This window comes from Zea mays, chromosome 5 (assembly GCF_902167145.1).
Source record: "Zea mays cultivar B73 chromosome 5, Zm-B73-REFERENCE-NAM-5.0, whole genome shotgun sequence".
In the NCBI taxonomy this organism is placed as follows: domain Eukaryota; kingdom Viridiplantae; phylum Streptophyta; class Magnoliopsida; order Poales; family Poaceae; genus Zea; species Zea mays.
The window spans coordinates 139864047-139936135 of NC_050100.1; the positions used below are offsets into that span (position 1 = coordinate 139864047).

The 72089-nt window shown below is 44.7% G+C and overlaps 2 protein-coding genes across 5 annotated transcripts; both read left to right on the forward strand.

Annotated features, from left to right (window-relative positions):
• The first annotated feature begins 14393 nt into the window (after window positions 1-14393).
• Window positions 14394-17453, forward strand: LOC100273681 (alpha-L-fucosidase 2). The gene is made up of 5 exons (NM_001148093.1): window positions 14394-14926; window positions 15024-15233; window positions 15341-15489; window positions 15611-15887; window positions 16971-17453. The coding sequence occupies exons 1-5, from the start codon at window positions 14644-14646 to the stop codon at window positions 17186-17188; spliced, it is 1137 nt and encodes a 378-aa protein (NP_001141565.1). The 5' UTR covers window positions 14394-14643; the 3' UTR covers window positions 17189-17453.
• Window positions 17454-17713: 260 nt separating this feature from the next.
• LOC103626951 (uncharacterized) lies at window positions 17714-24481 on the forward strand. 4 transcript variants are annotated; one of them, XR_004849559.1, is made up of 9 exons: window positions 17756-18153; window positions 18262-18444; window positions 18538-18629; window positions 19155-19211; window positions 21576-21646; window positions 21768-21870; window positions 23098-23219; window positions 23768-23933; window positions 24121-24481. XR_004849559.1 is itself a non-coding variant. In XM_020538472.1 (3 exons), the coding sequence occupies exons 1-3, from the start codon at window positions 18132-18134 to the stop codon at window positions 18642-18644; spliced, it is 315 nt and encodes a 104-aa protein (XP_020394061.1). In that variant the 5' UTR covers window positions 17714-18131; the 3' UTR covers window positions 18645-19125. The 4 variants fall into 4 exon arrangements, 1 of the variants encoding a protein (XP_020394061.1); XR_002262353.1 differs by lacking the exon at window positions 23098-23219 and having other exon boundaries at window positions 17714-18153; window positions 18535-18629; window positions 19155-21646; XR_002262352.1 differs by lacking the exons at window positions 23768-23933; window positions 24121-24481 and having other exon boundaries at window positions 17714-18153; window positions 18535-18629; window positions 19155-21646; window positions 23098-23761.
• The last annotated feature ends 47608 nt before the right edge of the window (window positions 24482-72089 follow it).

Sequence of the window (72089 nt, forward strand, 5' to 3'; positions counted from 1 at the left end):
ATGTTTCTTCATTGGTTTTTTAACCTTGAAGTGTCATCTGATAGACTCTAGATCATTATCGGGAACTTTAATACGATTAGAACTCCAGAAAATTGTAACAAACAAGGGGTCAATGTCAAAAGAATGCTGGACTTCAATATGGCATTAAACCAGTTAGGAGTGCAAGAAATCCCGCTTAAAGGACAAGCTTATACTTGGTCAAATATGCAGCACCACCCTTTGCTTGAAAAGTTAGATTGGTGCTTTGTCTCCCAGGCTTGGTCGACGCACTTCCCTGCCACGACTACTCATACACTAGCCAGATACACTTCAGATTATGTCCCATGGGTAATCTTAATCAGAACAAATGTCCCACGACCCCTAGTCATTCGTTTCGAAAATTACTGGCTCCAACATGAAGATTTCTAGTTGATCTTTTAGAATGCCTGGCACAGCCAGTCTACCAGCCAGACCCAACCAAGAGGCTAACTGTCAAGCTCAAAAAACAAGGAAAGCTATCAAGGACTGGCATATAAGGCTACCAAATCTGGCAAGTTGGATTGACAATGTAAAGTTAATTGTCTAGTTCCTAGATTTCATAGAGGATCATCGGGATTTAACAATCCAACAGTGGAATTTCAGAGATATCATGCTTCTAACGCTGCAAGACCTACTCTCCAAACAAAAAAAATACTAGAAACAAATGGGTCAAATTAAATGGGCCACCATGGGAGATGCTGGAACAAAATTCTTTCACGCAAATGCAATGGTAAACCATCCGCTAAGATTTAATTGCTTCGATAAGAGATGAAGAAGGCAATGAAGCCATCACTTATGAAGAAAAAGCAGTTGAGTTGTTCAAGGCTTACAAAGAAAAATTAGGGACTCCCAAAGCACCCCAATGGTATTTAATCTCACATTGTTACTTCAAACAGAAGAAGACCTATTGACTCTAGAGGAACCCTTCTTGCACCAAGAAATTGACTTGGCTATCAAAAGCCTGCCATCAAATAAATCCACGGGTCCTGATGGCTTTAACACAGATTTTGTCAAAAAAAATGCTGGCCAACTATTGCCTTTGATTACTATGAGCTCTGTGAGAAGTTTCATGAGGGATCAATATGTATGCAAAGCATAAATGGGTCCAATATCACTCTAGTACCCAAAAAAAGACCCCCCTCTGTAGTAGGAGACTACAGGGCGATATCCCTGCTAAACACAAGTGTCAAAGTGCTAACAAAACTTCTTGCAAACCATCTGCAAAGAGTCATCACCAAACTTGTGCACAAAAATCAATATGGCTTCATCAAAGAAAGATCCATTCAAGATTGCTTGGCGTGGTCTTTCAAATATCTATACCACTACAAAAAAACAAGGAAAGAAATGGTGATACTGATGTTGGACTTCAAAAAAACCTTTGATAAGTTAAAGCATGAGGCTATCACTGATATCCTGTGTCACAAAGGCTTTAGACCCAGATGGATGAAATGGATCACGATGATTATGAATTCAAGAATGTCTGAGGTGCTTCTAAATGGGGTTCCAGGCAAACGCTTTCACTGCAAACATGGGGTCAGACAAGGAGATCCTCTCTCTCTCCTCCTCTTTGTCATGGCAGCTGACCTTCTACAAACTATTGTCAACAAACAAAGGATATTAGTCTTCTTCGGCTCCCTCTTCAGACTGGTTGCAGATAAGATTTTCCCATTATACAATATGCAGATGACACGATCATGATGATGGAAGCTTACCCCAAGCAGCTATTCTATCTAAAGGCGATTTTAAACTCCTATGCAGAATCAACTGGACTCCATGTCAACTATCATAAATCCAATATGTACCCGATCAATATGTCAAGTCAAACGATGGAACTCCTAGCAAACGCTTTCTAATATCAGGTTGGGACACTGCCATTTACGTACTTGGGCTTACCCATGGGAATGAAAAAACCAAACTTGGAAGCCTTCCTCCCGCTGATTCAGAAAATGTAAAGGAGACTAGCATCGACTTCACTCTTTCTATCATAGGCTGGCCGATTGCTGATGGTCAACGTAGTCTTTACATCCCTCCACATGTACTACATGTGCACTCTCATACTCTCTAAAACAGTGATCAAACAGATAGACAAATATAGGAGACATTGCTTGTGGAGGGGTGCAGATATCAATGCGAATAAACCACCGCAAGCGGCATGGGACCTAGTCTACAATCCAAAAAGGAAAGGGGCATTAGGAGTGCTTCACATAGAAAATCAAAACAAAGCACTCCTAATGAAGAATATCCACAAGCTACTCAATAGGCTAGACATTCCATGGGTGAACATTATATGCAACAACTACTACAACGATGGAACAGTCCCAACACATAAACTAGTGGGTTCGTTTTGGTGGAGAGGCATCTTAAAACCCTTCGCATCTACAAAGAATTAACTCAAGTTAACATGATAGATGGAAGAACAATTATGCTTTGGTTTGATAGCTGGGATGGCGATCCCAAATCATAAAAATACCTAGAGCTATTATCGTTTGCAATCAATAGAGACATCACAATAAGACATGCGAGATTAGACAATCCCCAAGTGATGTTCCATACTCCACTATCTGAAGAAGCTTTCCAGCAACTCCATAGACTAAACACCTCGTTGTTGGATCAACCCAACAATGATTAGCACGATAGATGGTTATGCACCAGAAGATCACAACTATACTCATCTTAGAGGGCGTATAAACACATGGCCGGGGAGGCCTTGACCCATCCTGTTTATTCCTAGCTATGGAAGATGAAATGCCAACCAAAGCAAAAGGTTTTCTTCTGCTTGATGCTAGAAGACATACTGATCACCGAATCTTCCTCAAGCATTGGAGTATGCCCCTGGACTATTACAAATGCGAAAACTGCATCTTACAGTTGGAAGAAATGGTGTCTCACTTTTTCCTATGGTGCAGCTTTGCCCGAAGATGCTGGCACCTTATCGGGGTCACTCTGCCCCGTACTGTAGACCTGCCGCATACGATCCTAAGGATTAGAGCAAGGCTAACAGTGTCGTGGACAATGGAAGCTATTATAATAATGTCCTGGTGCGTTTGAAAAATGTTGAAATAATTGGATATTCGAAAACATCCCGGCGACTAGGGGTGGATAACAAGTCAGCTCGGCTCGGCTCGTCCGAGTTCGAGCTGGCTCGTTAAGCTAACGAGCCAGCTCGGCTCGACTCGTTAAGGTAACGAGCCACAGAGTCAGCTCGGCTCGGCTCGTTTACAAGCTCGAGCTGGCTCGTTTAGCTCACGAGTCAGAGCAGAAAAAATAAAATGTACATAATAATTATTTTTAGTTAATTTAAAACTAATTTAACAATAGAAAATAGTAATTATACTCATAGTATCACAAATCACGTTAATATAACACCAAATTAGCACAATTCATCATTCATTAATTCACAATTCACATACATGTTCATCAGTTTAACCCATAATTATATTTGCATAGACCAAATTAACACATAGACATAGTTCATTAATCATTAGTTTAATTCATAGGTCATAGACACCTCACATATATATAACATGTCCATCAATTATTCTGTAAATGATATGCATATAGTTTCGTTTTGCTGGAATATGGTAGCTCGTTTAGCTCGCGAGCTGGCTTGTTAACGAACCGAGCTGGCTCGTTAACGAACCGAGCTAGGATGTCAGCTCAGCTCGTGAAAAAATTCAAACGAGCCGATCCGAGCCGAGCCGAGCTGACCATGAACCGAGCGAGCCAGTGAGCCACGAGCATTTCGCCCAGCCCTACCGGCGACTATGACGACCTGCAAGTAAATGTTCAAGAAAGAAGTGAAATACATCTGCTACCGTGTTAAGCCCAAGATAAGTGATCGGATCAGAAACTGGATACAACACTCTATAACATAGCAACTCCTCTCCCATCCCATTCTTCAGTTGTAAACTATACATACATACCTCCTCCAATAAAAAATATTGTAGTAAACCCTACAGTAATTTGCATAAAAACTCTTTGCCTAGTATAAAAAACACTCTGCAAAGAGCTATTTACCTAGTGTTGGAAAAAGCACTCGACAAAGAAGCTCTTTACCAAGTGTTTGTTTTGTCAAACATTTTTTGGTTGGCGCTCGGTAAAAAAAGTTCTTTACCAAGTGTTTTTTTAGCATTTTTTGTTGGTTCTTTGCTACTGAGTGCTCCAAGAAAAACAGTCCGCAAAGCATTTGACACTCGGTAAAGAGCTAGATTCTGGTAACGATTAAAAAAACAGAAAAATATCGTTACGTCTTGGCAGAGGTGTTTCTGTCTTGTAACAATTGTAAGGACTTGTTTAGGAACTCTATTTTTCTAAGTGATTTCTATTTTTCCAAGGGAAAATGAACTAAATCCCTTGAAAAAATGGAGTTCCCAAAACAGCCAAAAACATATTGTTAGGGGTCTGCTTCATCGCCGAAGGTCCCATAAGAATAAACACCTTCGAAAGATCAACACAGAAGAAAAGCCGAAGCTACCATCCGGGGAGCTTCGGCATAACGACATGCCTTAAGACAAAGGGTGGCACCAACTTAAAGATGAAAAGACCAATTGGCCCATGATAATCTATGTCATAATTGTAACCGGTTGTAAAGGACACGAATGTAAATCCACACTGGCTGCGTCCTGTGCCTATAAATAGATGAACAGTATCCTCATACTGTTCACGCTGATCTGTACTCGCTCGTGCATTACGCTTGTACTATTTCCTTCTGTCGAGTCGAAGGTACAAACGTAGTTCTATATTATTACTATTTATTCATGATATAAAAAAGTTGAATTGATAATGTCACATAATTATTCACGTTGCTTTCTATGTCTTACATGTTTCTTCTTTCATTAATGAATACTACAATCATGAAGGTATGTCCTTCATGACCTTCGTCTAAAGATCATTATGCCCTAAGGGAGATAATGTTTCAGAGGACGAAGGACCTTAACCCTTAACATTTTGTGTTGCCTTGTTCTTAATTCGTAGCAATTGAGAACATGTCCCCAACATTGGCGCCCACCTCCGGTGAACTCACTTCCACTTTTGAGCTAATGGCTTCATTCAACAATCAAGTCGTGGCACCTTCGGCTACGAAGCTGGTGCTCCTGATAACAGGTGGCTCAAGTTTAGAGCCGGCTAATAAGAAGCAGAAGAAGGAAGCACAGAGAAGGGTGCAGCATGTTTGGGTGCAGGGACCCTTCATCAAGTCAAAATGATCCCACATCCCAATCACTTTCTCTCAGGAGGACCTTCAGCTCAAAGATTACCCTCACAATGATGCTATGGTCATATCTTATGTCATCAAGGGATTTCTGGTCCATAATGTTCTGGTTGATACAGGCAGTGCAGCGGATATCATATTTGCTAAGGCTTTCAGATAGATGCAAGAGCCAGAGGATAAGATTCATGATGCTACACACCCTCTTTGTGGCTTCGGAGGAAGGCAGATTGTAGCACTCGGCAAAATCACGATGCCAGTGACCTTCGACTTCGTCCACAATACAAGGACTGAACAGGTTGTGTTTGATATTGTTGACATGGAATACCCCTATAATACAATCATTGGTCGTGGGACACTTAATGCTTTCGAAGCAATACTTCATCCAGCATATCTATGCATGAAGATACCTTTGGAACAAGGGCCCATTGCTGTTCATGGGAGTCAGGAAGCTGCCAGGAAAGCTGAAGGAAACTAGACAGATTCAAAGGCAATTCACAACATAGATGGAGTCGAAGCCTGTGAACAGTACAAATACAAAAGAGAGAAGGCTGCTTCGGCAGATCAGCCGAAGCCTATGCTTCTATGTGAAGATATAGTAGACCAAAAAGTACTGCTGGGGTCTCAGCTATCTGAAGACCAAGAGAAAACTTTGATAAGATTTTTATTCAATAACAAAGATGTATTTGCTTGGTCAGCCAATGATCTTTGTGGTGTCAACAGAGATGTCAGTGAACATTAACTCAATGTGGACCCATCCTTCAGGCCAAGAAAGCAAAGGCTTCGGAAAATGTCTGATGATAAAGTTGAAGGTGCTCAGAATGAAGTGAAAAGGCTTCTCAGTGCTGGTGTCATCAGAGAGGTGAAATACCTAGAGTGGTTAGCCAATACTGTCATGGTGAAGAAGGCTAATGGCAAATGGAGAATGTGCATTGACTTCACAGATCTTAACAAGGCATGCCCAAAAGACGAATTCCCACTACCAAGAATAGACTCTCTTGTAGATGCAGCAGCTTCTTCAGAGCTCATGAGTCTATTGGATTGTTATTCAAGCTATCATCAAATCTGGATGAAGAAAGAAGATGAGCCGAAGACTAGCTTCATAACTCCCAGTGGCACCTATTGCTATCTTTGGATGCCTGAGGGGCTCAAGAACGCTGGAGGAAGCTTCAGCAGAATGACAGCCAAGGTCCTTCATTCCCAGATAGGTAGAAATGTGCTGACTTATGTTGATGATATCATAGTGAAAAGCACGAAGCAAGAAAATCACATTGCTAATTTGCAAGAAACATTTGCCAATTTCAGGCAAGCTGGCCTGAAATTAAATCCAGAAAAATGTGTTTTCGGAGTAAAGAAAGGCAAGTTCCTTGGTTGTCTGGTTTCAACGAAAGGAATTGAAGCTAACCCAAGTAAGATCGAAGCTATCCTTCGGATGGAGCCACCAAGCACGAAAAAAGGGGCTCAACGACTGGCAGGAAGATTAGCATCATTAAACAGATTTATATCCCGATCAGCGGAAAGAAATCTGCCATTTTTTGAAATACTGAAGTCAGCCAAAGTCTTTCAGTGGGGCCCGGTACAACAAAAAGCTTTCGAAGAGTTGAAACAATACTTGATTGATTTAACAACATTTACTCCACCCGCGCCAGGGGCTCCATTGCTCTTATATGTGGCAGCTTCGCATTCTGCAGTGAGTGCGGCACTGGTACAGGAGAAGCTAGATGGTCAGGCTAAAAAGCAAGCTCCAATATACTTCGTCTCCGAAGTTCTAAGTCCATCAAAGAAAAATTACACAGAATTGGAGAAGGTATTATATGCTGTGTTAATGGCCTTCAGAAAGCTTCGGCATTATTTTCAAGCATATCACATAATTGTTCCTTCGTCACAACCTCTAAAGGACATCATGAGGAACAGAGAGGTTACTGGAAGAATTGGAAAAAGGGCTACAGAGCTTAATGAATTAACCATTGATTATGTGCATAGATCTTCAATTCAGTCCCTAGCGTTAGCAGACTTCATCGCTGATTGGACGCCAGGGGCTCAGGAAGAAGAGACAAATAAAAATGCCGAAGCTTGGATAGTGTTCTGCGATAGTTCTTGGGAAACCTTCAGCGCAGGAGCAACTACTGTTCTAATAGCACCTTCGAAAGTCAGAACATGTTATGCAGCCAAACTAGACTTCAGTTGTACAAATAATATCGCCGAATACGAAGCACTCTTGTTGGGGCTTTGGAAGTTAAGGGCAATGGGGATAAGAAGGGCTATTCTGAAAACTGATTCTCAAGTCATTTCTGGCCACATAGATAAAAGTAGCAAGGCAAGAGATCCGAAACTTGAAAAATATCTGGATACAGTTCGAAGGTTGGAGGCTTCTTTCGAAGGTTTCTCTGTCAAGAACATCCCAAGAGGCGAAAATGAGCATGCAGATTTGTTAGCCAAATCAGCGGCTCAGGGGCTCCCTTTACCTTCGGAAGTATTTTTTGAAACAATAAAGGCACCTTCGGTTGAACTCATGGAGAGAGCAGTGCTCGCCATTTCTCCAGTTCACAGTGAAGACTGGAGGACTGAAATCATATCTTTTCTCCAGGGTAACTACCTTTCGGATGACAAAGTTTATAATAAAAGAATGGAAGCAAGAACAAGACCATATATCATAATAGAAGGGGAATTGTACAAGCATGGAGTTTGCTCCCCCTTCTTAAGTGTTTATCCAGAACCGAAGGTATAGAACTAATGAAGGAGATACATGCAGGATTGTATGGATCTCATATTGGGTCTAGGCCTTTGCTGGGAAAGGTTTTTAGACAGGGATTTTACTGGCCGAAGGCAGCTTCGGATGCAGCAGATCTGGTCCAAAAGTGCGAAAATTGTCAAAAATGTGCAAGGGACCAAAAACAACCTTCGTCATTAACTTAGTTAATACAACCAACATGGCCATTGCAAAGATGGAGCCTGGATTTGTTAGGCCCACTTCCACCAGCACAAGGTAATTTGAAATATGTCGTGGTGGCGGTGGAATATTTTTCTAACTGGATTGAAGCGAAGCCTTTGGCTACAAAAACTTTGATTACAGTTCAGAAATTCTTCTGGCAAAATATCGTTTGTCACTTCGGTGTGCAGAAGGCTATAACTGTGGACAATGGAACACAATTTGATGTCGAAGCTTTCAAAGATTTTTGCGACCAGATTGGCACAAAGATTCATTTTGCATCAGTCAGGCACCCGGAGTCAAACGGGCTGGTCAAAAGAGCAAATGGTATCATAATGACGGGAATAATGAAGTTAATCTTCAATCAACCCAAAGGAAAGTGGTCAGAAGAGTTGATTAAAGTGGTGTGGAGCCACAATACAACAGTATCAAGGTCAACAGGTTTTACACCGTTTAAGCTATTGTTTGGTGACGAAGCTATAACCCAGAAGAAGCTAAGGCAGGGTCAATTAGAACAGTGGCTTCGACAGAAGACGAAGCTGATTATTCTGTGGCAAAAGATGCTATAGAAGGACCAGACTTCAGGCTATGGAAAATATCAACAAATATCAAGCCGAAACAATAAAATGGCGTGACAGAAAAGTTCGGCTGAAAAACATTAAGCCAGGGCATCTGGTACTTCGGAGAGTGGCCAATCCAGACACAGTAGGCAAACTACAGCTGAAGTGGGAAGGACCTTTTCTAGTGGTATCTTCGTTAAGACCCGGTTCTTACAGATTGAAGGACATGGACGGCAACGACATTCCTAGATCTTGGAATGCGGATGAGCTTCGACGATATTATGTGTAAATTAATGTAATCTTTTTCATTTTTCCTATGGCACCCTTTTCCTTTCGAAAGGGGGAGAAAGGTTTTTAATGGGGCCATAATTTGTAATTTTTCTTTCTTATCCAGCTCTATGAGAGCAAAATCCCCCCAAAAATATGTAAAATGTAAAATCTGAGCATGCACCATCGAGTGCAAAAAGAAAAAAACAGGGAGAAGCTCGAAAGTCGTCCCTAAGGGGATGCAGAGCACGACGAAGCTACAAAAAGTCGTTCCTAAGGGAGCGCAGCGTAAGTTTTCTGCTCAAAAGTCATTTCTAAGGGAATGCAAAGCCAAATATCGCCGAAATATAAGGCGAAGAAGTTCAAAAGACGTTCCTAAGGGAATGCAGAACTTACACCAAAAAGTCAACGGTGATACCGCCGAAATAGAAGGCGAAGAAGTTCAAAAGACGTTCCTAAGGGGATGCAGAACTTACACCGAAAAATAAGCGGTGCAGCCGAAAAATAAACGGCAAAAAGATTTTAGTCATTTATAAGGGAATGAGGAGTTTTGATGTGGCTTCGTAAGCGTGTGTCTGGACATTCATTTGCACAATACATCACATCATTCATTGCATTCATATACATTCATTTAGACATACATAGGATCATCATCATCATCATATCATACAGATACAGATAGTTGCTTCGGCTATAAGGATAACGCTGCGGCAAAAGGAAAGGAAGCAGATTTATGCTTCGCTGTGTATGAAAAGAAGGGAAGGTGTTTTTCGCCTTCGGCTCAAAAAATACAAGTTTCGTCCACATCAAAGCAGTTCATACATGGACGGAAAGGTAAAAATATATTACAAGGTATGGACAAATTTACAGAGTAGTATCTGATTCTTAAACTACAATATTCTTTACAAGGATAATTCAAAAGTTTCCCTAGAGTTTTTTCACAACAATGTCTTCGGCTTCATCATCATCCGATAAGCTTCGGCTCATTGCTCCTCGGCTTCGTCATCCTGTACATAACAAAGCGTTATAAGGTAAATTCAAGTTTCAAGGAAAAGGTAAGCATAAGGTATGAGTTTATTACCGGTTTAAGGTGACTTCGAGCTTCATCACCAGCCAAGCTTCGTCCACCCTTTGCCCAAATTTGAGTTACGAATCTGTTCCCAATGCTTCGGGCCAGGCCGGGGATGTCATTTAAGTCCGCTGGCGATAAGCTGAAGTTTGGCCGGTTTACAATATTTTCGTGCGTGCAACCAGCCTTCATAAAAGTGACGACTGTGCCACGAGAAGCTAGCAGAGCGCAGAAATCACCATGCCCAACTATGACTTCATCAAGAGCATCAACCTCGCCTTCAATATGATCAAAGATGCCTGGCAGGTTTTCAGCTGAAGGTTTAAACTTTTCAGAACTGGCTCCAACTGAGTTGAAGACTTCCTTCAGTCGCTGCACGCAACGGTTGGCGAAGTTCAAACATTTATCTTGAAGTTCCCTCAATGACTTTTGCAAGTTCGAACTTTTTGCAACTTCAGCTTCAAGCTTTGCATCAAAATCCTTCTTCTCTTGTTCGAAGCTTTTTGATTTCGTGGAGAGTTCGCTGTTTAACCTAACAATCTCGGCTTGAGCTTCTGCCAGCGAACCCTCCATTGTCTGAAGCATGAAATCTTTCTTCTCCAAAGCAGCTTCGTGCTCTTTAATCTTGTCCTCTAGGCCCTCAATTATAATTTCATTTTTCTTATCCTCGAGGTCTTGCTGCATCCTCAAGGTTTTGCTTAGCAGTAGACTCTAAAAAAATAACCTTCATCAGGAGTAACCTTCATCTCGAAAACAATAATAAAACTCAGGTAAGAACTTTACCTTGAAATTAGAATAAAACAAACTGCCGGCGATATGTTACCGTTGGTATCTGCTGAGGTCGGCTTCAAGCTTCAGAAAGCCAACACTCTTCGATAGAGTGCTAACAACCTTCGCCCCAATCCGGTCCCAGAGGCATCCTAAACTCTCTTCGGCAACACCACCGAAGAGCAATGCTCCTGGTTTATAGCCACATGATATTGAGTAATCCCTCAATTCTACCTTCTCAGCCTTAGATAGCTTTTTGCCAAGTATGTCTTGAAAATTAAAATCTTCTCCCTCTGAAATCTCTTCGGCAACCACCTTCTCTTTCTCGGGCACTAGGGCCAGGGTCTTTTCGGCAGCTGTAGCAGCTTCTTCCGCGGCCATGTTCAAGATCATCTTATCAATATCAGAAAAAGTGCCTTCTAGATTTGTATCCTCGGCCGTCTCAGCTTCGGCAGTAACAGCTTCGGTGGGGGCAACCTCGGTTGTTGTGGTATCTTCGGCAGCCGGTGTTTTTGATGCCGAGGCCGGCGGTGGCGTTTCTTCAATAGCATCAAAAACAGTAATGATCCTTCGCCTTTTTTCAACAGGCTTCTTGATTGTCGCAGGCTCCTCTTTCTTCTGTAAAAGCTTCATCAATTGTGGCCCTAATGGACTTAGCTTAAGGGGTAAAGATTCAGTCATTACCTTTAAAATTTCCTCCACATCAGCGGTAGGAGGCGTTGCAGGAACTTCTTCCTCTATATTAGTTGTCTTTGGCTTCGCAGCCGAAGCTTTTCTCTTCTTTGGAACAACCATCTTCGGCTCAGGGCTGGATTTCTTCTTTTTCAAAGCTTTTTCATCTTCTTATATCATTCTAGCAGCTTGCCTCTTCATTACACTGACAACTCTTTTTTGCTTTTTTGGCCCTTCGGCACCCTTGCTTAACCATTCATAGTCAGGATATTCAAATTTCAGGGCATCCATTACTCGGTTCAGCCTTCGTTTTGGTCGGGTGCTGAAGACCGCAGTCATCAGTTGATCTTCTTTCTTAGTATAGTTGCCCAAGATTTCATTGCACATAGCTTCAATCATATCCAACCATTCTTGGCAGGGTTCTTTGAAATGTTTCTTGAACTTGAAATGATAGGGCAGTCGAACAAGTCCATTCTTTTTCTTTTCTCCTTTGAGTTTAGGCATATTCCATTTCTTTAACGTCGGAAACACTCTATTGGCTAGGTATTCCTGTACCAAATCTCTAGTACCGATATGCTCAGACACAACTCAAAATTCGCCCACAGCTTCTCAACATGGTGACCCGTGTAGCATGTCGCACAAAGGCCTAGTTAATCCGAAGGTTAGGTCCAGTGGACTCTGAACTAACTTCTCCTTCTCATCAACCTTAACATAAAACCACTCATTCTTCGAGCCGGTTGGCCATTTGGTGCGATAGCTGACCATCGGAGTCTTCATTTCTTTGCGGTAAGCAAAATTGTAGCAGCTGAAATTCTCGTGCAGTCCATCTTCTCTAGCCTTCGTCTGATAGTGAAGTTCGTGCACCCGGCAGAAGGCATCGGCAAGCGGCTCCACTCCTTGGCTTCGAAGAGCCCAGATAAAGACGCTGAGCCTAACGATGGCGTTAGGAGTCAGCTGATGAAGATAAATTTTGAAATCTTTCAAAACATCCCCAATCATTTCATGCAGAGGAAACCTCAATCCTGCTTTGAAAAAACTTCTGTAAACTACCACCTCATCATTTTCTGGCTTCGGAATAGTTTCTTCCCCGCCAAAACGAATCAGCTTCTTCTCGGCTTCCCCAAAGTAGCCTAGCTTTATCATCTGGGCATATCAACTTCGGAGACAGTCGACTTCCCAAAATCCAAGTGGCTAGGTTTGGATGACATAATGGTGTTATAATCTATCCCTTCTTCACCAGCATCACCCTCTTCAATATCTGCTTGTTCAGCTTCAGCAGCAGGTGCACCTTCGTCAAAGGCGCCCTCTGTCACAACCAGTCCCGATTGCCTCATTACTTCGAAGATTGGGGCAGTCTCAGCAGCTTCGGCCTTATCTCCGTCGCGTGTAATCCTAGCTGTTGAACGCACTCTGGCCATTTGATACTGAACTTCTCACGGTTTTGACGAAGTTGATGACTTTTTGTATCTTTGTCGAAGCTCCCTCTTGTGACGAAGCTAAAGCAAAACGATGCTTTGATTGAGAATACGGTGAATAAGCTTCGGCTGTTGTCAAATTTTTCGGCAGCACAACAGTGCAATAGTAGTAAATGATGTGGTAACTTCACACCTACCTGTCTGTTTATATAGTGCTGCAGGTGGGAAGGTAAATCGTCAAGCCGCTCGCACCCGCTGAACAGTCGCCCGCACCCACTGAACGGTGGACCATAGTGCGCGAGAAGGCGAATCACCAGACCGCGCGTACCTGTCGTATGGTGGGACCACCTTACACTCAGAATATTTAAATCGTTTCTCGACAATGAGCTCAGGGAAGGTGTTTTTCGGACCTTTGGCATTCCGAAGCCTAAGAGAATTTTTCACGGGTCAAGCTCGTTACGAAAAACGATCTGGCACCGTGAAGGGGCTACTGTTGGGGGTCTGTTTCGTCGCCGAAGGTCCCATAAGAATAAACACCTTCGGAAGATCAACACAGAAGCAAAGTCGAAGCTACCATCCGGGGAGCTTCGGCATAACGACATGCCTTAAGACCAAGGGTGACATCGACTTAAAGATGAAAAGACCAATTGGCCCATGATATCTATGTCATACTTGTGACCGGTTGTAAAGGACACGAATGTAAATCCACATAGGCTGCGCCCTGTGCCTATAAATAGATGAACAGTACCCCCGTACTGTTCACGCTGATTTGTACTCGCTCGTGCATTACGCTTGTACTATTTTCTTCTGTCGAGCCGAAGTTACAAATGTAATTCTATATTATTACTATTTATTCATGATATAAAAAAGTTGAATTGATAATGTCACATAATTATTCACGTTGCTTTCTATGTCTTACATGTTTCTTTTTTCATTAATGTATACTACAATCATTAAGGTATGTCCTTCATAACCTTCGTCTGAAGATTATTATGCCCTAAGGGAGATAATATTTTGGAGGACGAATGATCTTAACTCTTAATATTTTGTGTTGTCTTGTTCTTAATTCGGTCCCAACACATATTATTCTCCTCGCCTAGTTCTTCCTGCGCCCACTAATTCGACGCCGAGTAGCTGGCAAAGAAAAACTTGTCTCTCAATCATTTTGTTATTCCTTTTAGGCCTGCCGGTTGGGTTGGGCGGCCATGTGTGTGTGTGTGAGCACCGTCACCTAAAAGGCCCCCAGAGTCACATGAGCGTCACCGATATGAATCGCAAAGCATGGAAAATACAGCTCACAAAATCAGCTCCACTCCTGCCTGCAATCTTGCATTGAGTAACCACCGAAAAACATATGCAAACTGCTCTCACATGCAATGCAATGCAATGCGTGAGGCTTTGCACCTTGCAGCGAGCGTCGGAAGTATATGCGTGTTCGCCGGAATCCTGCATTCCTACAGGGGGAAAGTGCCAGGGCCAAGGGCGAACGCGGCGGAATGCGCAGCGCGCAGCCTCCAGAGGCTATAAAAACCTGCCTCGTCCTAGCTAGCTAGTCACACGTCTCATTCAAGCGCTCTGCCGGCCAGCCTAGTGCTCTCGGCTTTCTTTCATCTCCCTCCTTTTGCCACTTGCTGTAGCTTTAATTTGCCTGGCACTTTGCACGTTGTGGCCGGCCGGGGCCTGTGCTTCCATTGGTCGGCAGCAAGCAAGCAAGGCTAGCTAGCGTCCGTGGATCAGTCATGGGCAGCCAGAGGCAGAGGCACCGAGCGGTCACTGGCCTCCCGGCGGCGGGCGCGCGGATGCTGGCCCTGCTGTGCGCGTCGTCGTGGGTGCTGGTGCTCACGACGGCGCAGAACTACAGCGCCATCTTCAACTTCGGCGACTCGATCACCGACACCGGCAACCTGTGCACCAGCGGCAGGCCGTCGCAGATCACCTTCACGCAGCCCCCCTACGGCGAGACCTACTTCGGCACGCCGACGTGCCGCTGCTCCGACGGCCGCGTCGTCGTCGACTTCCTGAGTGCGTGTTCAGTCGTTCGATTTTCGTCGTGGATCGAGACGTACGTAGTACGTGTGTCGCTGTTATGGGCTGACGCGTGAGCATCATCGTATCGCAGGCACCCAGTTCGGGCTGCCGTTCCTGCCGCCGTCCAAGTCGAGCAGCGCGGACTTCAGGCAGGGCGCCAACATGGCGATCACGGGCGCCACGGCCATGGACGCCCCCTTCTTCCGCTCGCTCGGGCTCTCCGACAAGATCTGGAACAACGGGCCCATCAGCTTTCAGCTGCAGTGGTTCCAGCAGATCGCCACCTCCGTCTGCGGACAGAGTAAGATGCTGTCTCTCTCTCTCTCTCTCTCTCTCTAGTGTTAGTGTGCTTGATCAATGCATGCATGCATGCAATTAGCTCGCTGCTCACTGCGGCTGGCCGGGCAGGCTGCAAGAGCTACCTGGGCAACTCCCTGTTCGTGTTCGGCGAGTTCGGCGGCAACGACTACAACGCCATGATCTTCGGCGGCTACTCCATCGAGCAGGCCAGGAAATACGTCCCCAAGATCGTCAACACCATCTCGAGGGGCATCGATGTACGCTGTCACCAACACACTCTCTCTATCTATTTCTCCATCCATCATTCCATCGCTCTGTTTGTTGACGACCGACGCATGAGTGACATGACACACATGATCTCCTACGTGTACGATGCAGAAACTGATCGCCATGGGCGCGACCGACATCGTCGTCCCCGGGGTGCTTCCCATCGGGTGCTTCCCCATCTATCTGACCATCTACCAGAGCTCCAACGGCAGCGACTACGACAGTCTCGGCTGCCTCAACAGCTTCAACGACCTGTCCACGTACCACAACTCCCTGCTCCAGAAGAGGGTGGACATCATCCAGAGCCGGCACAGGAAGACGGCGCGCATCATGTACGCCGACTTCTACTCCGCCGTCTACGACATGGTCCGCAACCCACAGAGCTACGGTACGTACGGGAGTAGTAGCTACTGTTTGCATTGCTGTGGGCGCCCCGGCCCCCCTCCTCGCACGTACAGAGAAGACAGAAGACAAGACAGCCCTCTTTATTCTTTAGATTTTGAACGCGTCATCCTGATTCCTGGCCAGCACTACCCCCGGCCCCACACAGGTTATTCAAAGTATAAAAACAAAGCAAGAGCGAGGTAGGTTTATAGTAATGGGTTTTATTTATTTCTTTGCTGCCAACCCGAATAAAAACATCGTGTACTACACACCACGTGCAGCAGTGAGCAGCACATGTCCGTGCATGTGCACCGTAGTACCGGCTGCAGGCTGCTGCCGGATCGAGCTGAGATTCCTCAACAAGATTAAGTCAGTGGATGAGTGAGAGCTGGCTAGCTTGTGTGAGAGTGGGACTGAGACCCATGCATGCATCCATGCATGCCGGCCTGCCCGTTTACGCGGAAACGTCAACATGTCGTGCGGCGGTTCATAGAAAAATGAGTGGCCCCAGTCTGTGCCTCTGACATATATGCTGCATGCATGGTCGTCGACGTCGTCGTTTCTCGCACTAGCTCGCGACGACGACGACTGGTGAGCACTGAACAGGGTCAGGGGCCGCACAGATCACTCACGCGCGGTCGGATGCGAGGCCCCGCGGCGCCAGTGTCAAGCGTCTCCCCTTTATTAATCTCTCCACCAACAACCAGCACATGCGCATGCCCCCAACAATGCGCTCCAGTCGGCCGTTCTGCTGCCTCTCCTTGGATGGAGAAAGAAGCATATCTCCCCTCTGCATCTTTAATACCCTCCTCCTCAGTAGCCCGTGGCGGGGCGTTTGGCAATGCGGGCCTGTTTGGTTTGTGGCTAAATATGTCACACTTTGTTTAAGGTTAGTTATTCGAATTGAATAACTAACCTTAGGCAGAAAAGTTAGGCAAAATGTGGCAACTGAGGTAGTGAACCAAACATATCTGCAGTCCATGCATGCTAGCTATTGCTAGCCAAAGAAATCCGCATCTACCAGAACAGCGGATCTATATCCGTTGGCTCTACTAATAACTGTTATTCCTCTTGACGGGTGTCGCAGGGTTCAGCTCGGTGTTCGAGACGTGCTGCGGATCAGGCGGCGGCAAGTACAACTACCAGAACAGCGCGCGGTGCGGCATGGCGGGCGCCGCCGCGTGCTCTAGCCCGGCGTCGCACCTCAGCTGGGACGGCATCCACCTCACGGAGGCCGCGTACAAGCACATCACCGACGCCTGGCTCAGGGGGCCGTACTGCCGCCCGCCCATCCTGCACAACTAATCCACAGTGCATATGGACATGCTGGACCGGCGGCCGGCAGCGCGTTGTCTTTTTTATAAATAATTTATTTATTATTCGTACAAGCTTTGGTTGGATCCATCGGGGCGCCGGGGGTTATTAATTATAGCATTGGTTGGTCCTTTCGTTATATTTGACCATATATTTTTTTTGTTTGGGGTAAGGTGTTTATTATATTTTGCGTTGCTAAAGAAAAAGAGCTGACGATGGCAAAGTGTACGTGGAATACGATGATAATGCCATGATTATTTATAGTCCTTAGCAATGATCTAAATGACGAGTTATGATATTTAGCGACCGTTATAAATGCATATAGAGCCCGCACCTCGTTGGCTCGGTTGTTGGGGCCTTCGTATCAGCATGTTACTAAGCTTGGGCCGTTGGGCGCATCTAAAGTCTTAAAACATGACCCTGTTTGGGAGTCTCGCCGCACTTGGCGGGCACTCGGCCGCACCCGTGCTGGCGCGTGGCAGCACGCCCCCGCGGCGCGACGCGTGTGAACGGTCCCATGCCCTCCGCCCCTTCCACGCCTGATCGATCGGATCCGAAAACTCGTTTAATTTTGGTTCTGAGCGGTCTTGACATCCTGCATACCGTCTCTCTCATCGGCTCACCTCACACCTGGCTCTCCCATCCACCTCCCTCAGCGCGCTCCGCCGCCTCGCCTTCTCCCCCTCTCCCTCGGCAGCCGCCGCGAGCGACCCTTCATCGACAGCGTCTGCTCCGACAATGCCACCCTCATGCCTCGCTCGGATCTCTCCGATCGCGTCCCTTCTCACAACACAGACCCTCAGGCCGCTTCTCTCGTCAATACCTCGACAGCACTCCTCGTCCTCCTCGCCCTTGCGGTGGCCAGTGGAGTGGCGGCAGACGGCTCGGACCACCGGTACAAGATGTACAGGCTTGTCCCCGCTGAACGGCAACAATGGCCCCTTTCACAATCCTAGGTGAGGGTCTCGCCCTTTAGACACCTGTGGTCACAATACAAGTGACGCACCTCCTCTTTGTTTGGTAGATTCGTTTTGCTCAACGACTGAGCCCGTTGTCTGATTCAGATGCTAAAGATGGGGTCGTTTCTGATTTCCTGAGCCTCAGCACGATGTTGTTTCCGAATTTTAGTGCGGACTTGAATGGGACAACTGGCGATATGGTTGATTTTCAATCTACAGGGGATGTAGGGAATAGCGCATCCATCACCGAGATGGGCAACCTGGTTCCTGAGCCATCCTACGTGGAAGGTAAATTTGGGCTTCAGGCTTGCCTAATTTAGTATACTACCTCCTGTTTGCTCTTAACATGCTGCTTTCGTTATGCAACTGTTCTTTCAGCAGAAGAGGCTAGATTATGGAGTGTTGCTACTATGAATTGCTTAGAATTTGATGCCTGGACCACAGTTGTTGAGGAGATGGACAAAAATGCTGAGGTAATATTTGGTTAGCTGCTTGTTGGTACAACCATTATTGTAACATTCATTGTGTTGTTTGGTATTTGTAAATGAGCTCATTTCTGCATCAACTTACAATTACAAGCTATTTGTCAACCTGCAATTATTTGTTGGCTCCTTTGATTTTTAGCATATTGTAATGATGCATTTATTTTGTAGGTTATGACTAACAATAATAATTGTGAGTTTAATGGCATTGGCCCAAACACTTCGAACATGTTGTCCCTCATTTTTCTCTTGTTCCCTTCTTACTCTACCCTTCTTACTCCTCTTCCCTTTTTTACCCTCCACTTCTTTGTCTAATAAAGTGGGGGCTCATTTTTCTCTCTTCTTCTCCTTTTTCTATATACTTTACCTCTATTGCTGCAACATATTCAGCCTTTTATATTTTACTTATGATGCAGCTCAAGTATAATGGAACTGGTAGAGACAACGACTGCTTGCATACAGTTGGGCAGTGGAATATGAATGACTGATGACTGTTGAATTGATTAATTGTTGTAGGTTATGCATGCTACAAGATTACTTGTGTTCTGACTGCCACCATGTAGCAACATTGAGGTATTCTTTTAGACTAATATAAACTATAATTTTCCAAATCATTTACACTACTATTTTTGTCTTGTGTTGTCTAGAGGTGTTGAATAGGGCGCCCGAAAGGGCGCTGCCTGATGTAGCAACGTCACACCTGTTCATCGCACATGTTCATCATTCTACAAATGACAACGTCACACCTGTTCATCGCACATGTTCTGACTTTTGTCGAGCGGCACCACACATATTCTTATATCCCACACCACAGGTTGCATCTGGTTGCAAACAAGCTCTGACCAAATATCCTATCTAGCTGCGAGAACTGTTTCCTTCACCCCTTCCGTCTTACCACCTTATCTGACTGCATTTTATCCAAAAAAATTAGTACCAGAACCGATTGCCTTCAAAGCGCAAACAAATGGAACCAGTGTAATGCTAAAATGGTCTTCAGGATCAAAACAATTTGCACTTCTAGAATAACTCACTAGATCACTTCGGTATACAAATCAACACTTGACCACTTTCATCACACTATTGTGGAAATCAACGCACAACCCTGGCGCACACTTGCCTAAGAATGCACACGCAACAAATGACTGGGTCTTGCAGCCTAAAATGTAGTGTCCACGACAGACTACATAATGTTTAAGGATATGTAAAAAAAGAGCAGCCAGACAACAAGGTGAAGTAACAACTAGAAAAACAAAAAAACAGATTCAAACCTTTTTCCTGACAGTGGTATGTGATCTATTCCATGGTACAGTTAATATCACTTCAAAGGCGCCATGTGCTATTTATACTGAATTTACAAGACCTTATATACTATGTCAACAAACCCTCAGAAATCAATTCTGGGGATACAGGTTAACTGCCAGCAAGATGGTTCCAATAACCAGTCACCCAAAAAGTACTAGAATGTCTGGACTCCCATGGAAGTGTAAAGCTTCGGCTAAATCCAACATCAAATGCCCTTAAGCAAATAAATATTTGGTGTAACTGTAATGTCATTCCTAATCAAATTGGTACTCATCAAAACGGATTTTGGTGTTTGAAATTGGAAAGTTGTGGTCTAGAATCGGTATGTCCATTACCTAAATCTCACAAAGGAAAATAGGTTTGAAGAATCATGTGCGATAAATATATAAGTAAATATTAGCCTTGGATGAGTGTTCTTACCACTTCTTTTAACGTCTGTGTCCCCCAAAAAATGTGCTTGCCTTTTTAGGCTCAGCTCGATTTCACAGCAAAAAACCTTCCGAGTCATGTTTGAAAAACTAGGAGCTGGCGGCCAGTATCCCACTCCTTCACACAAAGAAGTAAACAATTATCATCATGAATGAATTTAGAAAGTTGCAAACAACCAAAGACACTAATATTATTGCCGTACGTATATTTTTAACATTTTCCTCCATCAACAGAGATCTAGAGCTCTTGACGGATTTTTGGTGATAAAAGTTAGTCTTCCGAAATAGCAGAGACTAATTGGGTCTAACTAGACCTTTCGCGTTTATTTACCAAGGTGTGTTAGTTGCCGCCAACATGCTCTTCTAGAACACTATTTTGAACATGTGAAAAGCTTAGCCTAATCTGAAATCTTGCATGTAATTTATTTTTATCTTCCCTCATTCACCTGCTCAAAATTATCTGAACAAATATTTGATACTACTGTTAATCTATATTTGAGAAAGGCATGTATGAAAAATGGGAGACTCCATTTGAGCACAACCCTTAAGCATTTGCCAACACATTTTTCATTTCTATTTGCTTACTTTATCTACAGTTACCTCTGCTGTAGAGTTCGAATTGCATGATATGCTTGGTATGCTGTGGTACTCCACCCTTTTTAGCTCCATCAATTAGAAAACATTTTTGGCTTGGTTTTGGTGACTGGAAGGAGTCTCTAGCCAGTCAGAGAAATGTTGCCAGTTTTACATATAACTGGAACGATTTACGGGGCAAGATTTTGAAAGAATTGACTGCAAATGTTTGTTTGTTATATATATATGTTGTCCTCAAACCATGTGTTACAAATGTTGGGATATGCCATCAGGAGAGAGCTTAGAGCAGGCCTGTGCATAATCTACCTCCACTGTACTAACGATTTAGAATTGTAGGAAACTAGAATTGCTTCAATGTTGTTGATGTGTTGTATTGCTTGAGCCTCATGACCTATTTACATATGAGTACATCATTTAGGGGGCATGTACTCTAATAGAGTAACATGCATGGTAGTTGGTAGGTCTGTAGGTGCATAGGGCAATAGGTAGCTGCTATGCATCTTATTGGGGGTTTTGGTGCTTTTCTTTTTGTGCTGATGTCCTATAAAATGGTATTTTGTGTAAATGCATATTCAATCCCCATCTGGACATTTCACTTCAATTCTCTCCGTAGGAATCAGAGGGTCCGCTTTGGGCCCTCAATTTGTTGCTAAACCACTTGCACCTGATAACCCTCCACTGAAGGTATGCCCCTAAGTCAAAATCCTAGCAATGCACAAAAATGCATTTGTCTATCTTTTGTATTTAATATGCCTTGCCATTTCCAAGATATAGTCCTAAACATTTTATCATGCTTGATTTCTAGGTAACATTTATTGACAACATCGATCCTGGTGGGATTGATCATCAAATTGCTCAACTAGGACCTGAACTGGCAACTAGCTACTCTTGTAATTGTCATTTCTAAGGTACATAAAGATCCCAAACTTTCTTATTTTGTTGATATTCTCCCAGCTGCACCATGAGCTTATAAGTAGCTGCAGTTCTTGGTTTTGCATTGCTTTACCAGGGACAAAATTATGTAGCCCTTTGTTACTGGTTGAGTTAATGCTTCTGTTAGTACACCAGTCAGATCTATTTGAATCTTGTATGCTTGATTGTGCAAATTTATTAACTGCATAGCTTGTCAGTCATTGTAACATTGCCTTCAAATATACCCCAGTGATTTTGAAATTTTAGGCAACAAAGAATATAGTTACATTGCAATGCGACAAACTTGTTTGCATCATGGCTGGATATTGGAGGTAAAGCATTATCGGACAATCATTTAGTTTGGCTTAGTTACAGGTGCTTTTTAAGTGGTAACGCAAGTTGCAGTTCACACAAATAACACCTTTGAATGTAATGTGTTATCACACAAGGCTCCAGTGAGTTGTGTTCTATTTGTTTCTTTTCTATTTGGTAGTATAATACTTAATCTTTATGTTTTTGATGCACCTGCTAGGCGCTAGCAGTACCAAATATTCCTGTTAGTATGACAGTCACATATTTTTAAGTCTTTTATATTTGATTGTGCAATTGTATTGACTGTATAGCTCGCTCAATCGTCGCAACATTGCCTACAAATATGCCATGTGAGTTGAAAATTTTAGGCAACAAAAAAGGGGTTACATTAAAATGTGATGTATCATGTATATATTGTTGGGCCTGCATGTTGTGATCTTCAAGGGCACAACAACTTAGATGAACCCAAGTTGAATATGATTATGTATCCTCTCTTACTGTTCTATATTAGATTACTTCACAGTTGTTGAATGATATTTCGATGGTCATATTTGAATGTTGTTTGTTATGGAAGAAAGATGATATTTTGGCACTATACGGTACCAAGTTTTATTATCTTGCAAAAAATAGCTAAATGTTGCTGACAGATTTCCCATCAGTATGTTTTGGAACACTTTTCCCTTTCTTTGATTGTGTGCCAAAAGAAGTGCCATCTTTCACCATGAGGCCTTGCATTTTCTGATGGTGACAAACTGACAATCCATTCCAAGTCTATATGCTCATATTATTTTTAGTATTTTTATATTTTACTTCCGAAGGGGCGTGTTTATATGATAGAAAAGTATTACAGCACTAAGTCTTTGCCACCAGAGTTTAGCAGCAAATTATTTTTTGCCATCATACATGCTTAGATTTTGGAGGCCCAAGTGAGCAGGCCTTCCTGTTATCTAGAACACAAAGGCCATTTACTCCATTGCAGTGGATGGAGTTGGAGCACCAGGCTCTCATGTACAATCTCAATGCAATGGCCCCGGTACCGTACCTTCCAGCCTGCTCATTTCAATCAGCAAGAACTTCATATCATCCAATAGAGATATGCATATTTTGAATCATAAGGCTAAGGTTATCTACTTCAAAACTACTAGCATTTGCAATAAAAAAATAGAAGATAAAAATATTATTTGCACAAATGAATGCATTTGTAGTGTTACATGGTAAATAATAATGTTGGCAGCTTTGTAGTATCAGAAACTACATGAGCCATTTGCTCATTGTATTGGATGTTTCTATATCTGGAGCTGTGCTGTTAGAGTATTAGAGTTCTACACTTTACGATGGAATAGTTTGCAGATTCCTCTATTCATATTTTTTGAGTTTAGGTAATTAACTTTATGGATCGTCTTAAGTCCTCATGGTTGGGGAGTATGTACTAACAACTAAAGTCAAGACTAAGCAAAATGAATCAAACAAGTAAAGCCTGTGGCTGCCTGTAGCTTACTGACAAATAAAAACGAATCAAGTTGGTACCATAGTAACACAAGACCAGTTGTCATTATCCTTTTATTCCATATGATTATGCAGTTTATGATGGTAACAGAACACTTGAGGGAGGGGGAACTGCTGAAGCGTGTTTCATCAAGATCCAAGCAACACATGAGCTATTGATTCATGATGAAAGGAGAAGGGCATATGATAGAGAGCATCATGTGAACCCAATGAAGGTCTTATAATTTTCTTAGCCACTCAGGTTATCATTTCATTTTGTGCAAGATGCAGTTCCACTCCAGTTTTGTTCTTGTTTGTAGTTAACTTTTGCTGGTTTCTAAGTTTAGGATTTAATCCATGTGGAATAAATGAACAAACATAGCTGCTTGGATTGCTCAGGTTATTTTGCTACATAATTGCTCTGATAGTGTCCCTCTATCGTGTTTCAGATTACCACCATATCATGATTCATCAGCTCTAACATGTGTGAGCCAACACTATGCTTCTCCACTTCAGTACATGGATATGACTCTTCTATGTTTAAGCCACGACAACTTGGTGTATTTATGCCAAAGATTTTTCGAGCACTAACACACCAAACCAACGCCTATGGAGTGCTTTTGTATACAACAATCACCTGCTTCTTGCACCATCCATGGATAATCTACGTAGTTACATATTACTATACTGAACATCCTTTCATAGACTACTTGTACACTGCCTTTTTAGAACCATTGTAAAACCTCATACGGTACGTCAGCGCCTTTGAAACAGAGATCAACTGAACAACCTGTTCAATGTTTCCTTTTATTTCATATGTATTATGTTGTCATACTATGTCCAACAATGCATTTATATTGCTACAATATGTTTATACTTGATGCATGTGATACAAATCCGTCATTTATACATACAAAGACAAGCTCTTCTGGCACCGTAGGGCGCCACGGAGCGCGCCCCTTTTTTCTAGAAACAATAGAAGTGCACCGAAGTAAGCTTCGTCACGATGACGCAGGAAGGCAACGCAAGAAGAAAATGTTATCCAAGCTGCTAAGAGCAAATGATAATAATATCCCTGTGATATTTGTAAACTTTATATGTAATCTATGAGGACGTGAATGTAATATCGTACGAAGCTGTACGACTGCATATAAATAGATGAACAGTATCCACATATTATTTACGCTGGATTGAAATTACATTCACGCTTTTGCCTTCGAGCAAGCCGAAGGTATAAATGTAATGTACATTATATGTATCACTTATTAAGATATGAGATGGATTTTAGTGTTGTTTAACATTTGATATGGAATGAATAAATGACATAATGCTACATCTGTAATCATGTTTTTATGTTTGTGAATGATGAAGACTTGTTCTTCATGGCCTTCGTCCAAGACTCATTATACCCGAAGGGAGATAATGCTTCGAGGATGAAGATCTTTAACATTTAATAATTGTGTTGTCTTGTTTTATGGTTCACAGTAATAAAAAACAAGTGATCAACATTTGCGTCCACCTCCGGTGAACTCAAATGACCACCTTCGACAGAAGAACCCTGCAAGCTCTTTCGTCATGCCGCCGAAGAAGACAGTGGCGCTAGGGGCTGTACTCGCTCCCCTGGACACCAATCAAGATGGGCTCCTTCTAAGGGAGGCCCAAAGCTAGAAGGGGAAGCAACTAGCCCAACTCCACAAGACGAAGAGTTGGATCAAGAAATCAGGGATCTAGAAGCTATTCATCAACAAGTGGAGAAAAGAAGGGAAAAGATGCTTCAGCTGGCTGAGCTTCAGAAAAAGATTGACGAAGCAGCCAAAGAAATGCGACACATCGCACAGGACACTAAACAAGGGCATAAACCACAACAGATAGACCTTCATCAAGAAGGCCCCAGCCACGATGACATATGGTATGACGACTTTCACCATGATAGCGTCGCTTTTGATGATGCTTCCCCTCTAGCCACAAAGTTGCAGGCTACCCCATGGCCACCTTCAAACAAGCCACCCTAGCTCCCCAAGTATGATGGTCACTTAGACCCATAGCAGTTTCTCATGAGCCACGAAGCAACCATATCATCATATGGTGGCAACACCGCTGTCATGGCAAAATCCTTCATCATGGCAGTCAGAAGTGTTGCTCAAACTTGGTATTCTTCTCTTAGGCCAGGAACAATTACATCATGACAGAAGATGAAGGATATGTTGGTCACTAGCTTTCAGGTGTTTCAGACGAAGCTAGTGACCGCTCAAGCCTTATTTCAGTGCACATAGGACCACGAGGAGTATCTGTACGCATACGTCCGAAGATTTCTGCGTCCGAAGTGTATCTGTATGGCTGAGTGTTGGTCACTTGTTCTCACATGCTATGAATCAAGAACAAGGCAACACAATTGTTAAGTATTAGAGACCTTTGTCTTCCGAAGCATTATCTCTTCACGAATATAATGATCATCAGACGAAGGATATGAAGGATGCGCCTTCATCATCATCTTATAGATAAACAAGAATGCAAAGAGATGAAAACAACAATTGTACTCCATTGATTCATTCGTACTTGCATTTCACAGAACATGTATGAATATTGACAAAATTTATATTACAGTGATACCTTCGGCTTGCTTGAAGGTGTTGACGCGAGAGTGATTACCAAGCAGCGTGAATAGTACGATGCTACTGTTCATCTATTTATAGGCACGGGACGTAGCCCGGGTAAAAGTACATTTATGTCCTCAATATTCACTTATGATCGTAATACAAGTCATTAAGGACTAAGTAGTCTTTTCCCCTTTGGTCAGCATCATCATCATACTTCATCTCTGTTATGAGCTGAAGCTGTCAATCTGGCGATAGCTTTGGCGTTTATTCTTATCAAGCTTGGATCATATCTTCATCTCGTATGCCTTCATCATGAGGAAAAGACTTGCATCATGAAGACGAAGCTCCCTGTAATGGCTTATGCTGAAAACAAATGGTTAGTTATATTTTTGAGGACCTTTGGAAGAGGAAGGCCCCCAATAGTAGCCCCTCGCAGTATTAATTTGTTTTATGTAACAAATTCAGACTGCGACGTGAACAAAGGCCTTTAGTCGAAGGTCCAAAAAACACCTTCCCTTCGCTAGAATAGCGAATTATTCTGAACCATGGGACCCACCTAGCTGTGGGGCTCTATGTATGTATATAGAAGGCTGTGTTGCAAATATTTTTCGTGCCATCTAGCTTTCGTGCTGCAGTTGTTATTTTAGTTTTCCTGTTCTCTGAGTTCAATTGTTTGTGAGCTTCGGCTTTCTACCATGACTATCACCAAAATAGCTGAGGACAAGAAAAGCGCTGATCCCACACTCGTTGGCTTCTATGAAGTCATGGAGAGGACCAATGCAGAGAAGATCACCAACGAAATATTAGCTGGGCTATCTGGTGATTCAAGCGATATTGAAAGCTTCAATATTGAGAGTGAGAATGAAAATGCCGAAGATTGGCCGTGGAGACCAAGTCACATTGTTTTTTGAAATCCACAGTCAGACAAGGTCAAATTGAAGCGATGAAACACATATACTTTCATGATGTGTCTATAGTGAGGGCTGGAGGAGAAGACATCGTTCCCCTACCAGAAGGTAATGAAGTGGTAGTCTTTAGGAGCTTCATGAAAGCTGGGCTTCGCTTTCCGCTCCACAAGATGCTGGTCGAAGTTTTGAAGACGTTTAAGATATACCTTCATCAGATTACTCCCGAAGCTCTTATTAGAGTGGGAGTTTTTATTTGGGCCATGAGGAGCCAAGGACTCGAGCCAGATGCAAGATGCTTCTACAATACTCATGAGCTATCCTATTAGACGGAGGCAACCGAAAAGGAGCAGTATCATACCAATTTTGGTTGTTACAGCTTCGTGCCTCGATCTGAGGCGAATTAGCATGTGCCCACGTTTTGGAAGGAGTGGCCAGGTTCTTGGTTGAAGGAATGGTTTTACGTGAAGAATGACCTGAATCAGAGGGAATATGTGAAAGGAATTATCCAACGTACTATATGGTCACGCTTCGGCATTAGAAGGGCATCCATTGAACTAGGAAATGATGTGCAAGCATGCCGAGCTGCTTTCAACAACATATGCACCTATATTGGCACAAGAGACTTAGTTGAAGGGCATATTTCTTATAGAGTATGGCCTCTTGCAAGCGAATGGGAAATGCCAAAGGAAGCCGCTGCTGGCTCTAGCCAGGGTGGCTTGGTTTATCTGAAGTATAATTTTTGGTTCAGAAACCAATTTGATGAGCCAAATGATGATTGGTTGGACATTATTGAGGCAACAAGTGATGAACAACTTGGAGCGTACTCAAGGACAGAAGACGAAGCTATGATGGCTTCCTTCGGCGCTTGAGGTAAAAAGAGGTTGAATAGAGTATATGATGTTATTGGGTTCGTTTACCCAGACTACTGCTACCCCGCCCAAAAGCAAGGGAGGAAAAAGAAAGTCGCTGCTTTGCCATCTACTGGTGTGCGAAAGTCAAAGAAAATCAAGGTTTTAACACGTAGACCAAGGCGCATCGAGACAACCGATGTGCCAAAGATAATTGAAAGGGTGGAAACTACCCCCCTAGCCATAGAGATTGTTCCTGCTAAGCCTGTTGAAGCCATTGCAGACCCGGCCGGAGAGCTAGAATCGAAGAAGGTAGCGGAAAAGGTACCAGAACAGCCTAAGACGATGGTGACAGCGCTGTCGAAGCTGTCAGCTACTACAGGAACTTCGAGGAAGAGGAGGATGGATAGTGTTTTGGAAGCTGTTTTAGAATATGTGAAAACGCCGCCTCTTTATTCTACCGAAGCTTTTGATAGCAAAGGTGAAGATGTTACATAGATGATTACAGCCAATACTTCTGCTCATGCTGAGGTGGGACCTTCGGAAACTGCACCAGAAAATCTTGTGGAAGAGAGGCTTCCAGAGAAACCCTCGGCGCCTGCTCCCGATGCACCTTCCAAGAATGATTTGAATTCCATTGTTCGACATGCTTCGGAAAAACAACTATCAGCAGAGTAAGTTGTCGAAACTAAACACTATGCTAAAGAGCTGAAGTACCCCTAGGGATCCTTGGTAAATGGAGGAGATAACAATGACGATTTCCTCTACTATCTACATGACGGTAAGGAGATCAATGTTTGCCGTGAAATGATCGATAACATGGGGTATCCGAAGCTTGAACTCGGCTTGTCTGAGATGACCAAGGATCAGCTTGCAGATAGCCTAGCCTACAACAGCCTGAAGGTGTGTATACTTTGATTTGTCATTTTGCAGTTTGTGTTATGATAAACTATTTTTGTGGTACTTCTTATCATCATTACATATTCACTCTTCGTTTTCCAGGGCTTGATCCTAAGCAAGGCTCTGAAGGTGCAGAAAGATGCAGAGGATGAGAGCTGCCGAATAGCGCTTGGAAACCTTCGCTCAGAGGTTATTACATTAAGAAACGAAGTTCTTGAGAAGGATAAGATCCTACTCTCTTTAGTGGAAAGATTAAAAGCGAAGCCAGGCTTTCTGCTCAAGCCGAAGTGAAAGTCGCCTAGAGGGGGGTGAATAGGCAAAACCTGAAATTTATAAACTTAAACATGCACTAAGGCCGGGGTTAGCATTAGAATTAAATTCAATTTCAAAAGATTTTTCTCTTGTTAAGGGTTGCTCAAAGGATGCAGATGACGTATGGGAGCAAACTCAAATAAGTGAATAACAATTTGATTGCATTACACATTTAGTTTACATAATCAAATAGTCAAAATTTTGAATTCATAAAGTTTGGTATTCGGTTTTTTTGGTATTTCGGTTCGGCATACGGTGAAAATCGATTACGATACCGAATACCTAAATTCTCAGATCTAAAAACTGAAACCGAACCGAATTACCAAAAAAACCGAAATTTCGGTTCGGTTCGGTTCGGTTTTCGGTTTATGGTAAAAAATGCCCACCCTAATGCTTGGATAGCTTTGAATGAGGTGGTTGACTTCCTAGCCGTTGGCAAAGTTTGCTGGCGATGGGCACACCAGACTGTCCGGTGGCGCACCGGACAGTCACTGTTCACTGTCCAGTGCGTGCCACGCCAGCACGTCCGTTAGGGTTTGGAGCTATTGACCGTTGGAGCGATTTGTCTTTTTGCTGCACCGGACATTCCGGTGCCACACCGCCGGACTGTCCGGTGACCTCTGACTTCTGCGCTCTGACTTCTATCGCGGCACTGTTCATCACTGTTTATCTGAGCAGTCGACCGTTGGCGCGCAGGGAGCCGTTGCTCAGCTGGCTCACCGGATAGTCCGGTAACACACCGGACAGTTCGGTGAATTAACTGGAGCGCACTCAGAAGAAACCCGAGAGTGGCTGGTTCGCTAACTGCCTGGCCTGCGCCAAATTTCAGCACACTCTAAGTCATTTGCTCCAAATTTGATTGAGTCCCTAACTGAATTTCTTTCTTGGTTTGTGTTGAACCTTATGCACCTGTGATAAATGATATCTAGACAAACTAGTTAGTCCACGTGGCTTGCGTTGGTCGTCAATCACCAAAATTGATTATAGTAAATGATTAAGTCCATTTCCCTTTCACAAAGCTCATGAAGCCAAGGTGCAAGAGCTAAAGAAGAAAGTTGCCGAAGCAACTGAGAACTTTGAAGTTGAAGTGGTGAAGCACGAAATATGTGAGATTGAAAGATCAAGAGCACAGAAGAACGTCGATGAGCTTCGGGCCGCCAAGGAAAAATGCTCTGAAATATCCATGGAATGCGCTAAAAATCTACATAATAACTTTTCTAAAGTTGGAGCATATTCCTCCGAGCAGAAATTTATTCGTGGAAATCCTGTTGAAGTCATTCAATGGATAAACGGTGAAGTCGAAGCTTTCGAGGAAGTTCTTAGCGACAGTGGGGACTTTTGTGCCTTCGCTAGTGCCCGTTGGGCCATGTCCATCTTGGAGAAGGTTGTGTGCGATCATGATAAGGTTGTATCTTAGCCAGATTTCGCCTTCTCAACTGATGATATTAGAAACCCTTCAGCCGAAGCTACTACCTTAGGTGGGAAATTTTATTTCGAAGTATGGCTGAAGGGTGGACGAGAAATTGCTGATGAAGCTATCAAAAGAAATGAGAGAGAATCTCATGATGCCTTAGAAGAGGCCAAGAGAATTGAAGAAGCTGCTGAGCAAGCTAGGCTTATAGGTAAACCGTTTGTACCTCAGCTTCGTAAGTTTTTCAGTTTCGGCACTGATAGATGTTTGTGTTTCAATGTAGCTGAGCTTTCTCCGCTTCTGGAGCCATATGATCCTGAGGCTGACCCCTCTATCAAGGAGGCACTTGATATAATCAAAATTGCTAATGAAGCTATGGATGAAGCTATCGACAGGCTACTTAACATAGCTGCTGACAAAGTCCTGAAGGAGGATTGAAGTTTTGTATTTTCGATAGTTTAATGCTTTTGTGTATAACTCCTGGTTTTGTAAGAAACATTTGTAAACAATTTGCATGTATATTGATGTAATATATTTCTTTGTGAAGCGTGGAACCTTCATACATACCGTTTTTGAGCCGGCGGCGAAAAAACACCTTCCCTTCTTTTCACGCTTCGGAAAGAAATCCCCCTTCTTTTGCTGAAGTAATTGTATAATGTTTGATTCTTGCTGTAGATGTTGCATATGAGTATCATTGTCGAAAACATAAATTTCGTATGATAGTACTGCCGCAGGCATGAACCATGCCTCTTCAATGCTCTTTCATGAGTCTTCGTCGAAGCTGAATGAAGAATTTCCATTTTTGATGCAAAATGATGTATGATGCAATGTCATGATGCAATATGATGTAATGGCATGATGCAAATGATGTAGGCGCATAAATCCTGAAAAATAAGACTCTGCATCCCCTTAGGAACGACTTTGGAGTCTCTTCACCTTTTACTTAGGTGGTATTTTAGCTCTGCATCCCCGTAGGAACGACTTTGGAGCTAAGCTCTGTATCCCCTTAGGAATGACTTTGGAGCTTTTTCACCTTTGACTTAGGTGGCATTTAAGCTCTGCATTCGCTTAGGAACGACTTTGGAGCTTCTACACCTTTGACTTAGGTGGCATTTAAGCTCTGCATTCCCTTAGGTACGACTTTGGAGCTTCTTGATCTTTCTTTGTTACACTCGATGGTGTAACCACAGACTTATTACATCAAGCTGAAGGTTAAACCTCCTTGTATTGTCTTTTGGGGAGAAAATATAAAGGCAAAAAGGTAAAAATACATTGGATTAGGACACTCTCTAGTCGGAGCGTTGTGCTACTTTCAGTAGATGTGCCTTGACTCGGGCACAGTGCTGTTGATTGTGCGAGCTTCGGACTCCTCCCTAGTATCACGCTGTTGGTGTGCCTGACGATACCCTTCTGGCTGTTGATTATGGACTAAGGTAGGTAGCAGTGGTGGTGGTGGAGGCAACTGAGCCCAAGAAGCTTAGGAATGACTCGCCAAAGCAACGGACGCCGTAGGTTGCTGATTGCTCACATACTCAGGGATAAATGGTGAATAGCATGAAGCAGTATGCAAGACCTACTTCGGCTGGTTCTGTCGTGCTTCGGCTTCAGCGATTTCCTTCTGCTTTTGGATCGTAACTTGTCACGTCCTTGTCGTGTGTCCCTTATCCTCTCCACAGAATAAGCAGAACAACCTCCTGGGTTGAGTAACAAACCTTCCTCCGAAGTTTCTCCCCCCTCTGCCTCTCGGGGCTGGTGGCATGTAGGAAGTTTGCTGCATTCCCGAAAATTGTGAGCTTTGCTGGCTGCTCTGGGTATGATTGGCCCTGTCATCATTTGTGTTGGGATTGTGGCTGGTTCTGACATGCCTGGGGTGGAGTCTTCCTCCGAAGCCCCTAGTCATCTCAGAATACATGTAGGCTTCCTCCCTTCTCTGGCGGAAATCATTGTCGGCTCGGATGTATTCATCCATCTTCTGGAGAAGCTTCTCCAATGCTTGTGGTGGCTTCCTTGCAAAATATTGTGCCGTCGGTCCTGGTCGGAGCCCCTTGATCATGGCTTCGATGACAATTTCATTAAGCACCGTCGGCGCCTGGGCTCTTAGTCGCAAGAACCTTCGGACGTATGCCTGCAAGTACTCCTCATGGTCTTGCATGCATTGGAATAGAGATTGAGCGGTAACTGGCTTCGTTTGGAATCCTTGAAAGCTTGTGACTAGCATATCCTTCAGCTTCTACCACGACGTAAATGTTCCCGGCTGAAGAGAAGAATACCAAGTCTAAGCCACACTCCTGACTGCCACGACAAAGGACTTTGCCATGATAGCGGTGTTGCCACCATATGATGATATAGTTGCTTGGTAGCTCATGAGGAATTGCTTCAGGTCGGAGTGCCCATCATACATGTGGAGCTGTGATGGCTTGTATGAAGATGGCCATGGGGTAGCCTGCAACTCTGCTGCTGGGAAAAAGCATCATCAAAAGCAAAATTACCATGGTACAGATCATCATACCATCCATCATCGTTGATTGGAGTTTCTTGACGAAGCTCTCTATGTTGAGGCCCTCGTCCTTGATCGTCCTGTGCGATGTGGCACATTTCTTTAGCGGCTTCGTCGATCTTCCTTTGAAGTTTGGCTAGCCAAAGCATCTTTTCCCTTTTCCTCTGTACTTGGTGATGTATAGCTTCTAAGTCTCTGATTTCCTGGTCCAGCTCCTACTCCTGAGGTGTTGGGCTGGTAGCCTTTCTCTTCTAGATCCTAGCTTCTCTCAGTAAGAGCGTCTCATGAGCATAACATCATGAGCATTGGCATATCATGTGTTTGCTACACCTAGATTGCGTTCACTAGGTAAAAATTTCAAATAAGTTGTACTGATGTGACTTGAGGTGTGATTAACCCTAGCCCTAGGGTAGAGTGTTTAATCCTAGATCATGACTTATGGATATAAGTGAAGCCCAAATATGTGAAAACCTCAAAGACATGAGAAATGATCATAAGATATCATCTTCAATGGACTTTAGTAACACCAAAACCCTAAAGTGCTAAAAACTCTGAAAAGACCCCTGGAAAACCCTAAATTGGAACCCTAGGGGGCTAAGTGTGAATTTTAGGCACTTTAGGACCAAAGTGTAAATACCAAAGTAAAAGTGCACCTCAAACCAAATATCTTTCATATTGGAGAATTTGCAAGTCAAATGATGGAATTTGGACTTGTTTGCAAAAAGTACTCCATAATCATCCTAAGGTTAAGTCTGAATTCAGTTGAAATGGGTAAACTTTGGAGCTTTATATTTCCCAATTCATAAGAAATTTGTCCTAGATCAACACATCAAGTTTAAAGAGCTATGATAGGAGAATAACTTTGCTTAAGTGATTAGGCATTGTTGACATACAAAATTTGGAGATAAATAGATCTAAAGTCTGGCTGTCAGTCAACCCAGAGTCTGAATTTTTACTAACAGTGAGCTCTTTTGAGGATGATCCAACGAGTATCTGAGTATGGTTACTTTAACAAGATTAAAGCTAGATTATAGGACTACAACTTTGTTAAAGGTGGATTAGCAAGTTATTATATGGAAATTTGAGATTTGGGCGCTGCAAACCGTTCTCTCAGATGCTCTGAATGACTTTCTGATGGTACAGTAAACTGAATGAGATCATAGGTGCAGTGCACCTTGCCGCCGATGACCCCCGCGCCTGGATTCACGCCGGCGATACGATTCGTGCCCACTGGTGCCCGGATAACGCCTCGGCGTGAAAAGATCTTCACCGCGGATAAGCTTGAGTCACTGTTCTGCCCCGGCCGTCGTGTCCGCTTGACTCACGGTCGATTCAGATAAGCTCACTGGAGTTGGTCGCCTGTTGATCGGTTGCCATGTGCCTAGGTGCTCTACCACGTCGCAGTAACTCGCCTTGGCATGTTCGTTCATCGCCGGTGACCTTGCCGCGGTGAAAGCCACGCATCTCTTGCGCTAGTGTTCTCCCCTCTCTCCGGCCGCCAGCACACCATGCCCAAATTAGGAGCCACCGCCCTCGGGTTCTATAAATTGAGTGTGCCATCAGCTCCGCTAAGTAATCACGCACCCAACGCACCAGCCTGTGCCTCAGATTATCCACCAGAGAGGTCTAATTTGGGATTTCCCCCAAATTAGACAAGAACACAACCGTGTGAGTGCTCATAGTGGCTAGCTCGCTATAGGTCCGTTCACGACCTCCTCGTTCTCGCTTCCACATCCCTGTGTGCTGTAGATGATTATCAACCCAGCCAATTGAACTAGACCACGCTAGAGCATCGAGAACACTGCGGATTGTCCTCGGTGCGCCATCCCCGTGGACAGAGAGTTCTCGACCTAGAACTGTGCAATTAGTTGAGGGATTCTTGTCGCCGGGGTTAGAATTAGGGGTCAAGCAAAGAAGAAGCATAACCGTTGCGTCTTCCGGCCAGGGTATGCTCGCCGGAGCCACTGCTCCGCCGTCCATGGTCGGAGACTTCCATTCGCGAAGGATTAGAAAGTGAGGGGCCTCGGCGCAAAGTGTCAGTGACACGTAGGAATAGTGCACAAGACTCTTTACGGGTTTTTCAAATCACCAGGGTCCCCTGTGTAAATCTGGCAATGCGAGCGCGCGCGAGGGCGCGTTCTGCCTGTAGTGGGCTGGCTCGGGCTAAATTGGGCCCATTACCGTTTATGCCTTTCCCTTTTCTTTTTTTGCCAGACTTAGGAAATCCATAGAAAATTATAGAAAAATGATAAAAATATCAGATCAATTTTGTTGGACTCCTCAATTTCTCTAGTAATTAATAAAAATAGTTCCAAGACTTTTAGTCCCAACAAGGAATTATGTAGTATTTAAGAAGACCAAAACCTAATCTTTTGGAATTTTAGGAATTATTTAATCACTCCATAAATCACCAAACTTTTTGAATAAGCTTAACATGATATTTAGATCCTATGAGTGAAGTTTGACTTGCTTTGGACATTGTTTGATTCCTAAATCCAAAACCCTAGCTCCTAAGGTTAAAAATTGTCTAACCCTACTAGGGTGTTGACCTAGAAGACCCTAGTTTCCTGGAGTATCGTGAAGGAAAGTTGTATTCAAGATACAACTTAATGTAGCTTCTCTATTATTACATTTTCATAAGCATTACATGAGCATTCATGGTTATATATGGTTATGTATACTGTTGAAGAGGAAGAGACTACTCCATCAACAGAAATGCCACCTGCCGGGAACTTTTTTTACTTTGACATCTATGGAACAGAGTCCGACTCTCCTACAACGCAAGGCAAGCCCTGGTGCATTTGCCACCTCCTTGATATTTTAAACTCTTTATCACTTGAATGATGCATTAGGTGATAGGAGTTGGGTGTTAAACCAATTGCTGCATTTCCAACCTTGGAACTGTTTACCATTCCTTGATTACCTGTTTTCTTTAAAAGTTTTTCTGATGCTTAGTCCTGCTTTAGAAAAACAAATGTTTTGTTTTAAAACAAAGGATGATGCTTCACAGGGGATGGGATGTTTTCAAAAATAAAACTTGATGGTGGATCTATCATGGCCGTGATGGGTTCAACATCGGAAAAGATGTACCTCTGCCAGGTACCAAACTTTGGGGTTTTAAATGATAAAGCTGAGACTGGACGGGTGACTTGCACGAGAAGAGAGTCTCGGTGTAGTGTCTCCGTCTGAGTCGATTAAGGACTGTCTCGATGTAGGCTTGCTAATCGAGGACCTTTTAACTGGTCACATGCCTCGTCATGGGTAAGCTTTGCCTCGGGCAGACTAATACCAGAAAGGCCAACACGCAATGGGAGTGGAGAGATGGCGAGAGTAGCGTGTACCCTCCGTGGCAAGAGGCAGGACGGTGGTGTATCTATGCTCTCGGTTGGCGTGAACCCGATCTGGTCTTAAGAAACCCGGTGGCGAGTTGACATATGCAAGGATTAAGTGCTACATATGTCGTGTGATTGGAGATCCCCAGCTGGGTATTAATCGATTTGGATTGCTGTTACTTCTCGGACATGAAGACTTGGTCACTGCCCTACATGTAGCATTCCAGTGAACAAAAATGGATTGATAAAAGGATGGCTAGTACAGGCTAAGTGCTTGAACTAGGGTAGAAAGAATTCTAGTGACAGGTAATGACTTCACTTGCTAATAAAACTGGATTTTTAAGGATCCACTATTAGTAAGCATTTTTGCAAACAGAGTCTTGATTCTTGATTAAGCCTTACCTTGACTCCCTTAAGCCAGCATATCCTTGAGAGTCTTTTATTTTGACGGGTTGTGAAAGTACACTTCGTACTCAGGGTTTTCGAACCCATGTTGTTGTAGGTGAGGAAACAACAGAATTTTGCTGTTTTTGCACTAAGGTGGTGCCCAAGGATGTGGTGCCCAAGGACGAACCTCAATAGTGATGTGGTTGCGGGAGGGATGTTGGCCTCCCTTTTGAAAAACAATATACTTTTATGAGAGAGGGGTTTTTGCCTCCCAAGTTTGTAATAATAATATTTATGCACTCTTATACCCTAGGTTGTAATAACTATAACTCTCTTTCTATACTCTTATACCCTAGGTTGTAATAACTATAACTCTCTTTCTGTATTTTAAATGTAAATTAAGTTATTGTAATTTGCTTCCGCTTATTCGTCCCTCAGATGTGTTGTAATATCTGCGTGATGGGTGAAACGCTCTTGGGTGAGGAAAGTGATACAAATACCGAACTTGCCGACTGATTATGTGCATCTACAGGGTTGTCCAAGGTCTGTTGGGCAAGGACAACTGTAGGTGGGCCTAATGACTTGGAAGGTTCCGTCACAGCAGCTAGCTTATTGAAGAAGCATCGAAGGCAACACACAAACCTTACTCATACAAACTTATCCATGGATCACTTCCTTGATTGGTCTTCTGGTGCTTCATCAACAAAACTTGGGTTACCACTTCTCATCCAGAAACCTATATGCTTGGATGATCTGGTCCTCCACAAGCTTTCTACATTCACACACCTTCTTCTTTTTCTCCATGGCAGGAACCTTACTGGAACACTACCCAACTTAAAAAGATTAAGGGTAGAACTCTTGAATCCTGGGAATTTGAACTCCTTGAAGTACCTCATAACACGGGTGTTACGGGGCCTTCTTCTACTGTTGTTGCTTGAGCAGGCTGCGGAGAGATGACTGACATAGGGTTGATTCTGGGACAACCTTCTTCTCATCTTCAATTCGCTTTTTTTCTTTACTCTTCTTACTGCCCCTTTCTTTCTCTTTGCTATTCCCACTGGAGGATTCTATAAAAGAGTATTACCATCATACAGAGGAGGAAACCGAAGACTATGAACCACGTACAACAGTCTTCAACCCAAGAATAACCAAGCATTGTGATCTTAGGGGCGAGGGAGTGGAAAATGGAGTTGCTCGCGATTTGGCAGAGGGGATTTTATCAGGTGTGTGCTTTGCTTGGGATGGGAACTGAGGGAGCTGGTGGGGAGTTTTATAGGCGAGTGGGGGTGCTCGGGTGCAGAGTGGTGGTGATGGAGCAGGTGCCACATGGTAGCAGATGCGACATGGGGAGGGGGGCTTGGTGTTGCCGGCGATGATGGCGGTGGCAGGTGCGCTGCAAAGGGGGTGTGGGGCGGTGGTAGTGAGCATGGAGGCAGGCACGCATGCGGGGGGGGCACGGGTGAGTGGTGGGGTCAACGACCCTGATGTTTGTGGTCTCTGGTTTCAAGAATCTTTGCCTCTCTATATGGTAATAACTCCTTCTGTCCTCTTTTCCTGTTTACTTTGACTTAGGGGTAGTGCTTTGATTCTCACGGTCGGTCCTCTGATTGAGCAACTGGATAGGTTTCTTCTGTAGCTTATTCCATGCTTCAAGGGTAAGCTTCCCGGTATCTTCTTGGGTAAGGTGCTTTCTCTTGAGATGGGTTAAGATGAGAATGGAAGCATAAGGTGAGGATTAGCTCGAATTTGTTATATATGTTTTTAGAGAAAACCTTTCTTAAAAAGAAAGAAAACACATAAGCTCAGCAATGATAAGCACAAACAAATCAAATGTTTTGAATAGGGGAAGAATATAGTTTTTCCAAAGCTTGGACTACTCAGATTCGAGGGCTAAACATAACTACTATTGCTCGGCTCCGGAAACAAGAACTATGCTAAATGCGACTTATGAGCACTAACGTTAAAGCATCATATGTGCACTCAAAAGGGGAGAAAACATCAAGCAAAATTCATTTTGAAATGCCCTAGGGAGCCACACAAATAGAGTTTTTCATAGCACGGGGCTACACGGTTACCTCTCATACATGCGGGGCTCTAGCCAAAGTGAAGAAAAACTTCACTACCCAATGCATGCAGAGGACTGGGCATAACTAACTTTAGACCAGGTAGCTTATCTTCTAGCAAGGCTGGCACACAACTTCAATCTGAGATATCTCCTCGATGGGTCAAGAGGGAGCTGATGTTAATGACTTCTTCTGGCGGTGACTGAGATGGCAAGACGGGGTCGAACTCTTCTTCAAGTGAGACTGGCTCTTGTAGCTCCTCAGAGGGCAGTGGTGCTGGCCGGGGTGCTTGCGGCTTCTTCCTTGATCTCAAGGGATGGTGCTGGAATCTTCTTCATGGTGAGGGGCTCAAACGACTCTGGCGGGGGATCTTGGGAGGATTTGGGGTGCTTTTGCTTATCCATAGCCTAAGGGTAGACTGGAATTCCTTCCAAGACTATGGCTCCTTCCGAGAGTTCCCAAGCCTTCTTATCTCCTCTGATAGAGATCGGGTGGCCTTCAAGAATCCGGGAATCTTCACCTCTCATGGATTGAACTGGGTTGGATGAAGCCGGCTCTTGGATCCACAGGGCTCTACGTTGGTTGTGGTTACCAAGTAGGCCTCCATCAACTTCTGGACGTGCTCATCCTTGGCTTGCTTCAGGGCTTCAACAGCAATGACTTCACGACTTTCCAAGGCAGTTGCACGAGCTTGAGTTGAAGTGAGATCCACATGGAGCTTATGGTTGCGCTTCTTTGCATCTTCAGCTCGGGCAATCATCTGACGGTGGTGCCGAGCCAAGAAATCATACTGTGCATCTAGGGTGAGCAGGTATGCAGTGAGGTAGACAACTGTGGGGTCATCCTCAAGCAGTTGTTGCCCTTCCAATGCACGCATCCTGGCCATCCAAACTAGACGGTCTCTCTGAAAGGGCGGAAAGAATCTGAGCGGGGTGTCGGCCACTTCTTCTTCATAAATCTGACACATGGCCCTCAATGCCTTGGTGAGCGACAACTTGGTAGGTGTCTTTGAATCTGTGTCCTGCAGCAGTGACACTCCATTCCACATGGTGCAGACTGGATCCAATGTATACAGTCACGACACACTTCTCTGTGCCATGCTCGATGAATTCACGACCATCATACTCTAGTTGGCTCCTGATTCCGAGGCGAACTGTGCATGCTCTCAACAACTTGGGGAAACCATCTTCATTCTGGCAAAAGCTGGTTTGGTAGCAAACCTCCATCTGACTTCTGAGGGAAGAAAAGGGGAAAACATTTTTGAAATGGAGGGATGAGAGCAAGATTTTTTTAAGAAAATAGTTTTGACTCAAAAACTTTTGGATCAAGCCTAAGGGTTACGTCCTACGGCCAACCTAACAACTCTGATACCACCTGAAGCACCCCAATCCTCTGGGACTCAAATGTGATACAATTACTAGTCCCAGGAGGCTAGTAAACACATTTATACATCAGATAATTCTAGATCTGCTTAAACGAGACAAACCTATAAAGGTGGCGATCAACTTTAAGAGTTGGTCCAGAACTCGGGACATATCATCAGAGTGGGGCTGAAGCAACCCGATATACACAGTGAAGCAAATCAGCGGTCCAACAACCACATGCATGGTTGGGAACAGGCGTAACTCTTACCCGATCAGCGATCTCCTTCTCTGAAAAACAACAAATAGGCAAGGGTGAGTACTTATGTACTCAGCAGCCCACCTTTACCCACGGAATGGGGAAATCAGATATAATGCATGGAGTATGTGGAGCTCAAGATATTTTGCAGAAAGAGCAATATTTGATGCAGGGTTATTTTGTAAAATATTTTATATTTTTCAAAGCACATCCTCTCCCAAAGGAGCAGGAAGTTTTTCAATATAGAACAAAATCCCATGGACTAAACCATCCAGGTATCTCAACAGTTTCCCACTGGTTTTCATTTTCAAAAATAACTACTGGACTTCCCGTCCACCATAGCTCACGCTCAACCACCAGACCTTTGAAAACCACTTTTCAAAAGCATTTTTGGAAAACAAAGCACTAATTGTCAAATCCCTGCCACAACTCATCCATATCCGTGGACGCGGACTATTCGAATAGGTTTTTAACTCTGCGCAGAGGTGTACACTTTACCCACTAGTCCAATTTATGCAATCTCATCGTCATGAGATCCAAATGCCGAAACTCTCGCCTTCCTTGCACGTCCTTACCTTAGCGATTATACCGGAAGGGACATGGCCACCACCATGCCCAAACCGGACAAAACATTCCCCTTCCTTATCCTCCTGGTGCTCCCCAGCCATCATAACCCTGGGGTTCGGACTGTACAAGTTTAGATTGAGTGACTGCCCATACAGTCTCGAGTGGTTGTACTTGATAAGAGTATAGGTAAGGGGTGATGACAAACTGGTCCTTAGGCGAGAGGGACAATCCTTCATGCTCACACCTAAACCAGCTGAGCCATCACCTTAGGCCCTCCCCTAAACCAGGGAGTCCCTGATCATCCCGCTCAAAGGTGATAAGGGTGACAACCCTTCATCATATCCATTTTGAAAAACATTTTCTTTTAAAAACTCACACCTTTTCTCAAATTAGTTGTAACAAATATGTCAAGGAGTATAAATATTGATTGCGGGTGGCCATAATAACTTGTCTCTTAGCAAAATCATATCATGCATAAAGTAACAGGTTGAGGGTTGTGGTTGAAAAACATAGGTAATTTATGCATCAAAGGGATCCAGTGAGCTTGCTGTGCTTAACCGGCGAAGGGGTGAGAGCTCGCGGAACTGGCTTCTGGCTCCACCGCCTGGTGTAGACTTGCAGATCTGGCCTTCACGAGACGGCACGAACGCTCCGATAACTATGCAACATGAACAAGCAAACATACAAACCAGCAAGTATATCATCAAATATTTAGTATAGTGGTCAGATGGTGATATATGGATGGGTAGAGTCTTGAGCAGAATCTATGTCATGTGGTGTTGTGATATTACTGGTGGTGGAGTGGAGGTGCTTACCAGGAGGGTAGATTGGAGGCGAAGCGACACTATGCGGGTAGATGGTGGAGCAGAATAACTGAGTGGGTGGGGGTTTGCCTTAGCTGAGGGTGTTGAGTGTGTGGAGTGGGAGAGGGTAACTGGGTCTATTTATAGCTAGGTGTATGTGGTGTAGTACAGTAGAGTTCACTGTTGGTGAGAATAGTGACGAATGAATCGTCTGACTTAGTCTGGACAGGGAAATTATAGCAAGAATATGGGAGAAGAGTATTTTGGGAGTTTTCTGGAATATGAACGATGCTTAAGGGATGACATGGTTGGATAGGGAATAATTTGATAATAATTTAGAAACAAGAATTATTGGAATCTAAGTTTGCAAGCCTGGTTCGAAAGAATCTCAAAGTTAAGCGTGCTCTACTTGGAGAGATCTGGTATGGGTGACCAGATGGAAAGTTCTTACTGGAAGGAAAATCACAGTCACCGGAGTTCGTATGACTGGAATATTGGTCTGGCAGGTCTTAGGTGAGCTGGACAGCATGATGGATGAGCAGTTGAAATTTGGGGTGATCGGATGACCAATGAACAGTAACGATGGTGAATAGTAATGGTGAATAGTAATGATGAATAGTAATGGTGAATAGTCGTATGAACGAATGTTGAATAGTGACTATGAACGAACGATGAATAGGGACTATGATAGATGAATAGGGACTATGAACGAAAGATGAACGATGAATAGGGACTATGAACGAACGATGAACTATGAATAGGAACTATGAACGATGAATAGGGACTATGAACGATTGATGAACGATGAATAGGGACTATGAACGAATGATGAATGATGAATAGGGACTATGAATGAATGATGAACGACGAATAGGAACTATGAACGAACGGACGAACGATCGAATGATCGGACGAACGAACGATCGAATGATCGGACGAACGGACGAACAAACCATGAACGATCGGACGAACGATCGAATGATCGGATGAACAAACGAACAAACTAAGAACAGGTGGACGAACGATCGAATGAACGACCGAATGATCCTTGTGCTAGTGGTGTGCTTGTGTGGGAGTTGGAGTGGGCGTGTGGGGGGGGGAGAGAGTTGCCATGAAATGGTTTGGGGTGGCTTGAGAGGAGGCCCTTGCCCCTCTATTTATAGGCTAGGTGGGGGGATTAGGGGGAGGAGGCGAGGATTAGTGGGAGGATGCGAGGATTAGTGGGAGATAAGCATGTATTTGTCTTGTATAAGTGAAATTAGCTTGTAGAGCTCACTGTATGACACCGGAGGCGAATGTATACGTATGAGCATGAGGAAAATTATGAAGCAAATAATTGTAGGGACTTTAAAAATGATTCTGAAGGTATTTCTCAGGAGGAAACTTTTGGAGAATTATCGGTGGAATATTTGGGCAGTATTTCTGGATAGAACTTGAGGGGATCACTGGGGAAATATTTGTAGGATATTTTGAGGAGGATTTTGGAGAGAATACAAACCACTATATTTTATTTGTTGTGATCAACAAGCAAACAAACATTTTGAAACGAAATTTAAAATCCATTTTGAATTTAGAGCGAGTTTGAGAAAATTTCAAGATTTGAATTTTTGGGGTGCTATAGCAGTATAGGAAATCATCTTCTTCATCGCCTCTGTAAACTAAGGATCCTCGAGGATACTTCAGATCTTTAGCATAATGTCGAGCTTCAACAATTTGTTTCTTCGTCAGTTGTTTTCCCGAAGCATGGCGAATAATGAATTCAAGATCTCCGGGCGATGTTGCTTCAGGTATCGGCAATGATATCTTCTCTGATAGGTTTCTACTTACTTGTTTTGTTGGTCTACTTTCTGAAGGTTTAGCTACAACATAGTCAAGAGCAGTACTTTCACTAGCCTTTTTCAATTCTTCAGATTTATCTTTGGAAATCTTTGTAGCAGAAGGCATTACCACTTTCGAGGGCGTTAGGACAGCATCTAGCACGTTGGCCATCCTTCTCCCCTTCTTAGGAGTTACTTCTAGCACGAGCGCTATCTTCGGCAGCCCTTGCGCTGCCGGAGGATCTTGCAACTTCGGCTGCTGCTCCATCCTAGAGTCTTCTATCTTTGTTGTACCCAATAGAATGCTAGGTGCATCGACCACTGCGGCAGATGCCTCGATCATCTATCCAAGAAATACAAAAATAACATTAGATCACAAGTACCTTAGTTCAAATCAAAACAAAAAGAGAAATGTTACCTTCGAACCTAAAGGGGTCTTCTCGATTGCTTCGACAGCTATTGTCTTTGAAGTCTCCATAGCAGGCAATTCTACAGCCCTCTCCAAGTAAAACAATTTCGGCCGATGAGTTAGAACCTTCACCTTCCTTTGCTTCGGCACAGCAAAAGAAGCCCTTAGCGCACTTTTCCTTTTTAGCCCCTCTTTCGAGTAGGGAAGCAGTAATCAGGATCAACAAATCCAATAGCATCAAAAACACTGTTTAATCTTTGTTTCCCTCGAGCACTGAAGGCAACATACATGGCTTCGTCCTCAGCCTTCGTGTAGCTCCCTAGCAATTCATCACTTGTTGCTTCAATGGCATCTAACCAATCATCATCTGGCTCACCAAATTGATTCCTGAATCGATAAGTGTATTTTAGATGAACCAAACTGCTCTTTCCGGCATGTGTATCAGCTTCAGCACCCTTCGGCATTTCCCATTCGGCAGCGAAGGGCCATACCTTGAAGGCTATGTGTTCCTGCACTAAGTCTCTAGAACCGATGTAGCTGCATACAACATTGAATGCTGCCAGGCAACCTTGTGATTTCTCCGTGTTCACAATAGCAAGCCTCCTTAGTCCGAAGCTAGATCGGATAGGCCACTGGATTACATCCTTTATATCGCTTCTTTCGCTCAGGTCATTTTTCACATAAGACCACTTCTTCGTCCATGAACCCGACCATTTTTTCCGAAAGGTTGGCATGAGATGTCTTGCATCAGACCGGTACATGAAGGTTTAGCACCCGAAGTTATTATGATATTGCTCTTTCCTGGTAGCCTTCGTCTAGTAGGACAACTCGTGAATATTGCAAAAGCAATCAACATCTGGATCCAATCCCTGGTTTCTTATTGCCCAAATGAAAATCCCAACCCTGATTAATGTGTTAGGAGTGAGCTGATGAAGGAAAATTTCAAACTTTTTCGAGACTTCGACTAACATCTTGTGTAAAGGGAACCGTAGCCCAGCCTTCATGAAGCTTCGAAAAACCACTACCTCATCTTTTTTCAGGAAGAGGAACAGTATTCTCACCACCAACTCTCACCATAGATACATCATGGAAATATCTACCCTTCATAGCCTCTACATGACCTTTCTTGACAGTTGGTTTACCGAAGACCACGTCACTCGGTCTCCACGGTCGATCTTCGACATCATCATTATCACTCTCGACATCAAAGTCCTCGTTGTCACCAGAATCTTTAGACAGCCCAGCTAAAATCTCATTAGTTATTTTCTTAATATTAGTCCTCTCCATAGCTTCGTAAAACCTAGCCAGTGTAGGGTCCTCACTCCTTTTGTCTTCGGCCATCTCAGATTTGGTTAAAACAAAACGCTGAAGCTCGAAAACAATTGCGGTTACAATATCAGCAAGTCAAGCAACAAAGCTAACACAAGCTTGAAAGCATGAAAAATATCTTATCACAATATATATATATATATATATATATATATATATATATATATATATATATATATATATGCAAAACACTACTGCAGAGTCCCACAATTCAGAAGGTTTCGCTATTCTAGCGAAGGGAAGGTGTTTTTATGGACCTTCGGCTAAAGGCCTTCGTTTATTTCACGGTCTGAATTTGTTACAAAGAAACAAATTAATACTGCGAGGGCCACTGTTGGGGGCCTTCATCTTCTAAAGGTCCTCAAAAACACGACTAACCATTTGTTATCAACATGTTACTAAGTGTTACAGGAGCTTCATTACTAGAAAAGCTTCGACGCGGAACAATTGAAGTGCAACGATGTAAGCTTTGTCACGATGACGCTGGAAGGCGACGCATGGGGAAGGTGTTATCCAAGCTGCTAAGAGCAAATGCCAATACTATCCCTGTGATATTTGTAAACTTTATTTGTAGTCTATGAGGGCATGAATGTAATATCGTACGAAGTTGTATGACTGCCTATAAATAGATGAACAGTGTCCCAATACTGTTCACGCTGGATTGAAATTGCATTCACGCTTTTGCCTTCGAGCAAGCCGAAGGTACAAATGTAATGTACATTATGTATCACTTTGTTGAGATATAAGATGGATTTTAGTGTTGTTTAACATTTGATATGGAATGAATAAATGACATAATGCTACATCTGTAATCATGTTTTTATGTTTGTGAATGATGAAGATGTGTTCTTCATGGCCTTTGTCCAAGACTCATTATACCTGAAGGGAGATAATGCTTCAAGGGACGAAGGTCCTTAACATTTAATAATTGTGTTGCCTTGTTTTATGGTTCACAGTAATCAAAAACAAGCGACCAACATCAGTGACCAACGAATCCACGCTAGCCAGCCCTGGTGAAGCAGGTTGTATCCGTACTTTTGGTGGTGCGGTTCAGAGCAGAGGCGAGGTTCGGTAGGTTGACAAGAAAGTGTGACGCTAGCTTTTGTGTGTTCACACAAGGTCAGAAGGAACCTCCGAGTGGATCCAACAAAGAATCGATTCTAAGCCTTCTTTTTCAGTGCTCCCTAGGTCCGTTGGACAACCTAGGTCGACCTGCTATCTAACAAGAGAAACCGTTGTGAGGGGAACCCCCTCGATCGGTTGGCCCTAACACCTGCGTGCCTAACCCTAATTCATCTGCCCTCTCTAGTGTCACACTTGCTCTGCATAACCTGCTCACCATCGCTAGTCGCCTCCACGCCTTGCGCCTTCACCGCCATCGCCTTTACCCTCGTCGACAACCTCTACAATATTGGATCTTGTCGTTCTCCTCACTAATATCACTCTCCCTCGTCTTCTCACCATACCTCTGGCCTCTTATCTACCTCTCCTTGACGCCTGTTGTGCCTCATCTCGAAGTTTGTTATCTGCTAAGGGCCCTTCCACTGCTTGGTGTCCTTCTTCAACACTATACTTCAATTCTACAGGTATAACCGTAACCCCTCTAGATCTTTGGAGAAGTGGTTCCTCTAGCCCTAACTCTGTTTCTATGAGTGTGTCTATGTGTAGCACATGTGCAGCGATGTGTCATGCGTCAGGTAGGTTTCGCACATATGTTGTTGAGGTACAAATCTGAGAAGGTGATAAGGTCTGATGGTGGCCATGGTTGACACTAAAATGTGGGTGAGGATGTCACTGCATTTGTTTGGTAGCAATGCACTACAGGAAAACTGAAAAAAACGTATTTCTGATTAAGAACGTCGGACCGGACGTTCTTAAACAGGTTAAAAACGCCGGTTCCTGGTGGTCGACGAAATTAATATTAAGAACGTCAACCCAGTCACAGGCCGACAAACTTAACATTAAAATATCGATCCTGTCCCAGGCCGACGAACTTAACATTAAGAACGTCGGTGGGTCAGAACCGATGTTCTTACTTGAATTAAGAAAACGTGTACATGCCTTTTCCTCTTCTCCTTCATCTCTCCCTCTCTCACGAGCCTCCTCTCTGCCTCTCCGCGCCCTAACCACCGTCGCCGCCAAAATTCACTGCCCGCCGTCCTGTCCCCACGCCGACGCATGCGCCCGCACCCACGCCTCGGAGCCGCACGCCCGCACCTGCGCTCGCACATGATGCCCGACGGCGCGCCGGCCCTCCACCGTCACGCCATCAGCCACGAGGCCACCCCGCGACTCAGTGACCACACTGCTTCGACCTCGGCCCCGCCCCTGACAATGCCAAGCGTCGCGCCTCCGGTGCCCTACGCGGCTTCAAGGTTGATCGACTAAAATGAATTTTATATATCTGTATGCACATGTATTTTGTTTTATTGTTTTATTATGTGCAATATATGTTGGGATATACTACCTGTCAATTTTTAATTAGAGTTTTTTCTGCTGTCACCATTGCACAACGGAGGACATTAGTTTTTAGGACTCGTTTATGAAACAATAACAACTTGAAGATGCCAAGTTAGACTTGATGAACTTAATGTTATCATGGCTCAGTTAGTCTCATTCGTGTATCTGAAAGTGTTCGGATTTGTTGGCATAATAAGGACGCTTCTATTTGTCTAGCTGTTGATCGGCCGTTATCATGAATATATGTCGTGCTGCCATCCTGTATGGATATATGTTGACAGTCAAGCTTTCAATGCATAAGATAAGAAATACTAAGATATCTGATGCTGTTGTTAGTATTTTTCTCATCCTTAAATGCTACGACACCTGGATACTTTCATGAACAGCTAGCTAGCTTCTTGGGCTCCATCCCGGCGACGGTGTTCGCGCTCCCAGGCTGTGCACTACAAATTAATAACGATGTCTTATTAATTTCTATGAGCTCCAGGTTGCAATAATATAAGTTTTAGGGGTGTATGACAAGACCAGCGGAATGAGTTTTGTAGAGGGGGACTTCAATGAGTTAAACGACAATGCATTATAATATAGTGTTTGGTTGAGGAGCCAAGTAGAACGAAGCCGTTCCATCCATGATTCTAAGAACGAAGCCACTCTGTTCTGTGTTTGGTAATCTGGAACGGAGCAGCTCTGTTTTTTGTTTGGTTGCAGGGTGAACGGAACGGAGTGTGACTGTGAGAGCGGGATGGGAACGGAGCGGCTCCGTCCGATTGATTTTTTGGAGCGGAATGGTTCCGGATCTGAGGAGAATATTCCCTAATTGGAGTCATTCCGTTCTAATTACTTTGTAACCAAACAGCAACAAAACTGGGACAGAACGGCTCCGTTCTACTTGGCTCTTCAACCAAACAATACCTAATATAAATTGTTTGTAAGTTGAACCCAACTCCATATCAGCATTCACATGTTATACTTGACCATTCTAGTATAATGTGGTGCGAGGTTTAAGCTTCCGTTGGTACCGTTGTTGAATTGTGCCTCCGGCCGTTCTTAAATGTCTGTGTTTTCTCTTCCGCGTTAAACCCGTCGAATGTGATAGACAAAATAGTTGTTTAATGCATGTTTTGAGTTAATGGCACATCAAAATAGTTAATCATTTCATGGCATATTCGTTCATATACGACGTTTCTTTCTTTATGCAGCTAATGTAACTGTGGTGAGGGATTTTAGAGACAAAGTAAGTTGCACCAAAGTTTGAACAAGGTAAGTATATGCTATGTGTATCATTTGCATATTCAATATTTTTATTTGGTTGCTAGTGATGTGTAGGTACTGTCTTGTCCTTGAGGTAAATGGCGGTACATATATTTTTTCATGCACACACTTAGAAAAATGTATGTGTCGTCCATTCAAAAACGATACATCTCACATTTACTTGTGAGGTGCGTAGTTCAAATTGTCCAGAATATTTTGGACAAACTAAGAATGGGAACCTTTATGGTGTTATTTGGTCTTTGACTCGTATACCTTCTGATCGTGATTTCAGCAGCATAACCCTGTTGTTCTCCGGCATTCAGAGAACAGTGCGATTATGCTGCCGAAATCACGAGCAGAAGGTACACGAGTCAGACCAAATAACATGCAACAACTGGCATTCTTGGGTGGTGAAAAGATCACGATGCCCAATATGGGGTGAAAATTGGGCTTTTCTAAAAATCAACAACAATTAAACCCTAAGCAAGAGCTAAACTTCACCCAACTACTAGCAATAAGAGAATACTACTAGAAAGACAACAATACTAATACATCACTTCAACTACTTGCTAAAAATTAAACAAGGTAAAATACTTGAATTAAATGTGGAATGTAAAGCAATGTTGAGAAGACTCCTCCAATTTTTTTCCGAGGTATCGAAGAGTCGACACTCTTTCCTAGTCCTCGTTGGAGCACCGCGCAAGGGTATCGCTCCCCGTTGGTCCTCACAAGAACCAAGTGCTCACTATGAGGTGATCCTTTGCCACTCCGGCGAGGTGGATCCCTCACGACCGCTTACAACCTTGTGGTGCTTGCAAACGCCACTAAGCCGTCTAGGTGATGCCGATCACCAAGAGTAACAAGCCATAGACTTTCACTTGACCAAGAGAAGCCTAATGGATGTGGTGTGTGCTCTAGGTGGCTCTCACATGCACTAATGAGGTCCTAATGCGGGATTAAGATTTTCTAATCACCTCACTATGCTTTGTGGTGCTTGCAATGCTCTAGCAATGTATGGTCATCAATGTGGGCAGCAAGACACTTAATATGGTAGGTGGAGGGGGTATAAATAGCCCCACCCACCAAACTAGCCGTTACCAGGCTCTGCTGCGCATGGGCGCACCGGACGGTCCAGTGCGCCAACGGTGCGCCACTGGTGCGCCAACGGTCATCTCAATGGCTAGTTCTGACAGCTAGCCGTTGGGCAGATGGCACACCAGACAGTGAACAGTTCCTGTCCGGTGCACACCGGACAGTCCGGTGTGACGGCTAAAATTCACTTTCCCAACTCGTTGCTCTTAGGTTTTTCTCGAGGGAGAGGCTCTGCCTCGGGGCCTGACTGGCCCCTCTGTCAGGGGGCGCACCGGACAGTCCGGTGCCCCTAAGACAGAAACCCTAACTTCTTTTTCATTCTGATTTTTGAATCTGTTTTTGTTCTAACTCGTGAGTGTGTTATAGAGTGACACCTAGCACTAGATGTGAATGTGAATATGCACCAACACTACACTTGAATTCTCTTGGTCAAACTACTCATCCACAACCCCTCTTTATAGTACGGCTAAAATAAAATAGAAGACCTAATTCTATACCGAGTGTCTGCAACTCCTTTAACACTTGGAATACGAAGACCTTCATCTTATGATTTGTCGTTTCAGCCGTCATTTCAAGTTCTCATCTCAGGGATTGTTTTCACCATTGTAGTACAACTTCCTACAATGCGACCTAACTTACCATTTGCTCTGCAAAACACACGTTAGTCACATATAATATTACGTTGTCATTAATCACTAAAACCAACCAGGGGCCTAGATGCTTTCAATCTCCCCCTTTTTGGTGATTGATGGCAACCCTACAAGAGTGTGAGAGTAGTTTGTTTGTTTTTCTGTCAATAGAGAAGATGGTTAGTTATACTCAATAATTTTGATAGAAAGAGGCATGTAAAAGAATTGTCACACCCGGTTTTAGAAGGCAAACCGAATGCGAACCATATGCGTGCCAGGATCAGCAATTCACGTACACAGCAGTTACATAACTGGACATCATCACACAGTGCTCAAATCATAATATAAAAGGGGAATAATAGTCGATTACATCATATGTCTGAGACATCCACATAGTCTTTACAATAATCAAAGTGCAGAAAAGAAATGTAGATACACGCGGCCTTCACAGGCAGCCGACTGGTGGTTGCCGCTAACCCACGCCTAGAACTCGTCGTAATCTTGGAACTCTTGGAAGTCTCCTTCCACGGCTTCATCTTCTCCTGAGCAGTGGTTGCAATGTGGACAACCTGGGGAAGGGGGGGTTTGTTGTGTAGAGCAAGGGTGAGTACACATCAACATACTCAGCAGGTGTCTTGTTTGGCTGTAGTGGACTAGCTTTATGTGGGGGTAAGTCAAGCAGTTGCTTTTAGTTGGTCAGATTATGTGGCAGAACTATTTGAATTATTCCAACTTAAGTGCCTAAGTCCCGCCTTAGAGACTAGACCACACTTAAATGGGAATAACACGTCAGTCCCTCGGATCTGGTCCGACGAGGCCACTAACAGGATCAAGTACCACGTACTCACTCGAAGGTGAGGCACAGAGAAAATACAATAAAGCATAAAACCTTACATTAAGGGAGTATTAAATTTATTACATCATCATCGGAGTTTTAGCAAAAGTAGTACTCATTGTTCGAAATGCAGCGGAATAAAACTAACAAGGAATAAACAGAGAGATGGGGAAGCCTATCCCATCACTCCTCATGCTCCTCCTCGGCCGAGGTAGAGTCCCACTCGACTGTCCAACCCGGTGGCAAGATGGACGGCCAAGTCACTCCAGCAACCATGTCCTCCAGAGAACCTGTAAAATTATGCCACAAGCAAGGCTGAGTATACTAATACTCAGCTAGACTTACCCGGTGTGAGGAGTCTACTCCTCTACCTCTAGACATGCAGTTGTTTGGCTGAGGGGTTTGGTTGCCAAAAGCACTAGCTGAGTCTAAAAATCAAGTTTTAGCTTTTTCAAATTTTAGTGTGACTCTCTTAAGACTAAATGTATACCTATCTAACCATACATGGTATCAAACATTTAGCAATCAACAACTTTTGCCAAGTTATCCCATTTCCACTTGTTACTCAATGCAGTACAATGGACCAAGCGGTCTCATTAGCTGCGAGAAGTAGACGATTCGAATCGAGTTTTTAAACCTTGCAAGGTAAACCTAAACACACGACGTGGCGAGGCACTACGTCCCCACACACATCAACCGTCCCCATCGATTCCCTGGCAACAGAAAGGGGCTCACCACCTTGGCGTACAATGCCTCACTGACCCCGACTGCCGTCGTGCAGTGACCGCACTTATACCCACCATAACCGGAATGGGAGACCACGTCTCAGGTCGCGTGAGGAGGGCAATCTGCGGGCAGGTTCACTCAGGTACTAGGCTTACTGATTTACCATATTTCTCGGCATATGTTTAGTACGTTCAAACGCTTGACACAGGTATCCGCACGTTAATCCTTATTCCAATTTCATCTCGTAGACCACGCATCCTCATGGATCCGTGTCCACAGACCAACATCAGTATGATATGAAAGTAGATACAACCAATTTCCTGACCTCGCTCGAGTGCTAGAAAATCACTCGACTTCTACCGAGATCCCTAATTAGTAAAGCAGCTACTTGACATAGCATACTAGTATTCATCTCAAAGGAAATCCTGAGGTAATGCAACTAGGGTTTCAAGCAACTCCTACACTTAAGGGCACAATACAAGCCTACAATCATTAAGTGTAGTAAAATAATATATAGAACAGGTTATGCATAAAACCGGGGCTTGCCTTCCAAAGCTGGGGCAGGCAGATCCTCTGGGGTAGGCTCTGGTGCTGGATCCGGGGCTACCTCCTAAGCAACTCCTTCCTCCGGCACGAGGATGTATTCTCCGCCCGCGAGGTTACAATCTATCGAATGCAATGAATAAGATATATGTATGCCATGATATGTAGAATTTTAGTAACAATTATGCCTAGTGAAGAAAAACTAAGTTAGTTAATAACTTAGGGTTTCCTTGTTATAAGAGGCTCTTAGGGGTTTATGCTTATCAATTTAGGTTTGAGGTTTTGCCTAGAGATAAGCATAATGGATTAAGACTTGGATTGCCCCTTAAATGTTTTAATAGGCACTCAAGAGGTTTTGCTGGTTTGGTTAGGGTAACATTAGTCTCCACTATTAATTCCCCTTTTCATTTTCTATTTAAGATTTTAGGGTGGGTTTGAACTACAACAGTGATTTAAATTTTTCCAAAAATTCTGTAAAAATTACAGTGGGTAACTATTGGTTACTGCAGTCTGTCCTATAAATTTGAGGTCCAGAATAATTAGAATATGCCCTGGACAAAAATAACAACAGTAGGAGCAAAGGGGTCACTTTGTACTACAACTCTTATCTAGGGGTGGGTTCTGTACTAAGAGTCATTTTTGCTGGTATCTATAGGTAATAACATGCTTCTGTGCAAAAAAATCACAGAGGGCTACTTAGTGGTTATTTAGTTATGGTTTTCTAATGTTTAATGCTAAAAAGACACTTACAACTAACTTGTGATTTGAAAATGCAAACAACAGAACTCATAATTTTCTATGTTTATAATAACAAAATATTAGTTATCCCACGGTTTGGGGTGTTTTCTCCTCAGGGTTATTTTTCTAGGTTTTTTTTCTAAGTTTTTCTTGTTTTCTTAAAATAAAAGGTATCTCATTTCTTTTGTACTAAATAAAGGTCTAACAAAATTTTCTAGTGAACTATACTAAATAAGGGAGCTAACAAAAATGTGGGTGCTCCCTGGTTTTTATTCTAAACTACCTATTATATTTTCTTTAACTTTAAGCTGAAAATGATTTAAATGGCAAACTCTACCTTAATTTGGTGTACAGAGGGGTTTATTATTTTTAAACAGGTTAGGAAGTGATTAAGTACTTCTATGAATTTTCTTAATCCCAGTCTAATAGTGTAGCTATTTTTCCTTATTTCATTTAGCTTTTGACCAGATAATCATTTAAATCAAAACTTTGAAGTTTTCTGCAACACTTAGGGGTTTTAAATTTTTCCTAAGTAGTTTACATTATTTAGGAGCTGGCAAAATTGGTTTGACTCGATTTGGGTGAATAAAGCTAAAGTTATGAATTTTTCAAGTTCTGTTTGCATTTAAATCAGAAATATTAAAAAGGTTTTCTGGAAAACCAATTTGCACTGAAGACCCTAGGTTCTTTCTAGAACAATCCCTTCACTTATACCCCTGCGCCATTATTCCTTTGAGTCGCTGACACTACAAAAACCCCCCTGTCCTTTATCTCTTCTTCCCCAAGGTCCCTCCCCTTATTTAAATAGTAATCGCGGGAGTAAACAGGGTGACGTGGCTTACCGGCGGCGAGGGAGGTCCGGCGAAGGGCGGGGTTGGCTCCGGGAGGTTCTTGCGGTCACAGCGAGGTACAGCTCGACGGCGGTGGTGGTCGGAATCGGCCGGTCCACGTGCGCAGGCGGGTGAACTCATCGGCGGCGAGTGTTCCGGCCTAACCACGGTGATATCGGTCAATCCAAGGGCACAGGGAGCTTCACGGGATGTCAAGCAATAGACTCGTGCAAGGAATCGGAGAATGACTTACCGTGGCGCTCGGTCTACGCTTGCCGGCGGTCGGGCGAAGTTCGGCGACCATGAACTGGCTTCTCCGGCGAGGCAAAGTTCGATTCCTCGCTCGAGGAGCTTCACCGAGGCACGCAGGGTCTATTTTGAGGGTCGGACGGGGTTGGGAGAGGCTCTGCTGGCCGATCTACGATGGTGGGGGATCGGGTAGCCACGGGCACGCCGTGCGCGGGGCAACGCCGGTGATCTAGTGCTCCGGTGAGGTCGAGCGCGTGCGGGGGAGTACGGTCGAAGCTTCTGGTGGCTTTATAGGCGCGGGCCACGGTTCCTGCCCAGCTTGGTGCGACGCGGGGCACGCGGGGGGGGGGGGGAGCGTCGGGCGTGCTCTGGCGAGCGCAGTGCACGTCGAACATGTGGAGGTTTGTTTCTACTCTTGTTCTATCCCCTGCTGAGCAGCCAAACGTGTGAATCTTGCCCTAAGACCTTTGAGAGATCTCTTCCCTACACCTAGGGCTACCTAGTTCATGTGAGTTCCAAGGGGAGATGTGGTCGGGTTAGAGAGATATGGGGGTGGGAAGTTGGCTTTGTCCTAGCTATCCACACCGAGACAAAACTTGTGCTAAGTCGTGTCAATCGACTTAGGGTTGGGTTCAAACTTTTCCAGGGTGTTCTAGAGGTCTTTAGGCGCCACTTTGTCAATTGGGCCAAGTGGTTTTGAAGTTTAAAAAAGGGTGAACATGCTTGATCTTTGGAAGAGGGTTGGTTTTGGACTTAGAAAAATTATGATTTTCCTTTTATGCTCAACTCTTTGGTGAACCTTTTGGGGTTTTTCTAAAACCTTTTTGGGGTCACTTTCTGACTATTTTTGTAGGGTATTAAGTGTACTACAACTTTTATAATTAGCCCAAGTAATGACAATGTGATTTACATAGACTTTTTGCCATAATCCCCTCTAGGGCTCCATTTGCCTACAAGGGATTTGAACTAGGGCTTGAGTCATTCTCTTCTCTTTAGTGCATGATAAGGCCAAGGCATGACTTCTAAGATGGGTTACACCTACTTAGGATCTTGATCCCCAAGTTTGGTGTCTTTTTGCTCAAACTAAACCACATGTGATGATGGGTTCAATAGTGTAGTCTTGAGTGAAAACCCTAAGTAACACCTGGGGTGTTACAGCCCTCCCCCTTAAAGGAATCTTGTCCTGAGATTTTAGGTAGAGTCCTTTGGAGGGGTGCCATGAAGGTGTGCTGGTGTGTTGCTCCTTCCTTTATCCAAGTTTCTCTAATTAACTGCTCTTCGAATGTCATTCTCTTTGCAACTTCAGAAGGAAGTCCTTTTAGAGTCATTTTCAAAGCTTACAATACCTTCAACATCTAAGTTTTTCTTATATTTAGATTCAAAGGGCAGGTGGGGTGGGGTTTGGGATTACGTACCGACTCCTTTGGGCAGAAAGTTGGGGAAGTGAGAACGTAGAAAATCCTTAGTCTCCCACGTAGCTTCTTCTACTGAATGGTGACTCCACTGAACCTTATACATTCGGATCGACTTTGCCCGTGTTGATCTCTCCTTTTGATCCAACACCTTGATGGGGTGCTCTTGATAAGACAAGTCTGGTTCTATCTCAATTTCCGGTTCAGGTAGTACTTCAGTGGGTAAGCGGACACACTTCCGTAGCTGAGATACATGGAATACATCATGAACTACTGACATGTGGGGTGGCAACTCCAATTGATATGCTATGGCTCCACAATTTTCTTTGATCTCATAGGGTCCAATGTAGCGAGGTGCTAACTTGCCCTTGATTCCAAATCTCTGAACACCTTTGGTGGGTGACACCTTAAGATAAACATGATCTCCCACTTCAAACTGTAGAGGCTTCCTCCTCTTGTCATGATAGCTCTTTTGCCTGGCCTGAGCAGCTTCTAGGTTCTTCTTAATGACTCTGACCTTCTCCTCTGCTTCAAGTACCAAGTTTGGTCCAAATATTTCCCTCTCTCCTGCTTGAGACCAATTTAGCAGTGTCCTGCACCTCCTCCCATACAAGGCCTTGAAAGGTGCCATCTTTAGACTGGACTGGTAGCTGTTGTTATATGAAAATTCTGCCAAGGAAAGGCACTTGTCCCAATTTTTACCATAGTGTAGCACACAGGCTCACAACATGTCTTCGAGGATTTGATTCACTCTTTCTGTCTGACCATCTGTCTACGGATGGTATGCTGAGCTTCTTATTGCACGGGTCCCAAGTGATTCTTGGAGTTGCTCCCAAAAGCGTGCCACAAACAGTGCTCCTCTATCAGACACAATGGTCTTCAGAATTCCATGCAAACGCACTATTTGATCAATATAGATTTCTGCATACTTCTCTGTCTTGTGGGTGGTATGTACCGGCAGGAAATGAGCTGTCTTGGTCAACCTATCCACGATGACCCAAATAGAATCATGGTGTCGGGAGGTATTGGGCAATCCCACGATAAAATCCATGCAAATATCCTCCCATTTCCAGGATGGTATGGGAAGGGGCTGTAAGGTGCTTGCTACCTTCAAATGGCTGGCCTTGACTCTCTGGCAAGTGTCGCATTCCGATACATACTCAACAATTTCCCTCTTCATTCTGGTCCACCAGTACAAAGATCTGAGGTCATGATACATCATGTTACTGCCGGGGTGCATGGAGAATTTTGAAAGGTGAGCTTCATCCAATACTTTCTTTCTGAGCTCGGGGTTTTTGGGAACAACCAATCAGTCTCCAAACCATAGGATCCCTTTGTTGTCCTGACAGAAGCATTTGTATTTTTCCGGCTTCTGTTCGATCATTTCCTTGATAACTTGAACACCCTTGTCTCCAATCTGTGCCATGACTATTTGTTCTTGTAGGGTGGGCTCCACTGAAATATAACTTAAAGCCCCGGAGGGAACGACTTCTATTTTCAGCTTGCACAACTCATCACATAGGGTGGTGATCCTTGCATCCATATTCATACAATTGCACTGGGCTTTCCTACTTAAGGCATCTTCCACAACATTGGCTTTGCTAGGATGGTAATGCACCTCCAAATCATAGTCTTGATTAGTTCTAACCATCTTCTCTGCCTCATATTTAGATCAGCCTGGGTGAAGATATATTTGAGACTCTTATGATCAGTGTAAATATTACAGTGAGCTCCCATCAAGTAATGTCTCCAAATCTTGAGAGCATGAACCATGGCTGCTAACTCCAGATCATGTGTGGGGTAGTTCTGCTCATGGGGTCTGAGTGCTCGGGAGGCATAAGCAATGACTCTGTTGTCTTGCATCAAGACACATCCCAATCCAGTACCAGAAGCATCGCAATAAACCTCAAAGGGTTTGGTGTTGTCAGGTTGAGCTAGCACGGGTGCTATTGTTAAATGCTACCTTAGTATATGAAAGGCATCCTCACATTTCTGGCTCCATTCATACTTGACTCCCTTCTTTAACAATTCAGTCATGGGCTTGGCAATCCTGGAGAAATTTGGAATGAATCGCCGATAATACCCTGCCAATCCCAGAAAACTCTGAATCTGTCGTACTGTGGTAGGAGGTTTCCAATCCATTACTTCTTGTACCTTCTCAGGATCAACTGATACCCCATCCTGAGAGATGGTGTGACCCAGAAATTTTATCTCCTTCAGCTAGAATTCACATTTGGACAATTTTGCATACAACTGATGGTCACGCAGTCTCTGAAGTACGGTATGCAAATGCTTAGTGTGCTCGGCTTCATTCTTGGAATAAACTAGAATGTCATCAATGAAGACCACTACAAACTTGTCTAGCTCTGGCATAAAAACTGAGTTCATCAAGTACATGAAATAAGTTGGGGCATTGGTGAGCCCAAAAGACATCACCAAATACTCATAAAGCCCATATCTGGTAGAGAAAGCCGTCTTGGGAATATCACTGGCCCTGATCTTAATCTGATGATAGCCCGAGCGAAGGTCTATCTTGGAGAATACTTTGGCTCCCACCAACTGGTCAAACAATACATCAATGCGGGGCAATGGATACTTATTCTTGATGGTCACCGCATTGAGAGGGCGGTAATCCTCAAACTCTCATCTTTCTTCTTCACAAATAAGGCTGGACATCCCCATGGTGAAGTACTTGGGCGAATAAACCCCTTGTCCAACAACTCTTGCAGTTGCTTTTTCAATTCCGCCAATTCTGCTGGAGGCATCCTATAGGGTCTCTTGGATATAGGAGCAGTCCCGGGTTGCAATTCAATCGCAAACTCTATGTCTCTGTCGGGTGGCATTCCTGGCAATTTGTCAGGAAAAACATCTGGGTAGTCACAGACTACAGGGATTCTTTCAACTGGTGACTCTATCATGGTGAATGCACAGGAGCGGGTACAACCCTGATCAGGCAAATATAAAGTAGTCTCGCCACAAGTAGGGGAGTGAATCTCAATGGCCCTTGCTGCAATATCGAGTACTGCTTGATGCCTGGATAACCAATCAGTTCCCAATATAATGTCCACACTATCCAACCCTAAGATGAGAAGGGTGGTTCTAATCACAAGACTACCAAATTTTATAGGCACCTGCCTGTTGATTTGATAGGTGGCAACCCTGCCCCCTGTTGTTGAAATCGTGATACCCCCATTGGTGTGGTGAAAAGGTAATTGGCACTTGGCACTAAATTTGGTACTGATAAAACTGTGTGTTGCACCAGAATAAAAAAGAATAATAGTAGGATAATTCAAAACTGAAAAGATACCAGTCATGATGGGTGCTCCCTCTTGAATGTCAGCCATGGTGGTGAAGTTCAGCCTGCCTTGCCTCACTTGCACCTTCTGCCTCTTGCTTTGGTTCTGGTTGGCATTCTGTCCCTGCCTCTGCTGGTTTCTAGGGCAATTCTTAGCATAATGCCCAGTGTTACCACAAGTGAAACACTTGTTGTCATTGGCCTGACGGTACTGCTGCTGCTGTGGCTGATTGTTCCTCTGAACTGGAAACTGGGTGCGGTTGGGTGCCTGCGGCTGCTGCTGTGGTCGGATCACCCAACGTCCTTGCTGCTGCTGATATCCCCTATTCTGAGTGTCAGATACGATCCTGAAGCGCTGTGGCTGAGCCGAAGGTCCTGCCACAGGGGTCTTCCTCTTCTTCTCTGCCTAACGGGCTGTGATACAGTCCTCCTGAGAAATGGCCATGTTGACTAACTCATTATAGTTGTTGGCCCTGACTGTGTTGAGAAGGTCGCGGAGCTTAGTGCTGAGCCCCCTCCTGAACCTGTCCATTTTCTTCTCATCTGTGTCTGCGTGATATCCGACATACTGGCACAGGTCATTGAAGGCCTGAGCGTACTGCAACACTGTCCGGTTCCCCTGAGTGAGTGCCAGAAACTCATTGAGCTTGTAGTCCATAATGTCTGCTGGTATATGATGTCCCCTGAAAGCAGCCTTGAACTCTCTCCATTCCACCTCATGGTCAACTGGCTGCATAGCAAGGAAATGGTCCCGCCATGTCCGCGCGGGTCTGCGAAGCTACTGGGTGGCGAACCTAACCTTAGTCACCTCTGAACAAACTCCATTGAGTAGTGGGAATTTGGATTCCACTACCCTCAGCCATACATCAGCATCAAGTGGGTCCTCTACCCTGGTGAACAACGGTGGCTGGGTACTGAGGTACTCCTGATAAGTGGGTGCCGCCGGGTGACGCTGATGATCACCACCACCATAATGTTGAGGTGGCGGCTGACGCTGCGCCAAATGTCGCAGAATCTCATTCTACTGGGCCATCAGCTCTTGCAGGGTAGGAGGCGGTGGCGGTGGTGGAGGAATGCACTCATTCTGTCCACGACGCGCTCTTCCTGCCATCTGAAAAATCATGGATATTCTCAATATCATATTTCTGAGGTTCAAGGTTTAATCGTGGTGAAAGAGTCAAAGGGGTAAACCAATATATATTTATAAAAGATACCATGTGGCATAAACTTTTCTTCTTAAATTAAAGCTGACATCATTCATCATCCATACTTCCAAAAGAGTTTGTCACGATTACATCAGTAACTCAAAAGACTCAACTCTATGTAGCCTAGTACCCCAAGGGTGCAAAAGATAAGCTAGCCTCGAGGAGTTCTACCGCCACAGACTTCTAACTCTATCTCTGCACCTAGTGAGCAAACGAGGCAACGCTCGACTCGGGGGAAGGTGGTCTCCCTGAGCCAGCAGTGTCCAAGCTGGAGGCAGGCTCCTCTCCTCCCTCGATGTCGACATCCTCGTTGGCCTCCATGTCTTGGATCTCCTGGTGGTGCATATCCAGATGCTGGTTAGCCTCCGCAAGCTGCTACTGAGTGTTGATTAGCTGATCCTCGAGAACCTCGATGGTGTTCTCCCTGGTTCCCACTAGCTCCTCAAGCTCTTGGATCTCATTTGACATCTGTTCCACTTGCAGGTCTTTTTCCACCATCTCAGTGGACAAGTCTACCACAAGTTCCTCTTTGTTATCCAAGGTGATCTTGGTAGCCTCCACCAATGCCATCAGATGAGACATTGCCTCTCCTCGCATCACTTGTAGACGATACAGGGCATTCATGCACCGCACCGTCAAGTGAGCAGTCTGACCTGGGTAGATAGCCCATATATCCTTGGCATGCTCCACTCGGTCCTTCCACATTGGGTCGTCCTCCATCTCCGTGGGGAACAAACCAATGGGGTGAGTGGACAACTCCAAGGGGTGGAAACCACAGAAGGTGGCCAGTCCGTGAAGAGCAATCACCTCGATAGTATCCTCAGCCCGGTATCCGAAAGACTCGGAATCCAACGAACGCCAGCCTGGCTATAGGGGATGAGGATCTAGGGTCATCCTCACCCTACAGCGGGGCACTCGGTGCTTCTCGAACAGCTGCACCACGTACTGGGGAGGCGTCGTGTAACCAGCTCCCTGAAGTACCTCCCACAAGATACGAGGGAAACCCTCTCGTGCAAGTCCGTCTGTGTGGGACTTTGCATTCCCTCCGTTTGAGGATCCGTGAGAAGTCATCTGTGTATGGTTAAGCGTAAGTAAAAATAAAAAGAACTATAAAATAAAAAGGGATCACAACTCAGCCTCTCTATACTACGCCAATGGCACTGGGTGTACTTAATCTGTCATTATTGTGTATTAAAATTCTTACCCAATTATCAAGTAGTTTAAGTAAGGATGCATGCATGCTCGTCCTAAATGACCTCATTTCAATTTAGAGGGATTAGGGAAGAACTCTCATCCCTTATAGTAGCTTGTAGGGCTTACTCAAATAGCCACCTAGCTACCCCTCTATTATCCTATGGCTTCACGTCCTAGGTATATCCTGATCGTCCTAAGATCTATCCAACATTTGTTTCTATCAAGTTTTACTTTGAAAAAGGATGGTATTTATAGTTTATTGATTCCTCTATGGTGGTACGAGCTTCGATACCTGATGTGGCGGAACCGTCCGAATTATTCCAACTTAAGTGCCTAAGTCCCACCTTAGAGGCTAGACCACACTTAAATGGGAATAACATGTCAGTCCCTCGGATCTAGTCCGACGAGGCCACTAACAGGATCAAGTACCACGTACCCACTCGAAGATGAGGCATAGAGCAAATACAATAAAGCATAAAACCATACATTAAGGGAGTATTAAATTTATTACATCATCATCGGAGTTTTAGCAAAAGTAGTACTCATTGTTCGGAATGCAGCAGAATAAAACTAACGAGGAATAAACAGAGAGATGAGGAAGCCTGTCCCATCACTCATCATGCTCCTCCTCGGCCGAGGTAGAGTCCCACTCGACTGTCCAACCCGGTGGCAAGATGGACGGCCAAGTCACTCCAGCAACCATGTCCTCCAGAGAACCTGTAAAATTATGCCACAAGCAAGGCGGAGTATACTAATACTCAGCTAGACTTACCCGGTGTGAGGAGTCTACTCCTCTACCTCTAGACATGCAGCTGTTTGGCTGAGGGGTTTGGTTGCAAAAGCACTAGCTGAGTCTAAAAATCAAGTTTAAGCTTTTTCAAATTTTAGTGTGACTCTCTTAAGACTAAATGTATACCTATCTAACCATACATGGTATCAAACATTTAGCAATCAACAACTTTTGCCAAGTTATCCCATTTCCACTTGTTACTCAATGCAGTACAATGGATCAAGCAGTCTCATTAGCTGTGAGAAGGAGACGATTCGAATCGAGTTTTTAAACCTTGCAAGGTAAACCTAAACACACGACGTGGCGAGGCACTCCATCCCCACACACATCAACCGTCCCCATCGATTCCCTGGCAACCGAAAGGGGCTCACCACCTTGGCGTACAATGCCTCACTGACCCCGACTGCCGTCGTGTAGTGACTGCACTTGTACCCACCATAACCGGAATGGGAGACCACGTCTCAGGTCGCGTGAGGAGGGCAATCTGCGGGCAGGATCACTCAGGTACTAGGCTTACCAATTTACCATATTTCTCGGCATATGTTTAGTACGTTCAAACGCTTGACACAGGTATCCGCACGATAATCCTTATTCCAATTTCATCTCGTAGACCACGCATCCCCATGGATCTGTGTCGACAGACCAACATCAGTATGATATGAAAGTAGATACAACCAATTTCCTGACCTCACGCGAGTGCTAGAAAATCACTCGACTTCTACCAAGATCCCTAATTAGTAAAGCAGCTACTCGACCTAGCATACTAGTATTTATCTCAAAGGAAATCCTGAGGTAATGCAACTAGGGTTTCAAGCAACTCCTACACTTAAGTGCACAATACAAGCCTACAATCATTAAGTGTAGTAAAATAATATATAGAGTGGGTTATGCATAAAATCGGGGCTTGCCATCCAAAGCTGGGGCAAGCAGATCCTCTGGGGTAGGCTGTGGTGCTGGATCCGGGGCTACCTCCTGAGCAACTCCTTGCTCCGGCACGAGGATGTATTCTCCGCCCGCGAGGTTACAATCTATCGAATGCAATGAATAAGATATATGTATGCCATGGTATGTAGAAATTTAGTAACAATTATGCCTAGTGAAGAAAAACTAAGTTAGTTATTAACTTAGGGTTTCCTTGTTGTAAGAGGCTCTTAGGGGTTTATGCTTATCAATTTAGGTTTGAGGTTTTGCCTAGAGATAAGCATAATGGATTAATACTTGGATTGCCCCTTAAATGTTTTAATAGGCACTCAAGGGGTTTTGCTGGTTTGGTTAGGGTAACATTAGTCTCCACTATTAATTCCCCTTTTTATTTTCTATTTATGATTTTAGGGTGGGTTTGAACTACAACAGTGATTTAAATTTTTCCAAAAATTCTGTAAAAATTACAGTGGGTTACTATTGGTTTCTGCAGTCTGTCCTATAAATTTGAGTTCCAGAATAATTAGAATATGCCCTGGACAAAAATAACAACAGTAGGAGCAAAGGGGTCACTTTGTACTACAACTCTTATCTACGGGTGGGTTTTGTACTAAGAGTCATTTTTCCTGGTGTCTATAGGTAATAACATGCTTCTGTGCAAAAAATCACAGAGGGCTACTTAGTGGTTATTTAGTTATGATTTTCTAAAGTTTAATGCTAAAAAGACACTTACAACTAACTTGTTATTTGAAAAATTTCAAACAACAGAACTCATAATTTTTCTATGTTTATAATAACAAAAAGTTAGTTATCCCAAGGTTTGGGGTGTTTTCTCTTCAGGGTTATTTTTCTAGGTTTTTTTTCTAAGTTTTCCTAAAATAAAACGTATCTCATTTCTTTTGTACTAAACAAAGGTCTAACAAAATTTTCTAGTGAACTATACTGAATAAGGGAGTTAACAAAAATGTGGGTGCTCCCTGGTTTTTATTCTAAACTACCTATTATATTTTCTTTAACTTTAAGTTGAAAATGATTTAAATGGCAAACTCTACCTTAATTTGGTGTACAAAGGGGTTTATTATTTTTAAATAGGTTAGGAAGTAATTAAGTACTTCTCTGAATTTTCTTAATCCCAGTCTAATAGTGTAGCTATTTTTCCTTATTTCATTTAGCTTTTGACCAGATAATCATTTAAATCAAAACTTTGAAGTTTTCTGCAACACTTAGGGGTTTTATATTTTTCCTAAGTATTTTACATTATTTAGGACCTGGCAAAATTGGTTTGACTTGATTTGGGTGAACAAAACTGAAGTTATGAATTTTTTAAGTTCTGTTTGCATTTAAATCAGAAATATTAAAAAGGTTTTCTGGAAAACCAATTTGCACTGAAGACCCTGGGTTCTTTCTAAAACAATCCCTTCACTTATACCCCTGCGTCACTATTCCTTTGAGTCGCTGACACTACAAAAATCCCCCTGTCCTTTATCTCTTCTTCCCCGAGGTCTCTCCCCTTATTTAAATAGTAACCGCGGGAGTAAGCAGGGTGCCGCGGCATACCGGCGGCGAGGAAGGTCCGACGAAGGCGGGGTTGGCTCCGGGAGGTTCTTGCGGTCACACCGAGGTACGGCTCGACGACGGTGGTGGCTAGAATCGGCCGGTCCACGTGCGCAGGCGGGTGAACTCGTCGGCGGTGAGTGTTCTGGCCTAACCACGGTGATACCGGTCAATCCAAGGGCACGAGGAGCTTCACGGGATGTCAAGCAATCGACTCGTGCAAGGAATCGGAGAATGACTTACCGTGGCGCTCGGTCTACACTTGCCGGCGGTCGGGCGAAGTCCGGCGACCGTGAACTGGCTTCTCCGGCGAGGCAAAGTTCGATTCCTCGCTCGGGGAGCTTCACCGAGGCACACAGGGTCTATTCCGAGGGTCGGACGGGGTTGGGAGAGGCTCTGCTGGCCGGTCTACGGTGGTGGGGATCGGGTGGCCGCGGGCACGCCGTGCGCGGGGCAACGCCGGTGATCTAGTGCTCCGGTGAGGTCGAGCGCGTGCGGGGGAGTACGTTCGAAGCCTCTGGTGGCTTTATAGGCGCGGGCCACGGCGCCTGCCCGGCTTGGCGTGATGCGGGGCACGCGGGTGTGGGGGACAGATATCCCCCGAGTCCACTTGAAGGATAAAAAACCTCACGAAAGGCCCAAGGGCCCAATAAATCGTAAGGTCATCCCTTTGTGGGGCCTGGGGAGGAATGACTAGTGAAGCGGATCGACACAAGGCCGGATCGGTGCGAACCCAGACGGCCCAACAACGTCGAGCGAATAACCACCACAGAGACCCGACTTTCCCGTGGTGGAACCCCATGCAACGGAACCAAGCGAGGATGAGTCGGCGGAACTATAGGAAGATAGACTCAATCGGTTCACTATTTCTTAGGTGCGCATTGTTATCATATCTGCATGTATTGCACCACGGTCGAATATATAAGGCCTAGGGGGCACCCCTTCAGAACGATCGATCTCACTACTCAGTCATCCACCTCGACTCTCTACGTTCCTTATACTAGAGAGTTCCCTTGTAATCCACCACATAAAGCATTCCCGCCAGGACGTAGGGTGTTACACATCTCTAAGCGGCCCGAACATGTATATCATTGTTCACAGTTTCTCGTGCGCCCAGCACGAACCATCGAGCTACAGTCGGCAACATCGTCCTACTCCTAAAAACACCTTGAGGAGCAATCACGGGTGTGCGGTTGGACCCAAAACACCGACAGCTGGCGCGCCAGGTAGGGGGTGTGTCGCCGATCTAAGCTAGCTCAATGGCCGTCACCTTCCAGCGCAAGATCACCGTCCGCCCCGGATTCGTGTTATGCTTCGGAACTATCTCATCCGTAGCCGATGAGGAAGGAACTCTGCATCGCATCGCAGATCCGCCAAGGAAGAAGTCTCCTCCAACAACCTCCTAAAATATCGGAGTAAGGCAAGAAAAAGCGCAACCTCCAGCGCTCCAAAAAAAAGATCGCCTTCAGCAAGCCAGGGGCCGAGGGCCCGCTGACCCGGAGAACTCCACTGTCTACCTCTCTGACGAAAGAATGGACACAAATTGCAAGGAAGAAAGAAACAAATAAAACCGGGAGGAAGCAAGTTGTTCTTTCTGTGCCTCTGCCCTCAAAGGAGAACAGAAAGAAGATCGCCACGACAGCCGCACCATTCTACCCTGACGTCCTCTTCATCGGGAGAGTGGAGTCGCCCCCCGTCTCCGACGACGAGCCGACTGCACCCGGAGAGGAACCTCCTCAGCGGGAATCCCGCCGATGGAGGAACCGATGCCGAAATATCCGGCGACATCACGAGGCCGGAGAGCGGGACCCGGAGCAGCCTGTTTCGCGAGACGAGGTCTCAAAAATAGGAGAGACTCCAGAGGAACGTGTCTTCAGGGAACGAAGGAATTCTCGACGGCGTGATCACCGACCAGCTTAGGAACAAGCCGAGCAGGGGGCAAGGCAATGTCAAGAAAATCCACTCTTCGGGCGCAACCTGAACCTCGACTTCGCCCGAGCCATGAACACGCCGAGTGAAGTCGGAGGGGTACTGGCTCGGATAGCTGATGGGCTCCCTCGGACTCCCGACGCCGAGGGCTATCGACGACTGTTCACTCAAGCAGCCAACCATCTTCTACCTCTCGCCCACCCGCCGAACGACCTACGACACGCCATCAACAGTCGCCGGGACGCGCGGAGCTCCATCAATGCCTCGCGCTAACGACGACATGAGAATGAGATCCACCGCCGAGAAGAGTACGACAGGGACCACGGCATCCCAGCCCGGAGTCAGGCCACCAGAACTGAGTCGGCGACGGCCTCGACTGGCGGTACCACCCGGGGATGGTCGAGGCACCACGACAACTACTCCCCTCCCCGGGACAGACATCATCCCCGATGACAGGAAGACACGTGTGGAGTGTCTGCACTTACTCCACGCCTTAGGGCCATTCAATGGCCCCCTAACTTCAAGGTATCCAATGTCGACAAATATGAACCTAAGCAGGATCCAGGAGGCTGGCTGGCCGTCTACACCACCGCAGCTCGAGCTGCTGGGGCGTCCGAGGACGTAATGACCGCATACTTACCCATTGTCCTCGGGCAAGACGCGCTGCAATGGCTGCGACATCTACCCCGACACTGCATCGATGACTGGAGCGACTTCAGTCGACGCTTCACCGCCAACTTTCAGTCCCTCTCTGACAAACCAGCGCAACCATGGGACCTCAAATCCATCAAGCGCCGAGGGGACGAAACTCTCCGGTCGTACCTCAAAAGGTTCCAGACCATGAGAAATCGTATCCCCGAGGTCACGAAGGCGGCCGTGATCGAGGACTTCTACAGAGGATCCAACGACTCGGCCTTCGTCCGAACCATATTACAGAAGGCGCTGACTACCTCCGAGCAACTGTTCCGGGAAGCCGACCTCTACATCACCGCTGACGAGCGAGCTCAGGACCTCATCGAAGGAGCGAAGCCTGCGCCAGCAGCACCACGACGCGATACGAACTAGCAACCCGACAAACGCTGGGAGAAGAGGCCTCACGAAGAAGTTCACGCCGCCGGACCACCCACCTCTCGCGCCCGGGGAGGACCTCGTGGAGGCGAACGCACGCTGGACGACATCCTCGATGCTCAGTGCCCGTACCACAAGGACATGCGCCACACCCTTCGGAACTGTAGAGACTTCAAGCACTTCGTCGGGCACGGCCGACCCTTCCAACCTCTACCTCCTTCTCCGCTGTGGGGAGGACCAGGAGAACCGCAACAACCCCAGCAACAGGAGGAGGGAGGAGGCGGAGCCTTCCCGCGCATCGACAAAGAGGTCAACGTCATCTTCGGCGGACACGGATTGCAGGAGAACAGAAGACAGCAAAAGCTCAACGATCGCCAAATACTGGTGGCGACCACCGGTCCTCCCGCTCTGTACCGATGGTCGGAGCACCCGATCACCTTCACTCGGGCAAATCAATGGCTCAACTTCGACCACCTAGGCAAATACCCACTCTTCGTCGATCCGGTGATCCGAGAGAGCAGGGTGAAGAAAGTATTAGTGGACGGGGGGAGCAGCATCAACGTCACCTTCCCTCGGACACTCCAAGGCTTGGAAGTTCACCTCAAAGAGCTCCACGAGTCAGATACTCCTTTCTTCGGCATCGTGCCGACTGAAGGAGAATACCCGCTGGGCCACATCTACATGCCAGTCACCTTCGGAACTCCGGAGAACTATAGAACCGAGTTCCTAAGGTTTGATGTGGCGAACTTCGACTGCGGGTACAACGCCATCATCGGGAGGCCGGGATTGGCAAAATCCATGGCCATTCCACATTACACATACATGATATTGAAGATGCCAGGACCGCAAGGAATCATAACTGTGCGCGCTGACTTCCAAGGCGCCGCAGAATGTTTTCGAGTGGCCATCCAGGCGGCCCTCACCACTAAACCATCGGCGACTTCTTCTGTACAGGCAAACTCTAAGCCTGAGGAAGACCTCACAGTATCCGCAAATGAAGCACAAGCCGCGACCTCTATGCGATCGACTGAAGAAACCAAAAGGATCAACCTCGGGTTCGCTGACGAACGCAAGATTGCCATCATCAGCTCCAGCCTGGATGACAAATAGGAAGGCGCGCTCGTTCAGTTCCTGCAAGATAACCGAGACGTATTCGCATGGCAACCTGCGGATATGCCGGGAGTCCCGAGAGAACTGGCCGAGCACAAATTGAAGGTCTATCCCCAGGCTAGGCCGATTCGGCAAAAATTACGTCGTTTCACGCCCGACAAGAGAGAGGCCATCCTCGCTGAGCTGGCTCGCTTGGTCGCGGATGGATTTATTAGAGAGGTGTTACATCCCGAGTGGTTAGCCAACCCTGTTCTTGTACTCAAAAAGAATAAAGTGGATTGGCGCATGTGCGTCGACTATACGGATCTCAACAAACACTGTCCAAAGGATCCCTTCGGGCTCCCTAGGATAGATCAGGTGGTAGATTCCACCGCTGGATGTTCTGTGCTGTCTTTCTTGGATTGCTATTCTGGGTATCATCAGATTAGCCTGGCAAAAGAAGACGAGGAAAAAACAGTGTTCATCACTCCATTCGGTGCTTTCTGCTATACCTCCATGTCGTTCGGCCTCAAAAACGTTGGAGCGACTTATCAGAGAGCCATTCAAACATGCTTAGCCGATCACTGGGGCAAGCGTGTGGAAGCTTACGTGGATGATGTGGTAATCAAAACAGAAAATTCAGAAAATTTCATTGAAGATCTACAGCTGGTTTTCAATAGTCTACGGCGATATCGATGGAAGCTTAATCCCGAAAAATGTGTCTTCAGGGTACCAACAGGAAAGTTACTCGGGTTTATTGTTAGCCACCGGGGAATTGAAGCTAATCCAAAGAAGATCGAAGCTATCATGAAAATGGAGGCACCGCGATCACAAAAGAAAGTTCAAAGACTTACCGGATGTATGGCAGCCCTGAGCAGATTCATATCCAGGCTGGGAGAAAAAGGCTTACCATTTTATAAGCTACTCAAGAAGGTGGATAAGTTTCAGTGGACTTCAGAAGCACAGGAAGCCCTAGACGCATTAAAAAAGTTCTTGACAACACCACTAGTGCTGAAACCGCCACGACGGGCCACGTCGACTCAACTAGCTGAAGATTTGCTGCTATATATCTCTTGCATGACTCATGTGGTGAGCACTGCGTTGGTAGTCGAGCGAGCAGAGGAAGGACATGCCTACCCAGTGCAACATCCTGTTTATTTCATCAGCGAAGTTCTAGGTCCCTCGAAGAAAAAATATCCTCAAGTTCAGAAGCTATTTATGCAGTACTTCTAACTGCACGCAAACTACGTCACTACTTTGACGATCACAAAGTCATAGTAGTCACTGGTTTTCCGATAGGGGATATTCTGCACAACAAGGAAGCCATTGGCAGAATAGCTAAGTGGGCTTGCGAGCTGGGATCTCATGACATTGAATTTCGACCTCGCACTGCCATCAAAACTCAAGCATTGGTTGATTTTGTATCAGAATGGACTGAACAACAAGTACCAGATAACCCAGAAACTGCAGAGGTATGGCGAATGTATTTTGACGGCTCGTTAAAGCTGCAGGGAGCAGGTGCGAGGATCCTCTTTACCGCACCTGGAGGCGAGCACCTCAGATATGCCCTCCAGTTGTTATTTCCGGCCTCTAATAATGCAGCCGAATATGAAGCTCTGGTTCATGGACTGAACATTGCTATATCACTGGGCATCAAGAGACTGATGGTATACGGAGATTCTCTGGTAGTCATAAGCCAGATAAACAAAGAATGGGACTGTTCGAGCGATTCGATGGGAAAGTACTGCACCGCTGTCCGGAAACTAGAAGATAAATTTGAAGGTCTAGAATTTCACCATGTAGAAAGAGATCGAAACACGGCAGCTGATGTATTGTCCAAGCTAGGATCCAGTCGAACTCAGGTCCCACCTGGAGTCTTTGTACAAGAAATACCACACCCAAGCATCTCACTGGATCAGGCAGAAGAATGTAATACCGTGAGCCAACAAGAGTCAGATTCTGATGACTGGAGAAGGCCGATCATCAGAGATATAAAGAATGAAGAGGAACCAGATGACAAAAATGCAGCAGAGCGCATCACTAGACAGTCAGCTCACTACACACTCATTGGGGAAACACTATACAGAAGGGGTGCATCGGGCGTCCTCATGAAATGCATTCTCTCATCTACTGGGAAGCAACTTCTAGATGAGGTCCATGCTGGGCAATGTGGAATACACGCAGCATCAAAAACACTAGTTGGGAAGGTCTTCAGGTCGGGATTCTACTGGTCAACAGCAAAAAGTGATGCAGCCGAGTTAGTTCAGAGGTGCGAAGCCTGCCAGTACTTGTCAAAGCAACAACATCTACCAGCACAGCAACTGCAAACCATACCAGTAACTTGGTCATTCGCATACTGGGGACTGGATATGATTGGACCTTTCAAGAAAGCTCAAGGAGGATACACTCATATACTGGTAGCAATTGACAAATTCATTAAATGGATAGAGTTCAAACCCATTGCTTCTTTAACCTCAGCTAAGGCCGTGGAATTCATACAAGACATAATATTCAGATTCGGAATACCAAATAGTATCATAACTGACCTAGGATCCAACTTCACAAGTTCAGAGTTCTTCGATTTCTGCGAGCAAAAAAGCATTCAGATCAAATATGCTTCGGTGGCACACCCAAGAGCCAACGGGCAGGTTGAACAAGCTAACAGGATGATATTGGAGGCACTTAGGAAAAAAGTCTTCGATAAAAATGAAAAGTTCGCAGGAAAGTGGATAAGGGAGTTGCCCTACGTCGTTTGGAGCCTAAGAACTCAACCTAGTCGAGCTCTGGATGGAAATACTCCTTTCTTCA

What these genes read in the sequence shown, in the direction of transcription:
- LOC100273681 (NM_001148093.1), top strand. Translation starts at nt 14,644, where the DNA reads ATGGGCAGCCAGAGGCAGAGGCACCGAGCGGTCACTGGCCTCCCGGCG. An exon ending in CACCTCCGTCTGCGGACAGA is followed by an intron (nt 15,234 to 15,340) that starts GTAAGATGCTGT and finishes CTGGCCGGGCAG; the next exon opens with GCTGCAAGAGCTACCTGGGC. An exon ending in CCATCTCGAGGGGCATCGAT is followed by an intron (nt 15,490 to 15,610) that starts GTACGCTGTCAC and finishes TGTACGATGCAG; the next exon opens with AAACTGATCGCCATGGGCGC.
- LOC103626951 (XM_020538472.1), top strand. Translation starts at nt 18,132, where the DNA reads ATGGCCCCTTTCACAATCCTAG. An exon ending in GGCCCCTTTCACAATCCTAG is followed by an intron (nt 18,154 to 18,261) that starts GTGAGGGTCTCG and finishes TGTCTGATTCAG; the next exon opens with ATGCTAAAGATGGGGTCGTT. An exon ending in TGAGCCATCCTACGTGGAAG is followed by an intron (nt 18,445 to 18,534) that starts GTAAATTTGGGC and finishes CTGTTCTTTCAG; the next exon opens with CAGAAGAGGCTAGATTATGG.